Below are 71,791 nucleotides of genomic sequence, written 5' to 3'. Positions count from 1 at the left end.
GACACTTAGAAATGAGAAGTATCTGATGTATGGTTGAATAAAGCAGACTTATTTTTATATGAGCATCATATAGAAAAGTAAATAAAATGATGCCTTACTGCATTAAGACATGCTTTTACAACTGTTGAGAGCTAATTATGCAAGAGTGCATCTTTACAAAGTAAACATATAGTGGCACATTCCGTGGTCACAAATGGTCTCTTGGCACATTTCACTATGATCTTCCACGTTATGTTCCAATTTAGACAATAACATTCTTGCTACTTAAATCTTTGCTATTTAAAAAAAAAAATTCTTTTATTTTAGAGAGAGCATAATTAGGGGAGAGGGGCAGAGAGAGAGAGAGAGAGAGAGAATCTTAGACAGGTTCCACACAAAGCACAGAGCCCAACACGGAGCTTGATCCCACAACCCTGGGATCATGGCCTAAGCCGAAATCAAGAGTTAGATGCTCAACCAACTGAGTCACCCAGGCACCCCAACCTTGTTTTTTTCTATATTTCTCTCCTGCCACCATCTAGATAGTTGTTTTCTTGGTTAATCAAAATAGTAAGTGGTACCAAGGCATATGCATAGAATAAACGGCTGTTCCCACCTGCTCAAAAAAAAAAAAAAAGTATAGCACCCCTCCATCCTTCCATTATATAATCTCCTCCTCTATTCTTTCCCCCTTCTTAACTGAAATATTGATGAAACATTATCTTTAGTGAAACACTGAGTGGAATGAAAAGACACTGTGTATTTGTTCCTTCAGTGATAGAAGGAATTTACCAGAAAATAGGGGGGTGGATGTCTCATTCCTTAGGGGCTACTTAGATTTTCCTTGAGATCTTAAAAGCTCTAGCAACCAAAGAACTGAGCTCTGACCTCTTGGTGACAGGATGGACTGGTTGGTGGCTAGAGAACGGGCAGAAGCTATAATGTTTTCCCCTTCCCTTGTCCACTGGGCCTTACCCCCTAATCTTCAGGAACCTCCTTCTCTTAGAATGTTCCCTCATCTGGCCTCTCTCACCTCAGACATAGCTAAGGGCCTTGATACATATATTGGCCATGACTGATTTCACACAAATAATCCTTATAGGTATGTTGGTGGGACCTTTACAGTCTGCATCTGTGAGGACATATAAATGCATACCATTTACTCATAGTCAGTAAATGTCTGGTGGATTGGATGGGAGTGTCTCTCATGTGGCAGTTCCTAGGGGAGGCCAGGGATGAGGGCAGATTCCCAGTCCTGGCCAACTAGGTGGAGAAGTCACTCTTCATTCAAGCCCCTTTTGGAATTTTAGCAGGCTCTACCCCTTGGGCTAAAAGGGTGGGACCCTCAGGGTCACATCTGCTACTCTATGGAAGAATAAGCATTATCAGCACCCTCTCCTGATGGGATTAAAACCTAACACATGATTCTCTTGGAAGAGAGAAAATGAATAAGAATTATAATAACCTGGATTTATTTTTTTTATTACAAATTAGTGAAATAATTAAAACTAAGAGGCATGTATAACTTCACTCAAATGGGTGAATGGTTAGTGAGGAGTCTGAATTGCAGATCATCCTAACAAATATTTGTTGCCAGGTAGAAGAATCTGCTTTAGTATTTAAAATAGATTAGTATTAACAGTTTTCATTCTCATATTAAAATAGTTCTAAGACTTAGTGCAGTTTATCTTCTTAAATTGGCTTACCATGTACAGCAAATGTATAAAAGAACCAGATCAAATTATTTACTACAAATTATTTTATTTTTACTTATTAAAATTTTTTTTTAATGTTTATTTACTTTGGAGAGAGAGAGAGAGAGAGAGCGCACATGAGCGAGAAGGGGAGGGGCAGAGACAGATGGAGACACAGAATCTGAACAGGCCCCAGGCTCTGAGCTGTCAGCACAGAGCCAGATGTGGGGCTCGAACTCACAAACTGTGAGACCATGACCTAAGTAGAAGGCAGACGCTTAACCGACTGAGCCACCTGGGCACCCCACAAATTATTTTAAAGGAGGAATTTTAAAAACAGCTTTACCAAGATATAATTGATGATTACATATGATAAAGTGTACAAATTAGTAAGTTTTGACATATGTATACCCTTAACCCATCGCCAGAATCAAGATAATGAACATTTCCATTATCCTTCAGAGTTTCTCATCCCGCTTGATAATGCTTCCCACTCAGCCCTTCCCTATTCCCAAGCAACCAGTTTTATATGAATTGAATCATACAGTAACACTCTTTTGTCTGTTTTTATTCAGCATAATTATTTTCAGATTTATCCATGTTGTTGCATGTTCATTTTTATTGCTTTATTGTTTTTTCTTTAGTTTTTTTTTTTTTTTTTTTTAAGATTTATTTATTTCGGGAGAGAGATAGAGCAGAGGAGGGGCAAAGAGAGAGGAAAAGAGAGAGAATCCCAATCAGGCTCCACAACATCAGCCCAGGGCCCGATGCAGGGCTCGGACTCATGAACCATGAGATCATGACCTGAGCCACCCAGACGTCCCCTTATTGCTTTATTGTTTATTCATTCATCTGTTGGTGGACACTGGGGTTATTTTCAATTGTTGACTTTTACAAATAAACTGCCACGAACATTCATGTGAAAATAGAAATTCACATAGCTTATGATTTTTTTAAAGAAAACATGTTTTTCTTTATAGCTCATGACCTTAGCAAGGTAATATTTATAATCTGTTACCAATATATCATTACTACAAATTGTTTTTGCCTTAGGTTAACTGCATTAAATTAAAAAGTATTTACAGAGTATTTAGTATGTATAAAGCTTAGTGGTAGTCAGTATAAGAGCACAAAGATGGATAGGATATAAATATATAATGGGAATCCAAAGCTGAATAAAGTAAATGTCATAAGAACAACAACAACAACAACAACAACAACAACAACAACAACAACAAAAATTTATGGGTCAGGGTCACATGAATAATATCCAGTTGAAAAATAAGAAAATAAGAACAGGTAATTTGCTGGAGACTTTGAAGTGTGGGTAGGATTTTAGCATGTGATATTGGCAAGAAGTATGCAGTGGGAAGGAAGGAACATAATTAGGCTTAGAGGCAAGTTACATGGGGTAAATGCTTAAATGAAACACCCCAATTTAATTGATTTAATCGTAGCACATTATCAACTCTTATGGTAAGTTGGCAGTCTCCCGTTTCCTCATACCTCTTCTGGAATGTCCAATTCTGCACTTCGGTTTAGTTCAACAGCCATTCCTTCAATGGCCACAGTGACAAGCATTGTGCCAAAGCAAGGGGATAAAAGATGAAGAGGTAAACACACTCTTTGTCCTCAGATCACTTACAATGGGGCAAATCCTTTCAAGTATTTTGGTTACTAGAGATATGTTTGGAATGCTGTTGGATAGAGAGGAACACCTAACTCAGTCTGTGGAGTCAGAAAAGGCATTCCAAAAGCAGGATGGTTGGAACTCAGTCTAAGCTGACCAGTAGGCTTTAGGTAGAAAACAGAAGCAAAGGTGTTCAAGGCATAGGGGAGAAAAGCATGAACAAAAGCAAAAGTTGTGACCCTACATTTGATTTTGGGAAACTATTGATAGTTCAAGATTGCAGAAGCATTCATTTGAATGTGTGTGGTGGTTTTTTTTTTATTTTTCTATTTTTTACTTTGAGAGAGAGAGTGTGCACACATGTGTGCACAAGCCGGGGAGGGAGGGGTAGAGAGAGAGAAGAATCTCAAGCAGGCTCCACTCTGTCAGCGGAGCCTGACGCAGGGCTCAATCCTATAAACTGTGAAATCATGACCAGAGCTGAAATCAAGAGTCTTCTGCTCAACTGAATGAACTACCCAGGTGCCCCCATTTGAGTGGTTTTTAAGGGGTATCATTACTGCTATGATCATTTTGGTTTTTTGTATGTCTGGCTTTTGATATGACTTTGGAGTTACTAATGATGTTACGTTCCCAGAACACCTACTTATTTATGTGAAGTGTTACACTGTTTTTATACACATGATTTAGTAACCAAACATTCTATAAATTCAATGTTTTCTGAATTTCACTACTTTGACTCAATGAGCCCCATGCTTATATATTATTGGGTAATATGTTCAAATTGTAATAGAGTCCAATAATAAGACATTTGTAGAATTCCCACTTTCTTATTTTGATAAGAAAATCTGCTTTATAAGTGATTCTGATTACAAATCACACAACCCCCTTAGTATCATGTGTTTCGGGCCCATATCTGTTTTTATGTTCTCAATACTGACACCTTAAATCTCTATAATAGATTTATCTGTCCTTTTTTTTTTTTTTAAACAAAACACTTATACCTGAATATATAAAAAGCAGAAGTGTTCCCCTATAGTTCTCTACCCTAATTCTCCATGTTTGAACTAAATTTAAAGAAAGTAAATTTAAGTCAAACTATCATTTTAAAATATAGGCTTATCTACACTATGGGTGTATATAACTAAATATGTTGTCCAATGGGCTGCTCGTTCAGTGCATGACGATCCTGACAGGATTTCATTCACCACTCAGTTTTGTGAAAACTGCATCACTGCAGAAGTTCTGTCTTCATGATTTCTCATCTGTGGTGCTCTGCTCAGCTATAAAAGAGGTTACTATGTGCAAAAGATGTGATACCAGACATCGCCGAGAACTGTACATTTGTCAAAGTGAAGCGCTTTATTCTCTTGCTAAGTTCTCTGATTATGCTGTTTACGTATATTTCCATTCTAAGACAATACAAAATGACGTATGCCATTTGAAATTGTCTAGACTCACCAAATAAAATGGAAAAGTAGATGTAAATAGTTAAGTTTGAAATGTTTCCTTCAGTTATCGAGATATTTTGAACTCTGAAATGCTTGAATAATTGCCTCATATTCAACTCTTACATGTATGTATGGTAAAAAAGGGAAAAATCTTTTGAAATGTTCATATTTTCCCCTTATGTCAACATTAATATGTCATAATATTTTTTGTTTTATGGGACTCATTTCTAGATGATGTAGAATTTTAAAGTGAAGATAATCACAATAATTAAGGAGTAAATGTGTAAATGAGGGCCCGATTCGAGTTATTTAATTAACATAAATTCATGGAAATTTGGCAACTGGAAGATTAAAATATAGATTTTAATCTAATCTGTTTCTGTACTTTTCAGTTCTCCTAAAATATCACCAAAGAAAGGGCAATAGTAGAGGATTAGAAATGTGTAAAAAAGAAAAAAAAAAAACCAGCAAGCTATTTCCTGTTCTTTTGTGGCTGTCTCTGGCATAGGAAAGTTCTTAGAAAAAATTCCTGTGAATCTATTCTATGGAGGGGAGGAGAGGAGGTGGAGAAACATGGCTCACCTCTCCAAATGGAGCCCTAGTGGTGTTTATGCTAATCGGCTCAGGGCAGACAGAGTCCGCTAGTATGAATGGGAGCCTGGCAGGCCCGGCCCAGGGTCCTATAGCACCAGGCAGTCACTGCCTTTTACCTCCTGTTATCGCAAATGAATTGCTTTATTCCTCCTGACCAGTGTGAAAAGCCAAGTTTTTAAAAAAGCCTAAAAGACAGCAACTAAACATACCTTCTATTCCAGCTGAATGGAACTGCCTCCCAGCAACATTTCTCTCAGTGTTACACAAATGTTCCTCTTTGTCTATGCCCACTGCTACCCCTACCTTTTCATCCCAAGTCCCAGACTGAAGTTCCAGATTCAGGCCTAAATCCCTTCGGTTGAATGCCAGAGTGATCTTCCTTAAACACTGTTGTTATTACATTCTTACTTTGTTCTCTGTTTCCTACAGTCAGACAGAACCAATACCTATCTGGGGTCAAGTCACCCAGCTGATGTGTAATTCTAAACTGATGGAATGATGTTAAGGTGATATGCTGGGGGTGCTGGACCAGTCTGAACAAAGCAAGTTGGGAGAGTCTTTTTCAATGGGATGAACTGAATTGTCTTCCCCAATACACCAAAATCACAATGAAGGTGCATCTACTATGGGGTCAAGAGGAGGCAGTGAGATAATGAATGCTAGTTTGGATACTGAATCTGAGGTGCCAGGACTTTATCCTCATGGAAGTATGAATAGTTGCAAATATGGCTTTGGAGCTTATCAGGTGAGAGTCCTCAGGAATGCCTAGGGGTTTACTTGACAGAAGGTGATGAGATGGCCAAAGAAGGGTTTGTGGAGTTCAGAGAAGGGGTGGGGGTAGCCATAGGTGGAGGAGGAACTCCTGGGGATTGATCAGACAGGGAGGACAACCAGAAGAGAAGAAGTAAGAAAGCAATGAGGAGAGAGTTTCTTGAAAGAACAAGCATTAGTTAGTTCAAATGCCAGAGATTAAGATCAAAAGTGTTCACTGATTAGCTCACTGATTAGGCCAGGTAGATTACTATGACTAGGAGAAAATGCATTCGAGGTAAGGCCCACCCTTTTCAAGAAGCTTACTGGAGAAGGAAACGAGTCAAGGCATTAAAGTAATAGGAGATAAGGAAGGGGCTCATAAAAGGTAACTAACAAAGCAATAACTAGGTTGACATAATCAAATGGCTTTTAGAAAGATTAATCAGGGAAAATGGGAAGAGAGAAATAGAGAAAACAAGTACTTAGGCCAATGAGACTAGCAATAATAAAAATAGAAGGAACTTTAACTCATAAATCTTTCTTTCCATCTTTATCTCATATTTAGAGCCAGACAAAAACATTTCTCTATAATCTCTGTCAATATTTCAGCTCATCAATTTTTTAAAAAATATCTGATTCTTCACAACCCCCACACTAAGTCTAAGGTCAAATCTTTGTCCTATGCTGTCTTCTGAACCCTTCCTCCCATTCCTCAATCAATGGTGTTTCCTGCACCCTGGTATACTTCTTGCATTGATCTCTCCTCTCGCCTGTGTGAAATGTACCTGCTGGATGAAGACTTGTGCTCATGCACATGAGGTCTGTTTTCTTACTACTTTCATTAGCTTTTGCTCTCCTTTGGTAATACATTCAAATTTCCACTCGGCCCTTATCTCTTATTGCCATTCGGATGCTTCTTTTCCATTTCCTTCACTGCCATTCCATCTTGCTTCCTGATTCCCTGAATATTTGTCACCCAATGCTTTCTGCAACCTAAAAAGTCATCTTTCTGAAGCTCTCACTTCTGTTCTCTTGTCCTTTGAAATTGTTTGCCTGTCGTATTTCCTTAATGAATTCCTCAATAGGAAAAGAGAAGCAAGTTAATGTCGTTTGAACGTTGTGATTTAGATTATCCTACTCTTAACCAAATTTGTATTTCATATATACAATTAACAATGTTTTAATGATTTTTCTTTGTCAAAACTCAGGCTAGGCCCGCACACAAACACAGGGAGAAAGTCTGAATGGAAATTATTATTTGATGTGTGTTCTAAAGCTCAATAGCTTGTCACAGTTGCTCATGTATTTACTGTTCTCTTTCCATTGAATTGAGGCATTTTAACTCCTAGAATGCAAAAATAATTCCTTGAGCCATTAGGATATCAGCCAGTGTTACATTTGCAAAGGAATGTAGGACGAAATGAAGTTTGATTAAGGCAAGATAAAGATAGCCAGGACCGGGCGAATTTCTCAAACAGGGCAAGCTCTGGGGCCCCAACAGTGGATGGCTTTGGGCAGCTAAGCTCAGCAAGAACACTCAGTTATTGATTTAGGAGAAGAGGCTGGAGGTGGGGAGAGTGATGCTAATTAGGAAAGGGTGTGGAAGTGAGACAAGGCCAAACAAAAATGAACTTCTCTTATATCAAAGGTTTGTTTAAATGAATAAAAGCCTATTTTGAAGGGTTTCCTTTTTATTATCTTGTTTTTATTTGATGGTTTAGTTTCCATTTCTTTTCAAATATGTCCCCAATTACTTAATAAGAGAAGAGTCTAATCTGTGTAGATCCCCTCTTTGCCATGCATCACATGAGCTGTAGAGAAAATTACAGGAGTCCTAGTTCATTTGTTCACTTATTCACTCATTTATGTATATACTCATCTATGCACTAAAAAATACTGAGAGTGTGTATGTGCTCGGTACTTCAGCACTTTGTACAGAATGGTAAAGAAGACACAGTTCCTGTCCCTCCTGGGGTTTGTAGTATATAAAAACAAATAGAAAGGCAGTTACAGTCCAATATGATGTATGCCATCATCAGAGGACAGGTGCTGTCTGAAATACAGAGGAAGGAAATTCAATCCAAATTAGGAACAGCAGCAAGGACTTCACAATAAGAGCAACATTTTAGAATTCAAAGGATAGGAGTTGGCCAGGCAAAGCTGGAAGGAGGGTCAGACAAGTGAAGGCAAAAAAGCAAAGTAATATTCCATTGCACAAAACAGCACCTGTGTCACTCAAGATGAGAAAGAACATTATACATTCACATGTGAAAATAGTTACCTATGCTGGAAATCAGAGTTGGTTAAGGTAAAAGATGAGTCTGGGTCCCCTCATAAAGCACTTTTGTGTGTTCTGCAAAGAATTTATCCTAAGGACTATGGAGAATCAAAAGTTTTAAATAAGGAAATGACTTAACCACATTTCCTTTGTAGAGAATTAATTCTAACTGAAAAGTGGAGATGGGTTTAGAGGGGGTGGGCAAAATAGGAGATAGTAAAATACCAACTTGCAAGTCAGTCTTGCAGTCATTCTCACCAGAGACCATGGTGTCCTAAATTAAATGAGTGGCACTGGGGATTAATTCAAAATATATTTAGTAGATAAAATAGGACTTGATGGTTTATCAGAAAAAAAACAAAATTATGATGCTCAAATGTCTCATTTGGTCACTGGATAAATGGTTCTGTCATTCACTGAGGTAGAGAGCACCAGAGAAAAAGCCTTTTGTGGGAAGAAACACCCAAGATGCTTAGCAAAACTTTCAGATAAAAAAAATATGAAACTCACAGTCAGATAGAAACCAGAGTTATAGTTCTGGGAGGTCATGAGTAAGTATACATATATGGCAACACATTCTGGGGGAAATAAATGAGATCATCCAGGTCAAAGTATGCAATGTCACTAAGTAATTATGTATTACTTGTTTGACAGTGTTCTCTGTGATTAGACTTTAAGCTCAGTGAAGGCAATAACATTATTTCTGTTCACTACAACCAAACTTAATACTTTTCCTAGAGTAGACAACCAAACAATAGTTTTTGAAAGGAAAAATAATATCTGTGAAACCCCATGGTCAATTACAAAAGAATATACAAGTGTACACGATTCATATTGACTATAACTAGTCAAATCCAGACTTGTTTCAATAGCCTATCAGGAACTTCATTTTATGCCTCCTTTCTGAAATGCATGCATCAAAATTTGGTTTTGACTATTTTTTACACAAGAATATTACTATTATCTATACAGCATACTGAGTAGCAGGTACTGCAGAAAAATGTCCTCTTTGGTCAAGTAACTTAGAGTGCCTCAATTTTTCTTATCTATGAGATGAGGATAATAGTACTTATTTCATAGACCTATTGATAAAATTAAATGATATAATATACACAGCAACCTAGACCACAGATGTATTCTAATGAATATTATTAATAGTATTTAAAGCTTTATTAAGGTGGTAGCTCTCCATGGTGTTTCCACAGGTGATGACAGCTTTTGTTCTGGACTATCTTCCCAAGGATGTTTGCATTTCAGGGATGTTGGTGATAGCAAAAAGCCTTTGGATGACAGAGGTAGTGCCTCCCTCAGGACAGACAGCAGATTTGTTTCTTCACCAAGATAATAAAGATAATGTCCCCTTTAGGGGCAAAGGGTGGGTGCATTTTCTAGAAGCCATCTTGTAAGAGTAGATTTCCTAATTTTGAGATTCCTCAGCTGAGACACAAACCCTCTATGGGTGCAGCAACTACCTGGGCCAATCTGCATTGCCCTGTGCAACTTGAGGAGCTATAGTAACAACGTGAACCTGAAGCTGATTTGCCCCTGGTGCCCTGATTAAGTAACATCTTTGCCTCTTTCCTAAAGGCCTTGTGTTTTTGTCAGCATTTATGAGACTGTGACAGGCTATTTGGTTAGCTTGAAAACGGGGTAAAATCTCAGACCCTCCACTTCTCTTGAGAGAGCTGTCTCTTTAGGGTAGATATGTGTATTGTAAAGCCTTGATGCAGATGTTTTCTAGACCCTATTTCCTAATCTTGACATTGCATGTTTTTCATAATTCTAATTTTAATATATAAACAGGACCTAAAGAGATAAGATTGTTTATTTTTACTTTGAAGAATTCAATCATTTTGCTTTTTTTTTTTTTTTTTTTGATTGGGAAAAAGTTTGAGAAACACACAACTACTTTGTTTTTAAAAATTTATTTTTTCACCTTCCACAGACGACAAATGTGTGTAGCACAAATCCTTACTATCTTAATAAATACGAAATATTACAAATATATGTTGAAATCACACGAATATTCATAGTATTGACAGCAACCACTGCATAGACAGCATAGACAAAGGCAGCCATTGGGTAGCAAAAACCATCTATGTGTTAAATATAGAGTAACAACTGTGTATTTATTAATATACCAGGTGGTCTCTCATCTAATTTCCCAATGTTGATTCAGGTATGGGTACATAATTTCTAAAAAGACCCCAAATTTAATTTGTGTATGTGTGTTTGTGTGTGTGTGTGTGTGTGTGTGTGTATGTATCATTGTGTACATAAAACATATAGTCACATCTCAGAATGCAGTTCTGAGGGATATGGGATATGCTTTGTAAGGAAATAGCATGATCTAGGAGCTAAAGAAGATAAAAAATGTTCACCAGGATCAAATTTGAGCAGATGGGGTCAAGTAAAGGATAGTGTGTGTACATTTTAAAAAATTGGGGGGCAGCAAAATACAAAGACAAGAAGGTAAAAGTGAGTTGTAAGTAGAACCCAAATAGCAGACAAAATATACAGGACATAGATCTTACTTGAATAGTCCAAGACAGGAATAAGATAAAAGGAGAAGTAAAAGATGCAGTGTGCTTTACTGGAAGAAGCTGGAAACAGGAGAGGTCAAGAAGGAAGGCGTTGAGCAGGCAAGACTTCCTCCAATAAGGACCACTAACCTGTGAAAGGAGGAGTTCTCCATGATGACATGTGACCTTAATCCAGAAGACAAAGAGGTTGACTTGGGAGCTCAAGAACCTTATGTCTCCAAAGATCAGAAGACAGTAACTCATGCTAGGAAAAGAGGAAGAAAATGCTAAAGGTTTGGTAAACAAAAATATTTATGATGTAGGGAAAAAGTTCCCTGCATCCCTCGGTTCTGTTGGTACTGAGCAGAAGCATTTTAGTGTTCTTAAACCACATGTGTCAAGTGCTGTGGCAGAGGTGAGACCTGAGCTACATTAAACAAACATGAAAGTACACGTAATAGTATTTCTAAAGTGTGTATCCTTTGCAGATTTAGTTGTACTCCTGGGGCATCTGTCTCTGGGCTAAAGAACAAACAATGAGATGGCAAAAGATTTACTAAGAAGGCCAGAGAGAATGGAAGTTGGGAACTCACATTCTGATTTTCATTCAGTGTGTTTCCCTCTCTCTTTCCTAGGTGGTGGTGGTAGATAAGATAGGGCAATCGTAAAAAACTGCTTAGTTTTGTAGACATGGCCCAAATCTAAAACAACACCATATTTAAAATAATTAAAGTGTCAGGCATTCTTTTACTTGTACACCACATCTTTGTTTATTGTTCTGTTAGATAAAGCCTCTTGTCATTATACTGCAGGCAAAGCTGTTAACTGGGAAACTCAAATCTACACCTTAGACCTAATTTTTTAAATACAGTTTCCTCTTTGATCTACTGTATCTCTGAATTTAATTATGAGGTCTAACTTGATGCCCTGCCATTGTATCCTTTGCTCTTCCTGCTCTTTCTGTAGTTTGTAAAAAAGAAGAGTTTCGGTTTCTTTTAAAGCAAGCTCATTTTTAGTTAGTTCATTGAAAGGTGTCACCTTCTACTTCGTGTTGCTCCTTGGGTACTTTTATTCTTTGTCTCGTGAACTGACACAATTACCATCTCTACATTCTGCAAATATAGCTTGCAGAGCGGGTTTCCTAGGAATATAATTTTCAAAAGTGCCAGACATAAGAATGGCTCTAAAGCCATTTGATGAGTTCTCTGTTACATCTCCTCATTTGCTTCCTTTCCCAAAGAGATTTTTGATTTCTGCCTGGAACATGCTTATCAGCTTAAAGGTATGCAGCATCATTATGTTATGAAGATTTTCTTCAGCAGCAAGAGCACTAACCTTGAATGAAGCAGTTGCTAATCATGTTGCACTAAGCAAATAAAAGTCAGAACTGACCTAATCTTGCTTGCCTAATATCAGTTTCTGCAGACTTCAAGCGTAATGTTCTAATCACTGGCGCAAAACAGCCAATTAATTTGCTTTCCCTACGTGTTTTTACTGGCCAAGATGCATAGGGGAGCAGTGCATTCGGTCATAATCATGCTCCACAAAGATGGGAAATGTTCCCTTTGAGCTTCCAATCATTAGGCCAGCCGAAGTGAAGACAAGCCCATTGACAAGTGAGAATGGCAATAATTTATTTTCTATTGATGGGTTGTGACAAATCATGTCGAAGCGGTGGCTGCATACTGTGGGGCTCAGCTAAGGAAGACTGTGATGGGCAAAGATGAAACCCTTCACAGCTCATTTAGTCCAAATGTAGCCACCTGGGTGGTGAATCGGTTCAACATACCAGCCCAGGCATTCCAGCACAAAATTAGATCGCTAACAGGCAGGCCATATAGGGGTTCCTACAAGGCATTAATCAACAGGGTTGAGCTGTCAAAATGCAGAGTCGGAAATTAAGAAACACCAAAAGGATGAAAATGTGGCAATGCTGTCAAAAAATCAAGAATGTGATTCCTACTGCAGGATTCCAGCCACCATTAAAAAAGCTTAGAAGAAAAATGAATTATAAAGGGGTAAGGAGAGGCATCACCTTCTCCTGTGGAAAATTTTCCTATGATTTTTACACATGTTAATTAGTAAAAGCAGCATGAAGATTTATGTAAGCATGAGCACACCCCTTTTCAACTTAACACTGACAGGTCAGATTACATAGAAGTCCTTCTTACTGCTTCACAGCGTAGTTCATCCCTTATTTAAATTTCTCTTCTACCCAAACCTACTGATGTGCAGAGCATTTGATGTTTCACGCTGCTTCTGAATACAGACACTTCAAACTCTGCAGAATTCTTGGGCTTGCACAGCTTATTTTCTGAACACTCTTTTTGGTAGAAGAGAAATTTCTTACATCTGGAGGTGTAGGCTGTTTGTGTGTGTGTGTGTGTTTGTGTGTGAGAGAGAGAAAGAGAGAGAGAGAGAGAGAGATTACATTTTATCAATATTCTTTTAAGGGCTCATTATCTGCTTTCATAATAGAAAAAAAATATTTAGTGCCATAAACAAATCGAAACAACCAGAGTTTCTGTAACCAAATTTTCCCTGTTCAAAAAACATGCAAAGTTTCTATTACCTAAAAATATATTCTAAATTCAGAAGAACTGCTTTCCAAGTCCCACACAGGTATTTCGCAAAGTGTGGTTCTAAGGACCACAGATCAGAGTGATCTAGAGTGCTCACTGAAAATGCACATGCACAGACCAGTATCTGGGATGGGCCTTGGAACTAGAATTTTAACTGGATCCCCAGAGGGATTCTGAATGCACAGGGAACATGGAAAACCACTTTTTCTTATGTGAATAAACCCCAATCCATTTTCAGGTGTAAACATTAGCTTCTTTCCAACCTTAACACGTCTTCCCATGGACAAGCTATGCTCCATTTGTTCAAAACCTCTCTACTCCTTTCACATTTGCAAGACTTTGATCATGCTGTGCCCTTCCTAGGTCCCTGCCCCATCTTTCCTATCCTCTGAGGTTCAACTCAAATGCTCCCTCCTACACAAAGCCTTCTCCATTAACTCCCAGCTAAAAGTGAATCTTCCGGCTTCTCTGCTAACCCAGCCTTTCGTTTTTACCTTTCATAGCATCACCACTTTCTGTCTGCTATTGCAGTGACCTGTACGCATGCTTTATCTCCTAGTTACTGGCTTGTTCACTCCTTAGGGCCTGACTTCTATGTCTGTTTATACCTCATACCACCTAACTCAGTGCCTTGTGCTATATGTATAGTAAATGTCTGTCGAACTGAACTGTTGAATAATAGATGTTAGTTAATTCAAACCCAAGCTTTATACTTTGAAGTCATTCACAAAGATAAGGGTTCTCTCTTACTGTGTGCTTGGAATGCTCATTAGAATCTTGGAATGGGTTTCCCTGTAAGCAAAATTACATGAGGCCTGTTATTTTGTTTATTTGTTTGTTTTACTTAACTGCAGTTTGTCTGTAAAATGTTACTCTGATTTAGAGTTTCTAAGCTTGCTTTAATGATATTTTCCCTGAAAGAATATTTGTTAATATTTTAAGTCTTGAGCTGAAACAGATATTTAAAATGTATTAATTATGCTGGAAAATAAAGTACATTACAGTATTACAAACCAGTAGAGTTACTAAAAACCATTTGTTTTGTAAATATTTTAGATATTCTTAGTTTTTAAAAAAAAATACCATGAACTATATGGACTTACATATTTGATAGCTTTGTATGATGATTAACTGTCAATGGCTATAATTGTTTATGTCTGATTTGATTTAATACTAATATCATAGACCATAATAAAGCATAAAACATGGAAGCCACAGTTTGGATTTAAGGAATAAGTTCAGCCTGATTGTAAAGCAAAGAAGTGTTTTACTTGGAGCCTCCCTACATTGTGGAAGTACATGAAAGATGAGACACAAAAGTGGATGAATGCTATCAGTTTTGTCAGTCGTGAAAACAGTATGTCTCCTTAGCCTGTTATAATTGTTTATTATCGAGGTACAGTTGACATATAACATGTTAGTTTAAGGTGCACAACATGATTCAGTACTAGTATACATTGCCAAATGATCGCCACACAGTAAGTCTAGTTAACATCTGTCATCATACATAGTTACAAAATTTTTTTTCACGATGAGGAATTTTAAGATCTACTCTTTTAGTAACTTTCAAATATGCAATATGTTATTATTTACTTACCATGTTGTATGATTGTGGTTATTGTTTTAAAACCCCCTTTTATCTATGATGTTCCTGTTTGTTTGGGCACCACAGAAATACAGGGAAAGAATGTTTGCAGGATACTTGAGAATATAATACTTGAAAAAATAAAATAACTCAAGCCAAACTTGTTCTAGTTAGAAGAATAGCCTTTTATCTGCCTCTGTCTTCAGTTACAACACTCTAGATGAGGAGCAGGAGCTGAGGAGATGCCTCTTAGTTTCCTTCACTGCCAAAGATAATTAGGGCAGACTACAGCCAGGGCAGAGTGGCTTGGAAAAGTCCTGAAGGTCTGGGAAAGTATGTTTTTAAAAAGAAGGTGATACGTAAGCTTACCCCTTTCTGACAACTTCGGTCGTTTTAGGACTGAGGTAAAAAATGTTTTCAGGGACCACACATTTCACAAAGTTTGTGTTGCAGCTTAATAGTCATCTCAGTAGGTTTAACTCAGTTGATAATTATAATAGAACAGAAAATTATATTGCATTTTTATTTATATTAGAGTTCTTGGCCACAGGCACCTAGGGAGCCCCTAGATATAACTAAAACCTAATTAGGAGAAAAGAACATTGCTGACTCAATATCTGAATTGGAGAGTAAAAGAAACACGATAATCCCTGATACAAAAACATATAACCATGTCAAAATAAAGAACTAAGAAGGACACTACCTTTAAAATACGCTCTCCACTTCTCTAACCAAAAAAGAACAGCAACGTGGTGTTTAATAAAATAGAGTCAATTTGATCCTTTGCTTAGTCCTCCATTCCAGAGGTGTATTAATGCCCTAAAACTATTTTCACAAACATCACATGTCACTTGGAGACAGAAGTGGAGTGAAAGGTTAGCCCACAAATGTTTGATGAACAGTGATTAGACTTTCAGAGGAGCCTGAAGGAGTGTGATAGATAAGCACTGAGAAAAGAAGAGAGATGAGAATCAGCCAGCCCATGGTAGGAGTTTTTGGGAAACCTTTGATGTGTGAGAAACACTGAAGCATTGGATGAAAGGTTGTTAACACTGACCTCAAGATATTCATGATGCAAGTATTAGAAGAACTCTTGATGATAATCAGATTATATATTAATTTCAGAGAGGCTTGAAGAAGCCAGAGCACAAATAAACAACAAAAAGAAATAGCCTGTCCTTAAGAAAGTTTACCTTATCAGCATGAAAAACCCAACTATGACCTACACATAAAACTCGGGGAAAAAGGGAAAAGGAAAGACAAATGAAGAGTATACATTGGACGAAGGATGGCACAGAGAAACACAGGAAGTGTTCAAAAAAATAATTCTCCAGAGTCTCAAAGAAATTACAGACAACATGACCTCTTGAAAACAATCAAAGGACAATTCAAAAAAGTGGTACAATGACATAAAATGAAAACTGAGCTGGAAAACCCGGGAAAAATGGATAAAGTAGAAATCATTATAGACTTGGAAGCCCCCTTAAAGGCAATAAAAATTAGAATATATAGTTGACCCTTCAATAACATGGATTTGAACTGTGCAAACCACTTTTTTTTATAATACTATAAATGTATTTTCTTTTCCTTAGAATTTTCTTAATAACATTTTCTCTAGCTTCCTTTATTGTAATAATACAGTATATGTTACATATAATACACAAAATACACATTAATTGACTGTTCATATAATTGGTAAGGCTTCCATGAAGTTTTCGGGGAGTCAAAAGTTACATATGAATTTTCAGCTGTTTGCGGGGGATTTGTGCCTCTAACCTCTGTGTTGTTCAACTGTATACTCCTGAAAATAAAGTCATGGGGATCAGAATTGAGAAGTTAAATTGTGGAAGATAAATCTCACAAACCAAATAAGGATAAAACTATAAAATTTATTATAAAGGAAATGATAGATATAGCAGACAAAGGAGGTTCAACAACCAAAAAATTTCTGAATAGCAGAACAAATGGAATGAAAAATGATGTAATATATAAGAAAACATTCCTAAAGAAAGATCTGATCTGTATATTGCCAAAGGCCCTTTATATGTGAGAAAACTTAATACAAAATAATCAACACCAAAACATATGCTAATGTAATTTCTGGTATTTAAGGATAAAATTACTTGGGCATCTTAGAGATGCCTGAGAAATTAAGTCTGATAAAGGAGAAAAACAGGTGTGTCTTAAACTTCTTCAAAGCAACACTTAATGACAGAGAACAGTGGGGCTGTGCCTGTTAGTTTCCAGGGGCAAAAAAAATTTGATCTAAGAATTTCATTCATAGGCAAGTTATCTTTCATATATAAAGACAACATTCTAAAGCAGGTAAGAATTTAGGGACTGGAGCACCCATGATAATTATTATTAGCAAAAGATGAATCCAAATAAAACACTTGATAAAAATTGCTAAGATTAAACAATTATGGAAATCTAGATATGTAGTTGAATGTTATAAATCCTGAAAGTGTAAAAACATACATAAGTGTGCCCATACACATACATAAACTACTGAAGAGTGGAGAAAAAGGGAAGTGGTAGGCAGGACCACTGATGTGTCAGCATATCCTTTTCCCTCTGCTTTCAAGAGATGCTTTTTAAGCACGGACTTCAGCCACTTCTAGTTCTTTCATAGTATTTTTTTTTCTTAAATAAATTTAAAGGATTTTTTAAGGAATTCTAACAATTCAGTGAGGAAACAGTTCTCAGAAGTCCATTTTTCACTTCACTTTTTTGTTTGTTATTTGTTATTAAAGCCATCATTTATAGAATTATCCTACTTAAAAATTTTTCTATGTTTTTGTATGAACATAGATGCTTAGAAAGACATTCACCAAATATTGAAGTTATTTCTGGGTAGTGAGATTTTAGTCACTATTAACTGCTCTCTATAGATGAGAGCATATAAATAGTTTTATTAATGAACAGTTTTAAATATCCAGAAAAGTGAATATTAATTAAATACCCAGAAAACTGGAGCATCTTTCTGATGTTGTCTTTTGGATCTTCTTCCTTTTCATTTGTTCCTGGGTGGGGGAAGGTAAAACCCATTTGATCAGTGTATGTAGGAAGCTCACAGCGGCACCATGTTAATCTTTGGAAGAATTACAAAGAAAGCTAAAGTTATTTTTTGCAAAAAGAGCTTACAGTTTACTTAATGGTCTTTAGTTTTTTGCATTTGTTTGAATGCAAGGGCCATGCTAACATTCTGTGTAACAGAAAGAGGATTTGCAAAGATCTGTGATATTTTTAGGTAGCTCTCTTACTCCCTGTTCACACCTAATCCAGGGCTCTCTTATCCAAGTAAATCGGCAATTTTTTATTTAGGAATTATTCAAGATATAAGGCAGCATCTTTGGCAGATACTTTTTGTGGGCTTGAGAGAGAAAAATGTAGATCTGAACTCTTTATTCTACCTAAAGAATATATTTTTGTGTATGTCTCAAGTCACTATTTTGGTTTAAGGGAAATTCTTGACTGAGCTGGCAATTTTCAAAGAAGTACAAATTTATCAGATTTTCATAACCCACATTGCACCAGGAACAAAAGTGAATGATCTCACATATTGTGTCCTAGATTTTATAAAATAATTTGTTGCTGCTCTAAAGATCCTTTTAGGATGAATTAGTTATTTATAGATTCAGATAGTTATCCAAATATTTTGTCATCAGCTAGTTTGAATTTTTTTTCTAAGTACACTGTCATGTTTGTGGGATTCTGACTGCAAAGCTGTAATGATGTTAACTACTTTTTATTGTCATGTTCATGAAAGAAGTTAAAATTTTGAAGATTAAGATAACATTTCATGATTGTCAAAGCTCCCAGCTTGACATACTACTTTCTAAAGTTTATTTAAAAAGGATGATGGGACTCTTTGGCAGTTATCTGGGTTTACTGGCATAAAATATATGGGAAGGAGATGAGGAGTTGTGTTTAATATGATAGGTCACTTACAACATTTGTGCAAATCGGCTACTCAAATATTTGCTAAATGGGCAGGCTTCCATGTGATTTTGAGTACTTGCTTTGTGATCTAGTTTACTTCCTATTTTTACAGTAAATTTAAACATCTGATCACCCTCTAGATGTCTTTACCTAGTACATGTCTTCAGTTTAATTGCAAAATTTGAAACACTTTCTTAAAATCATGAATTTTTTAGAATTAATCATATTACATGATTAACCACAAAGATCTTTCATAGTGAGGGCTATTAACATTTTTAAGTGGATACTAACAAATTGCTCACTGTAGTTGCTTTTGTAACTTTTGGTTCTGTATATTATTTTCTCCTCCAAGGTAAAATGACAGAGTGAGCATATTGCATAAAAACCAAGATCATCATTCTTTCACTGCCTATCACCCTGTTTATGCTTAACCAAGCATTTATTTATTAGTTCTTAATGGTAAGGGCTACAAGGTTACTACACCTGAGAGAAAAATCTGTAAGACAGGCTTCCTAATTAATCACTGGGAGGGTTCACAAAGGTCTAGCTATTTCTGTAAAGTGAAGCATTTATGCTCTCTATTGCAAGTGTTGATCACGAAAATGGCAGGTAATGCTTTATTTCTCTAAGTTTCTGTTCTTCGATTAGAAATAATGAACCCTTTATGTCTGTGTGTACATGTGGACGCCGTCATTAAAACTAGGGCCTTTGTTCAGGTGAGGACAGACAGGGATAGTTTTAAGAAAACAGAACTGTGGTACCAATATCTTAGGAATGATACTCAAATGCCACCCATGATGCTCTGAATTGAAGACCACTGTCTCAGAACAACAGGCTCTGAGACAGAACATTCAAAAGCAATAGTTCTGGCTGGCTCGGTTTGTAGAGCATGCAACGCTTGATCTTGAGGTTGGGAATTTGAGCCCCACATTGAGTTAATTTATTTATTTTTTGTAAAGAGTCACCATTTTGGAGTGCCTGGATGGCTCAGTTGGTAAGAGCATGTGACTTGGCATAGAACTTACATTAAAAAAAAAAAAAGCAAGTTTCTGTTAGGTGAGAGTTACGATATGATAACCAGGATCATTTGCGTCTAGTCAGCTGGAGCAATGTTCCATACGAGTTAACTGAGTTCACAAACAAAAACTGCAGTGAAAATTGCAGCAAAGCTCCATGTGAAATGGTGACTTAACTGACAGCATTGAGGCTCTTTCCCAGATTGACTGAGTCACTGGGTTCTATTGCACCAACTCTCAGATAAAAAGGCACCAACTCTTGCCATATTTACACGTCTATTTGGGAAACCACACCCTTCTCCCCAGTCCTTGGTATCTGCTTTGGTGTGTTCCCTGGTGCAGGAGCTTCTCTCTAACCAGAAACAAAAAGCATTGGCATTGCAGGTGTTAATAGCCTGTTCCTCCTTCTCTAGCCAGGACCCTGACATTGGCAGAAATCACTACTTAAGCCACATCGTTGGCATAACCTACCTTAAAAGCACAGTAATATTCATTTTTTAAGCCCAGCACATGCAAACAATACAGAGATGTGTCCTCCCCTTCCTGTGTTCATGTACCGCAAATGTAGCACAGCAGGACAAGACATCTAATCTACATACACTCCCCTTGTGATGTTTCTCTTCTTCCTCACCTACATCTCTCCCCATTTTGACAATCCTTACATTCATATTTTAGTTGCAAGAGATGCAACTGACAGTAGCCTTTCAGTGTTGAGTAGCTATGTAAATGCTCGCTTCCTCCTGGCCATGCTGAGAACAGGGCTATGGGCACAGAGTCCCTAGTGCATTTTATTAAAAGAAAGGCACCTTACCCAATGACTGCTGCCTCCTGTCCTTGTATTGACCAAGGATTCTCTGGGTCACCCTCATAGCCTCAAACACTTGCTGTCCTCATTTTTTAGGTTTTACAGATCATGCTTTGGTAAAATACATTTTATGCAGATGCTACTATAGTTTAATAAAAGGAATGATCTTTAAAAATTCAAAGAAGTTGACAACTTAAGGTCGTGGGAAGTAGTAGATCCAAGGCGTGAGGGAAATGTGCTCTATTAGTGGGGAACATAGCAGGGGAAGACAGATCAAGAAGAGGAGTTTCTATAGAAGGAAGCAGAAAGACAAGGAATAGAAATAGGAGATAATAGTTATACTGTTCTAGGAAGTTTTTTTCTTTGTGGATTGGTTTAATATGGTAAATGTAGAATGAGATGTGTAACTTCATCCAGGTCAGAGGTCAGTGGTCATGAGTTCAAGCTCTGGTTCTGTTTTATTTGGACTGTTCCATACTGGCAGAGTAGATTCCAGCAGCCTGAAGCCAGCCCTCTTCTACAGATGCAGGTGCTGGCCATTGGTGATCAGGCTGCAGGGCACAGATTTCCAACAGCGTCTCGCACTATTTTAAGTTATCCATCAGTAAAACCACTAGGTAGAATGCAGCCACATCCTGTTAAGGAAGAAAAAGCTTCAAAAAGAGAGCTATAAATCAATGACTGGCAATTAAATTTGTCTGAGGTTCTATAAATAATCAGACTTTTAAACATTAATTTTATACAAATTTGTACTGTACATGACTGTAGCATAAATGTGCTTTAATGGTTCTCAAACATTTCAAATTGAATAACATTTAAAACATTATATATTTTTTTCTACATTAATATGAAATCAACTTAAAATGTATATTAGAACTTACTGGATTTTTAAGTGGAAATCATTGATGCTACATGTATGTATTTATTTATGCCTTGTGTTGTCTAGAAAAAGACTGAAGATAATACTTGCACATATGCTCCAGATTATAACCCACATTCTTTCATAGGGACAAGAAATCAAACTCAGGGATTTAGAAAATTAGTTTAAAGAAATTGGACTCAGTCAACACAAAGAGGAAAGATCTGAGTTGTCCTCAGACAGAAATGAGTATGAAGTTTACCTGTGCTGTTTTGCCCCATGAGTTTGAGTAAATCACTTTCTCTCTCTTAATCTCAGCATTTTTATCTCTAATTTTGAGAATGAGACCCCATAGAGCTATAATGAAGATCTGGTAGAATGATGTTCAGACAGTCCCCCAGTTCTTTTTGTTTTTCTTTTCAAAGTTTTATTTAAATTCTAGTTCACATATAGTGCAATATTGGTTTCAGAAGCAGAATTCAGTGACTCATCACTTACGACAGCCAGTGCCCATCATAACAAGTGCCCACCTGAATACCCATTACTCATTTACTCTATTCCCCCACTCCCTCCCTCCATCAACCCTCAGTTCGCTATCTTTAAGAGTATCTTATGGTTTGTTTCCCTTTTTCTTTATTTCTCCCCCACCCCATATGTTCATCTGTTTTGTTTCTTAAATTCCACAAATGAGTGAAATCATATGGTATTTGTCTTTCTCCGAACGACATATTTCACTTAGCATAATACACTCTGGCTCCATCTGCATTGTTGCAAATGTCAAGATTTCATTCTTTTTGATGGCTGGGTAGTATTCCATTATATGTATATATAACCACATCTTTACCCATTCATCAGTTGGTGGACACATTTGGGCTCTTTCCACAATTTGGCTATTGTTGATAATGCTGCTATAAACATCACGATGCATGTATCCCTTTGAATCTGTATTTTTGTATCCCTTGGGTAAATACCTAGTAGTGTAATTGCTGGGTCGTAGGGCAGTTCTATTTTTAACTTTTTTCTTTATTTAAAGTTTATTTATATTGAGAGAGAGAACAGCGGAGGGACAGAGAAAGAGGGAATGAGAGAATCCCAAGCAGGCTCTGCTACTGCCAGCACAGAGCCAAACACAGGACTTGATCTCATGAACCATGAGATTATGCGAGACAAAATCAAGAGTCAGATGCTGAACTAAGCCACCCAGGTGCTCCTCTGTTTTTAACTTTTTGAGGAGCCTCCATACTGTTTTCCAGAGTGACTGCCCCAGTTTGCATTCCTACCAACAGCGCAAAAGTGTTCCCCTTTCTCCACATCCTCACCAACACCTGTTGTTTCTTGTGGTGTTAAATTTAGCCATTCTGACAGGTGTGAGGTAGTATCTCATCGTGGTTTTGATTTGCATTTCTGTGATGATGAGTGATGGTTAGCATCTTTTCATGTGTCTGTTAGCCATCTGATGTCTTCTTTGGAGAAATGTCTATTCAGGTATTCTGCCCATTTCTTCACTGGATTATATGTTTTCTGGGTGTTGAGTTTGAGAAGTTCTTTATGTATCTTGGATACCAACCCTTTATCAGATAAGTCATTTGCAAATATCTTCCTCCATTCCGTAGGCTGCCTTTTAGTTTTGTTGTTTCTTTCACTGTACAGAAGCTTTTTCTTGATGAAGTCCCAATAGCTCATTTTTGCTTTTGTTTCTCTTGCCTCTGGTGACAATGTGTACTAAGAAGTTGTTCTGGCCAAGGTCACAGAGATCGCTGCCTGTGTTCTCCTCCAGGATTTTGATGGCTTCCTGTCTCACGGTTAGGTCTTTCATCCATTTTTAATTCTTTTTAGTGTATGGCATAAGAAAGTGGTCCAGTTTCATTCTTATGCATGTCGCTGTTTTTCTCAACACCATTTGTTGAAGAGACTTTTTCCATTGGATATTCTTTCCTGCACTGTCAAAGATTAATTGACCATATAGTTGTGTGTCCATTTCTGGGTTTCTGTTTTATGGGTCTATGTGTCTGTTTTTGTGCCAGTACCATACTGTTATGACTACAGCTTAGTCATATAGCCTGAAGTCTGGAATCATGATGCCCCCAGCTTTGCTTTGCTTTTTCAGGGTTCTTTGGCTATTAAGGGTCTTTTGTAGTTCTATACAAATTTAAGGATTGTTTGTTCTATCTCTGTGAAAAATGCTGGTGGTATTTTAATAGGGATTGCATTAAATGAGTAGATGGCTTTGGGTAGTATAGACATTTAAACGATGTTTGTTCTTCCAATCCATAAGCATGGAATATTTTTCCATTTCTTTGTGTCCTCTTCAGTTTCCTTCACAAGTGTTCTACAGTTTTCAGAGTACACATCTTTTACCTCTTTGGGGAGGTTTACTCCTAGGTCTTATTGTTTTGATGCAATTGTGAATGGAATCAATTCCTTGATTTTTCTGCTGCTTCATATTTGGTGCATACAAATGCAACAAATTTCTGTACATTGATTTTATATCCTTTGACTTTGCTGAATTCATGTATTAGTTCTAACAATTCTTTGGTGGAGTCTTTTAGGTTTTCTATATAGAGTATCATGTCATCTGCAAATAGTGGAAGTTTTACTTTTTTCTTGACAATTTGGATGCCTTTTATTGCCTTTTGTTGTCTGATTTCTGAAGCTAGGACCTCCAGTACTATGTTAAATAGTAATGGTGAGAGTGGACATCCTTGTCTTGTTCCTGCCCAGAAAAACTCTCAGTTTTTCTCCATTGAGGATGATATTAGCCATGAGGTTTTCGTATATGGCTTTTATGAGGTTGAGGTATGTTCCCTCTATTCCTATTTTATAGAGGGTTTTATCAAGAATGGATGCTGTATTTTGTAAAATGCTAGAAATTTTTTTTTTTTTTTTTGCTAGAAGATCATATGGTTCTTATCCTTTTATTAATGTGGTGAATCATGTAGATTGATTTGTGGATACTGAACCACACCTGCAGCCCAAGAATAAATCCCACTTGATGGTGCTGAATAATTCTTTTAATGCAGAGAGTACCACAGTCCTGATGTATAGTATATATGCTCAGCTAAGATTAGTTTAGGACCCAGATGGATACATGGAAAAAAACGCAAGACAGAATTAATTAGATGTTGCATTTTGCAATACGGACATTAAATGTGAAGGAGTTTAGAGTCACTGAAAGCTGAAGTAATCAGAAAAGATTTTGTAGAAAGTTAACAAGCGTCTATAAATATGGAGAGGATTAAAGAGTGTCTTACTTAGTCTGTTTGGGGGTGGTATAACCAAATACCAAAAACTGGGTGGCTAATAAAAAACAAACATTGATTTCTCAATGTTTTTAGGGCTGAGAAGTATAAGATCATGGCATCTGCAATTTGGTGTCTGCTGAGAACCCACTTTCTGGTTCACAGACAGCTGTCTTCTTACTGTGTCCTTACATAGTGGAAAGGACAAGGGAGTTCTCTGGGGCCTCTTTTATAAGGGCACTAATCCCATTCATGAGGGCTCCATCTTTATGATCTGTTCACCTCCCAAAGGTCCCACCTCCAAATACCATCACATCAGGGATGAGGTTTCTATGTATGAATTCTGGGAGAAGACAAACATGCAGTCTATAGCAGGGAGTAAGAAGATGGAACCTTGCTAGGGGAAAGAACCTGAGCAGAAACAGAGGCATGAATGAGTAACAGCAAGTTAGGAGGTGAGGCCAATCAGTTCCACTGCTGTGGCCTGACAGTGACAGGAGCAGATGGCAAGGGAGATGTTTGGAGACAGACAATTGGCTTCATTTTGGGTTTCCAAGACTTGAGGTAACAAGATGTCCGAGTGAGAATACGTCTTGCATAGCTAGAGATGGGAGGGTTGGCGTTTTGAAAGGGCGTTTGAAAGGGCGTTTTGAAAGATTTGGAGGTCATCAGCCTCACAGTGATAGTTAAATCCAATGAGCTGTCAGTGAGAGAGGAGAGAGCACAGACCGAACACTGAGTGTGTGGAGGATACTATCTAGTTACAGAGTAGAAAGCAGAAGAAGCCCAATCAAAAATCAGTCCACAAGAGGGGTGGTCAGAATATTAGGAGAAAAGCTAGGATAGTGGTGTGGAGGCCAATGAAAGAATGGCCTTTAAGCAAGAGGGGGTAGCCAGAAGCCTGAGGAGGGCAAAGAAAGGAGGTGGTCTATGAGTAGCTGCTCCTCCCTTAGAAGAATGAAACCGGAGGCATCTGGATGGTTCAGTTGATTAAGAATCTGACTTCAGCTCAGGTAATGATCTCATGGTTTGAGTTCGAGCCCCGCATCTGGGTTTCTGCTGTCAGTGTGGAGTCTGCTTTGGACCCTCTGTGCCCCGCCTCCCTCTGCTCCTTCCTAACCTGCAAGCATGTGCACACATAGTCTCTCTTTCTCTCTCTCAAAAATAAGTAAACTTTAAAAAAAAAAAAAAGAAGAAGAAGAAGAAGAAGAATGAAACCAGTATACCCAAAGTGAGCCCTGGAAGGAGAACCATTGTTGGAGGAAGAATGTTGACCATCTGTTCTGCTTCTGTTGGTTCTGCCTTTTCCTTGGGCTCACTTGTACAGATGATTTTCTTTCTGCTCCTCATCTCCTGCCTCCACATCCTGATGCCTAGACTCACATAACACCTCTTTTTGTGTTTTGTCCAGAACAACTAATTTTATTCACCCTTAGAACAACTGGGACAGGCTAAATCTTTAAGAAAAGACTTTACAAAGTACTAGGAAACAACAGAAGAAAATAAACAGAACTAGACTGTCTTGGTTCAAACCCAGCCTCTCCCATTTAGTAGTTTCATAACCTTTGCAAATTAATCAATCTCTCTGTGCCTTAGTTTTCTACTCTGAAAAACGGGAATAATACATAGTAAATATTTCAGTAGTACATATTTCATAGGGTTGTGAGAACTAAGTAGATTTAATGTCTATAAAATTCTTAGATGAGTACCTGACATACTTAAAGTGCAATTAAGTATTTGCTATTCAATTAAATAAATACAGAATAGAAAGAATTGAAAGAGCAGTATGCATGTTTAAAAGCATAAATACTAAAGCCAGACTGATTGGGTTCATATCCCTGCTCTGTTATTTACAAGTATGTAAGTGTGGACAAATTACTTAACCTCTCAGGGCCTCAGTTTCTTTAGTTATAAAATGTGAATATAATATTAATTACTTCATCATGGTGAGGACTGAATGAGTCAATATATATAAAGTGCTTAGTAAGTACTGAATAGTTAACAGCGATTACTATTAGCTCTGTGGCTTACCAATGCAGCATTCTGACCACTAGGCATCATGAGTACGGTCCCCTTTTACACCCGATATAGGCAGACAGGCTTCCTTTGGGTCTTGGCAGTCTACTCTGGTAGATGCAGCTTCTTTCATGTCTTTATCTCTTTACCAGGAGCAGGATAAATCGACCACCTATTCTTTCACCAACCTAAGCCTGTTCATATTTCCTCTTTGTAATGACTGTGTGCTGACCTTACCCTTCAGAAGAATCTTTCAAATCAACTAGGATGGGGTGCTCTCTCTTAGAATAGAAAACATTTTTAATATAACCACCTGCAGTTGGCATTCATTTAATAAAATGCAAGCACGATTAAAATGAAGACAACATAGTCATAAGCAGAGAAGGAGAAAGGAACTTTGTTACAGGAATTTAAGGGTCATGGCTCTAAAAGATCCCTTCTCTAAAAGCAGAAACATGCAGGAAAACCAATTCCACATCTATAAAGTCTGGAAATGTTTTTATGGCAGAGGCAGGGGTTTTTCAGGTCAGGGACAGTGTACCTGACGGGAAGGAAATCTCGCTGCAGAAGGAACCTGAACTCAGCTGTATCTGCCTAGAACCACCATTTCTTGCTCTGATGTCTGGGGAGTAGATGGAAGGTAGCTCCAGCCTAATTTAACCATTCTGCCACTTGCACAGACAAGGGTAGTTCAGAAAAAGTTCTTGTCAACTGGATAAAGAACTGCCTTTATATCTCAACCATTTGGATGTTTCAGCTTGCAGATGCTGTGCAATCAGCAAGTGTCCATATGAAGATAACTTTAAATAGTCGTTTTCTCAAAATAACAATCTATAAAACATAAATAGTAAATTTCTTTTTACCATAAAAGAAAATTAGATTATCAGAAATAGAGGCTATAAGTCATATGTTGTACGTCTGAACTTTTTATGTACCATAATAACTAATCACTTGGCTATGAGGGCACTGGGGAAATTACAATAAATTATATTTTGTGGGGTAAGCACCACATGAATGAAGGCAAGAATATTATAGAAGTGACCTTCACCTTGTATGATGTCATAGAAAAAAATGATGCTGCCCTAATAACTTCATAGGGTTAATTAGTTTCAGAGAACACACAAGAGGCGGCGATGTCACAGAGCTTTTTTATTTTCTTTCCCGTGGGAAGTTGGGCTAATAAAAATGAAAAACATTTCAAGTAGCTAAGTAAGAAAGAAGAGTTGCATGGTTAGAAGGAAATGTTTTAGTGCTGTCCCCTTTAAAGGCCTAGTTCTCTTTCTCCTTAAGCTGCAAATCTTACTGTTTTCTCATGCATCTTTAACCACCAACTTGGGAATCTCTGAAATGACCATTGTTTCCAAAACTTGCTCTGAGGATGGATTTTTTTTTAATTTGCTAATGAATACAAATCCATTTAATCAGATAAGGACCTCTGCAGATAGGGAGACATTTATCTGTATAAAATATGTGGCTCTGTTTGGTCTTGCCACTTGGATCCCCCTTGGGGGTGGAGGTAAAGTTTCCCCAGTCGTGCTGATTTCAGACGAGTAAGTTTGCTGGTGTCAAAGATGGGCTGCCGCATTGGCTGGCATCTGGGGTACAGAAGGCTAATTCTTCTGAATAGAGCCATTGATGATCACATTTTGGAGAAACTTAATCATAGAGTAATTAGGCTTTAATTCTTACAAAAACTTACAATTAATTGGATCTTTTATATAACTTTTCTTGTTTGATTTAAAGTACCATGTAGGTTATAGGAACTTAAATATGGATTTAATTAGAATTGTTTTATGATTTTAATGAGTCTTAAAAGTCTTTTGATGAGCAGCTTGTATAATTATGGTATTTAAAATGATTGGGTAAATGCATACTTTTATAATTTACCTTTCAGGAAACTGTATATTTTGGAGGCTATTTTTTTGCATGATGAATTGTTTCATTTTATGTGCAGTTTTTTGTGGGGATGGGTGCTTAGTCCTGCCCCTAATCACCGAAATGTTTTCTCCCTAGAATGAAATTAAACTTTATAGAATCAAAAGCATCAGGCGGTAGCCCAATACTAGTCAAATTCAATCACAGAAATATTTTTGTTTTTATTATAAAGAAGACGGAACCACTACTAAAACTTTTAGCTGGGCATTCAGTTTTCCTACATAATCAGGTACAAACAAGTTACCTGAAGACAAGCTCTTTTTCTAAATAAAAAAAAAAAGGTAATTTTAGACAAATGACTTGAAATAAAAACAAAATGACATGCAGTATTGAGTTGTCAACTATTTAATGTACTGTCAAAACAAATGGAAACGAGTACTTTCAATAAGCCTGCAAAAATTTTAAATTAGACAAGGAAAACATTACTTTCTCCTCTTTGAGTAGGTCCTGTCCCAACTGATACTAAGTCAGATAAGGTAGCATTTGATCTTTTTGTGATGATTTAAAAAAAAAAAAAAAGTGTATTAAATAAGTAATATTAGGACACATGTTTGCATTTTCCATTATTAATGTAATTATTGTGTTATGTCCTTATGTTCTATCCTTCACTTTCCAGTTCAGGGGAAATTACTTACATGTGCTTGAAAATCAATCAGTGCAGTTCACAATATCATAAGAGTAGAGGAGAAAAACCATGGAGTCATTGCAACAGATGTAAAAAAACCTTGGATGAAATCATTTCATGATAAAAACTCTCAGAAACTTGTAATAAAAGCAAAGTTATTCAACTTGATTAAGGGCCCCTATGAAAAACCTACAGCTAACATAATACTTAAGGTCAAGAACAAGGCAAGGATGTCTTTTAGTTAATGTTTACTGAAGGTCCTATCCAGTGCAATTAGACAAAGGAAATAAATGGCATGCAAATAGGAAAGGGAGAAATAAAGCTATCCTTATTTGCAGATGACACGATGGTATAGGTATAAAACTTTAAGGAATTTACAAAATAGCTATTAAATTTAACGAATAAGTTTAGGAAGATTGCAGGATACAAGGTCAAGATAAAAACCAGTATTTCTATATACTAGTAACAAACAATTGACCATGAAAATTTTTAGATTTTATTTATTTTTTATTTTTTAGAGAGAGTGAGCATTAACAGGGGAGAGGGGCAGAGAGAGAGAAAAAGAGAACCTTAAGCAGGCTCCAAGCTCAGCATGGAGCATGATCCCATGACCTTTGGGTCATTACCTGAGCCAAAATCAAGTCGGACCCTCAACCAACTGAACCACCTAGGTGCCCCAACCATGAAAAAAAATTTAAAATCTCCACTTAAAATAGCATAAAAATACTCAGGAATAATTTTTTTTTAAAAGATGTTCAAGACCTAAACATTAAATTCGCTAATTCTCTATATACTCTGGTATCTAAATTCTATGCAACCCCAATCAAAATCCAAACAACATTCTTTGAAGAAACTGACATGATTTAAAATTTACCTTAAAAGGTACCTGTGCCTGCATGGCTCAGCCAGTTAAGTGGCTGACTCTTGGTTTTGGCTCAGGTCATGATCTCACAGGTGATGGATTTGAGCTTCATTGGTGGGCTCCGTTCTGAAGGTAGGGGGCCTGCTTGGGATTCTCTCTCCCTTTCTCTCTGTACCTCCCCTGCTTGCAATGTCTCTGTCTCTCTCAAAATAAATAAACTTTATAAAAATGAATTTTTATTTATTATTTTTAAATTTTTAATGTTTATTTTTGAGAGAGAGAGACAGAGCATGAGCAGGGGAGGGGCAGAGAATGGGGGAGACACACAATCCGAAGCAGGCTCCAGGCTCTGAGCTGTTAGCACAGAGCCCGACACGGGGCTTGAACTCAAAGACCAGGAGATCATGACCTAAGCCGAAGTCGGATACCCAACCGACTGAGTCACCCAGGGGCCCTCCCCACCCCCAAAAAAGAGTTTAAAAAAAAAAAAAAAGTGAAAAAGGAAGACAAAGTTGAAAAGTTGAAGGAATGTTGTCACCTGATTTGAATACTTAGTATAAAGCTACAGATCAAGACTATGTAAAACTGGCATATGAATAATATAGGCATATATGGAAATGGATAACAACAGAGTCCAGAAATTAATCTACACTTACATGATCAATTCATTTTTTAGAAAAGTAGCAAGGTAATTCAATGGAGAAAAAATAATCCTTTCAACTGGATATCTGTATGTGGAGAAATATTAGCCTGATGCTTAACTTTCATAATGATTAACTCAAAATGAATCTTAGGCTTAAATACGAGAACCTAAACTATTAAACCTCTGAAGACAAGAAAAAAGAGAGAAAATCTTTGCTACACTAGCTTAGGCAAACTTTCTTAAATAACATATAAGAAGTACAAACAATAAAAGAAGAAATAAAATGGATTCTCATCAAGATTAAAAACTTTCGATTAAAAAACTTTTCGATTAAAATCTCATCAAGATTAAAAACTATGTCCTTCAAAAGACATAGTTAAGAAAACAAACAAACAAAAAAACACATCAAGGCTGGAAGGAAATTTTCACAGAACACTTCTGGCAAAAAGCTAGAATCTGGAATATATAAGGAATTCTTACAACTCAATAAGAAAAAAAAAACAACTACATTTTTAGAATGGGGGAAAGATTTAAACAGACACATCACAAAAGATGATAGACAAATGGCCAATAAACAGTGGTAAAAGTATTCAGTATCACTAGTTGTCAGGGAAGTGTAAATTATAACCACAATGAGATACTAATACATACTTACTAGAATGACTAGAATTAAAAGGACTGACAATAGTAGGTGTTGATGATGATGGAAATAAGTGAAACTTCCATACATTGCTGGTATGAATGAAAAACAATATCACCATTTTGGAAAACAGTCTGAAAGTACTTCATAAAGTTAAACATATATATTTATTGTAGAACTCAGCTATTCTACTTCTTGGTATTTTAGTCCAGCGATGTAAAAACAAATGTCCAAAAAAGATGTCACTGCAAATGTTCATAGCCACATTATTTGTAACAGCCAAAAGAGAAGCAGCCCTAACCCTAAAATCTATCAACTGTTGGATGGATAATCAAAGTGTGGTATATCCCCTATGATGAAAATACTACTCAGCAATAAAAAGGAAAAAAAAATTAATAACTCAAACATGAACAGATCTCAAAAATGTGCTTGTTGGTGGAAATACAAACTGGTGCAGCCACTCTGGAAAACAGTGTGGAGGTTCCTCAAAAAATTAAAAATAGATCTATCCTATGATCCACCAATAGCACTGCTAGGAATTTACCCAAGGGATACAGGAGTGCTGATGCATAGGGGCACTTGTACCCCAATGTTTATAGCAGCACTCTCAACAATAGCCAAATTATGGAAAGAGCCTAAATGTCCATCAACTGATGAATGGATAAAGAAGTTGTGGTTTATATATACAATGGAATACTACATGGCAATGAGAAAGAATGAAATCTGGCCTTTTGTAGCAATGTGGATGGAACTGGAGAGTGTGATGCTAAGTGAAATAAGTCATACAGAGAAAGACAGATACCATATGTTTTCACTCTTATGTGGATCCTGAGAAACTTAACAGAAGACCATGGGGGAAAGGAAGGGGGGAAAAAAAAGTTACAGAGAGGGAAGGAGGCAAACCATAAGACACTCTTAAAAACTGAGAATAAACTGAGGGTTGATGGGGGGTGGGAGGGAGGAAAGTGGGTGATGGGCATTGAGGAGGGCACCTGTTGGGATGAGCACTGGGTGTTGTATGGAAAGCAATTTGACAATAAACTTCATATTAAAAATAAAGAATGTTACAATAAAAAGCAAAAAAAATGTGCTAAGTGAAAGATTTTAAAAACAAAAGAGTAAGTACTATATGATTCCAATAATATGAATTTTAGAGAAAGCAAAAGTATGATGACAGAAAGTAGTTGAAGTACTGCCTACAACCAGAATTGGGAAATGATAGTACAAAGAGACCATGAGAAAACTTTTTAGGATGAGGAAATTCTTCTGTATCTCAATTGTGGAGGTTCAATTTAATTGTATGAGATTACTAAAATTCATTTCAAATTAATGAATTGCACTGCATATAAATAACACTTCTATATATATATATATATATATATATATATATATATATATGAATATATATATATATGAATATATTTTACATATGGGGTTTCCCAAGAATGCCATGGTATAATTTACATGAGGTCTCTTACCTGTACTATATCCTTTCACTTTTAAAGATTTGTACTCAAATTTTTCCTCAACTACAGGATTAAAAATCATGCTTAGTTAAAAGGCCTACAAATATAAACCTATTAGTCATTTAACCACTTAGATATTTTCTTTTTATGGAATACGCCACAGGAGGCCCAAAACTATATAAAAGTTTTAGAAGTGAGTCAGCCTCCTTTATAATGAAAACACTGTTGTCTTAAGAATGTAGTCAGAGGATGCTGGCTTTTGTAACTGAAGGATATAATCATATAGAAATACTTCTGTGATTTTTGTTTTCTTCTTTATTTTTTAGACAGTAATAATCCCACCTGATAATGTATATGATAGTGACTGGTGGGAAACATGCAGTTAAGTAAGCTTACAAATTACGCTTCATTGAAAAGGACAACATGATTTTGCTGTTGTAATTATCAGAGCAACTAAGAAGTATGTTCTTAATTGTCTGCTTTTCTGTGTACCTGTTGAAATGCCTTTTTCCCAACCCTATCCACCTTAGTGGTCCATTTAATCAACTTTATACAAAACTACTAATATTACTTAATAGAAAGTCAAATGTAAAAGACAGAAACATCTACTGAATACAAGTCAATGTATTAACCAAAGGGGCACCTTCTCAATATGGCTATGAAAATGCCCAATCTATTTCTTCTTTTGGCTTCCACTTACTTTCTTAAAGAGTTTCTCTTCAACATTTTGACTTAACTTTACCATTGTATTGTCTGAGCTAATATTAAGTTACTACATAGAAAATTTCCAGACCTTTGGAACTAATCAGAGTCAATCTATTGAAGATAATCTTCTTAAATGAATGATTGTAACCTAAGAGATGTTATCTAAGTATTAAATCAACTACTTATTTTCTATTTTGTTTCCTATTTATTATATTTAAGTTTTTGAGTAATTATTTTCTTTAAAGAGAAAACAAAATCCTCCTAGCTAGTCTATGCTGAGCGAATTTACTACCCCATTCTGGATCAGGTATTTCCATCTTAAATCTCCAAATATATAAGTAGGATTAATTAAGAAAGATATTTATTTTCAAATATTTGAAGGGCTCTTACCTACCATCTGAGACGGTCTTGGTTTTGAAATTTTAACTGGACAGTTTAACTGACCTTTGGTAATTTCATACAAATAAACTAGATTAAATTGGTTGTACGATTGTATCTCCACAATCAAGACATAGCAGACTTCCCTCATCCTAAAGAGTTTTTCTCCTGCCTGTCTCCTGGGTAACAATTTCCACTTCTGGCTCTAAGTAATAATTCACCTATCATGGAAGATGGTCTTCTTTTGAGCTGTTTTAGAGGATAATTTTTACTAATGGATAGGAGTTAAAAGAGACATCAGTATGGCTTAAGGAAGAACTTTCTGACAATTAGATGTTAACTATTCATGAATTAGGAAGGTCTGAATACTTGCAAATTTAAATCGGTGCCTCACAGTCTCTTCCCATTTGAGTGTTCTCTGACTCTCCTGTATGCTTTGGAAGGGTATGTTCTGGTTAGTTGCATTTTCTGAGTAACTCTAAGGTAACTTCAGTTTTTTGTTTCAAACACTTGGTGAAAAGTCTTTATAAAATGTGTTACCACGGTGTTCTATTGTATTTTCCTGGCGTACATTGTGTTAGATTTGTTTTCTTTGATGATTTTGATGATTGAGAATGTTGTGATGACTTGGGAGTCACCATCATTTCTGAACATTAATCATCACTAATAAAGTTATCAGTGTAGATATAAGGGAGTTTAGGTCCTGTAATTTGCTTTTTAAAAAATAACTTCCTGCTCTCAGCTTTCTTTTGTTTTCATTTCTCTCCCCCACCTGACCCCCTTTACTCTGTGGACTCCTCTTTCTTTCCCATCTGTGCCCAATCCCATCAACTGGTTTGCCAATCTGAAGCTGTACTGGTTAAAAATGCAGTGTTCTTTTCTGCTTGTTTTCATGCCTTCTAACCAGATTTTTAAATTTACCTTTTCTTCTTCCTATTCAACAATTCCTTACCCTCCTCGCTGAATCTTACCCTTACTATATGCCTGCATGGATTATTTCAACAGCCTCCTTGTTTCCAGTCTCTCCCAATTATGATTCACCTTTGTATTTCACTGTCAGGCTAAGCTTGTATTAATTCAGGATTTCATTCCTCAGCTCAAGAACTTGCAGTGATTTCCTATTACATGATCCATCAAGTCCAACTATTCCCTCTAGGCTTTTATATCCCTCCACAAATGGCTCTACTGCATGATTTCAGATTCATTTGTTGTTCTATATACACTGGTCCTTCTCTGCCTCTGGAACACGTTACTACTCTCCTATCTTTGCTTAACATGACATTGTTGCTCAGTTATCTTTTCTCTATCCAAACTGAAGGTATCCTTCAAGTATCACTTACTTTGTAAAACCTTCTTTGGCAGCTCCTATCCATACTGACCTTTTTTTCATATCCATACCTTTTAAAATTTCTAAACAATGGAGAACGCTTTGTGCTCAATGACTTCTTCATTTTTACATGTTAGTTCTATCTCTGTGCTGGAGGGCAGAGAGATTTTATATTGAATGTTTCCCTACAAATATTAAGTAAAATGCAGGGCACACAGTACATAGCTTTCTTAACTTTACAGTGTACTTTTCATGTATATTTTCCCACTGATTATATATTCCATAGGTAAACTAATTCAACACCTACCGACTGGCTTATTTATCATGCATTCACTATCACTGCCATTCATTGCCCTTAAAATCTCTTCTTACCTCTTCTTTCTTTTTTGTTTTTTAATCTTCTTCCCTCTTCTTTTCTTCCAAATGTAAATATTATTCATTACTTTATGAAGATCCTATATCGATAAGGAAAGAAAATTATAAAAACAAAGATATGAGTCATCTATAACTATATAAAGCCAATCTTAACTATTAAAGGTTTTGTACCATTTTTTAAAACTTAAAAATGGCCTAAACTTATTAAAAACATAAAATAGAAACCCACGATCCCTTATCTGCAGTTCTGAGATACAAAAGCTCTTAAACTAAAAGCCTTTATAAATTTATAGTCTTAATTCACTCCACTTAAATGTTTTGCTGCAGATATATTAATTTGTTTGGTATAGGGTACTATCCTACACTATGGTAGGAATGTTACTTAACAAACAGAATATACATTGTATTACCTGTCTAAAATTTAAATAAGTCTAAATTCTGAAAATGACCTCAGTGGTTTCTGGTAAGGCACTGCAGGCCTGTAATACATTTGTATAATTCTGCACAGCCCTTCATTAAATCATATCATTTAATCTTCCAAATAAGGTTATAAAGTACCTACTATTATTATTGCTTTATTTTTCTAGATTAGGAAACTAAATTGCTGAGAGATTAAGTGACTTGATGGTCAGTGATAAAGCTGAAGCTCATGTTTTCTAATTTTAAGTCCTATACCCTTTTCTATGCCAATACCTTAAAAAGATGCTTTGGAATCTCTACTTTTTAAGAATCATAATAAACTGCCCTAGGAATTTATATGGATTCGGATCTGTGCTTGTCCAGAACATGCAGTCTAGGTACTATGAACTGGCCAGCTTACAGTGGTGAATGGAGAGTTGTTGAATATTAATTGCTGAATAAAAACCAGGATATACGAGCAGTCCTTCTAGGCACTTAGAATTTGAGGAAAAATGAAATAAAGGAAAGCCTTGAGCATCTGATTCAGTAGCTACAGGTGAGCGTGTGGTGGGCATCCAAAGGCATGTAAAATCAATAGATGAGAAATATTTAATATGTAGTTTCTTTGTAAATTCAGAGAAGCACTTAAATGTAAGTATATATCTCTAAACCAAACTTTATATATTCTTTTGATGTATATCCATCAATAAGTCGTCAGAATCCTCAAGGCTCTGTGTAGCTAATTAAGCATATCCTCAGCCTTAGAAGTATATGTGATATAATTTTAAGTATGTTATAAAGATACTCAGTGTGGTAGATTATTGGAATAATTGCCTCTCCATGAATCACCACTCCAAGCATCCTACACTTTCTCTGAGCTTGGCCAAATTACTTGCTTTGGTCAATGGACATCAGTAAATGTGGTAAGAGCAAAATCTTAATACCTACGCTGGGGCTATGGTCTTGGAATCTTGACACCACCATATTGTGAAGAAGACCAGTATGACAGGCCAGACAGAGACCCAGCCCATCCAGTTGAGCTGCCAAGGGCCACATGAGTGAGTCTAGGCAGGACAAACAGAATTTTCTTCAGAGCTGTGAGAAATAATAAATTGTGTTATTTTAATTCACTAAATTTGGGGTGGTTTGTTACATAGAAAACTGATACATCTAGCTGCCAGTTTTTCATATGGGAAGTCCCTTCATTCTGATTTAAATAGATTCCAAAGACTAAATTTACTCTGACCTGTGCATTTAAAGTCTAATACTTTCTAAAGATTATGCAAATGCATATATGTACATATATATATATATATGTGGATGTGTGTATATATATGTGTGTGTGTATACATACACATATATAAGCATTTTATAAAATTAATGTCACTCCTTTTTAATCTAATTTATGTGATAATAGTATAAAATCTATACATAAGCTTCTTAAATATTTACTTATATAAACAGTAGATTTTGTTGACCGTGAAGAAGACGAAGCATGTATTTCTTTTGGAATAAGAACAGAAAACAGGAAAAATATTAATATAAAGACTATGAGGTATATGTTTGTATGAGGGTTAATTTGTTTAAAGGCAGAAAAAAAATAGAGAAACCATAAATGGGATAGCAAGTAGGTTGGCTTTCCAGAATGAGAATGCCTCTAAGAAAATGGTGAAGGAATTTCTTGAGTAGAGAAATTGTGTGTGTCTCAGGCATGCTTACTCTCCAAGTGTCCAGCTTATTGCTGGGCCTTTGTAAATGTCTAATAAATACCCAATAGATGAATAACTACCAAATGAAGCTAAGTATAATAGAAATGAGAGGCAAACATTTCTGAATCCTCATGTTTAAAGTTGAAAACCAAAACTGCATCAAGTTTAGAATACTCACAGAATGGGCCATTACAGTTTTGTAGAACTAAAATTTCTTTAGTTCCCATATTTTAAGAAAAGAATTGAGTTTTGAATGAGTCAAGTCAAATTTAAATTCCAGCTTGGTAACTGGTCAGATGAGTGGCCTGATACAAATTATATAAAGAATCACATTTTCTTTTTAAAATATTTTTTTAATGTTTTATTTATTTTTGAGAGCAAGAGAGACAGAGCACAAGTGGAGAAGGGGCACAGAGAGGGAGACACAGAATCCGAAGCAGGCTCCAGGCTCTGAGCTGTCAGGGCAGAGCCCGACGTGGGCTTGAAATCATAGACCGCGAGATCATGACTTGAGCTGAAGCTGGATGCTTAACCAACTGAGCCATCCAGGCGCCCCTAGAGTCACAGTTTTCTTAACTGTAAAAATGGGAATGATAATATTTATTCTGAATAGTTGTTTTTGGATTAAATGAGATAATATACATGGAAGGCATATCAGCACCAAAGAAGGGTAATCCTTTGCTCTGCTTCCTCCCTTCTTCCTTCTTCCATCCTTAACATCTGTAAAAGCTTTCCAAAGAAGCAAACTCTGGCTGTACTTTTGGTGTAGTCTGAACCTGTGTCAGAAAAAACAAAACAAGGGGTGCCTGGGTGGCTCAGTCAGTTGAGCATCTGACTTTGGCTCAGGTCATGATCTCACAGTTGGTGAGTTCAAGCTGTCTCTGCTGACACCTCAGAGCCTGCAGCCTGCTTCTGTGTCTCCCTCCCTCTTTGCCCCTTCCCCACTCATGCGTGGTCTCTCTCTCTCTCTCTCGCTCAAAAACAAACAAACATTAAAAAAAAAAAAATCAAAACGAAAAAAAAATTGTTTTTTTTGTGCTCAGGACCTTAACAAAATTTGGGGCAGAGCAGGAGGGACATGAGCTATAAGAAAGGCTGTAACTACTAAGAACTTGTTCTGTATCTTTCTAGAGATACCTGCCTATTTACTCATAGGTACCAGGTACTTCCCTAAGTTCTGATATTGTTGGAATAATTGATCTAGTCCTGCCCTTGTAAAGGAAGGGGACAACACAGTGGGAGAGAAAGACATCTACAAAATAAGTAAAACCAATCTCTCAAGGTATGTAATATTAGAAGTAAATAAACACGTAATTCTGTATTATCATAAAAGAAAAAAATGGGATAACTTGCCTGGGGGAAGCAGAGGAAGAGGCTGGAAACAGAGGTGGATAGAGAAAAGTTTTCTCTGGCTGAAGAGGGGATATTTCAACTTACATCCTGAAAGATCAGTGAACCAGCAGAGTCTGCAGTGAGAGCTGAAGGTCCTCCTAAGGGGTAGGATGGAAGGAGCATAGTGGTAAAAGAGGCTAGATCTGTGAGTAGGATTCAAATCATCAAGGGATTTATAAGTTCTGATAAGGAGTTTAAAGTTTAAACATCATTCTGTCAGCAGTAGTGAGTCACTAAGAGATGCAACTAGGCTTTAGTCTGAGGAGGTGAAGTCAGTTCCCTGCAGCTGGTGTCCAGAAGGCAGAAAGATGAGAAAAGTCAAGTTAGACCTAACCTGGAGACATCATTTGTCCCCTACTAAATATAATCTAAATCAAATGAAAACCTTTAAAAGCTCTTAGGACTTTTCCATCTTTAGCCAGTGTTACACTACAACGTAGAAATGGATGGATCAAGATTGCAACTCTTCCCACTGCATCAAGTTTTTAAAATATGCTGGTTTCCATTCTCCTTACGTTGATGTAGGTTTGTTCTCTTCTAGCTCTCCTCCTGGCTGGATATGCCACAGCATGTCTTACAGAAGTAATACATTAGGTTAATAAAGCAATTATTTAATTGACTTTAATTTCATTGGCATTCCTATTAGCTGAAGGAAAGGGGTTCAATCACTGTTTACATTTGTAAAGCCAATATTATGGTTTAAATTATGGCCTTCGGATGAATTTGAAAATTGAAGCCTGATAATCCTTAAAGCAATATTTACAGAGGACTCTTTGTCTTTGTAAAGAATAACAGGAATGGAAACAAGAGCACATTAAATCAGAGGGGCTTTTAAATATTCATTTTGCAATCAGCTTCACTGGTTTCCAGGCCACTATCTAACTTCATAATTCTCTTTATGGAGAAATAGCAAATCTCCTGCTTTAATTATCCTGTGACGTAGAAATTAGTGCTTTGCATTCTTTTTTCTGATTCTGGAGTACAGGAATTCCAGATATAATGCTTACAAATATTCTTTCTCCAAAGAAATATCTTGAGAGATAATGTTAAAATTACTAATTCGAAAATGCAGACATTTTGGGTAGGTAGCTTCTGACTTAAAATGGGCTCTACCAAACAGTCCCTAATAAAATCTCTTCGAAAAAAACTCCAACTCCAAAATCAATCAGTATATTTGTTGTCAGTGGTTTTCCACAAGACGATGAAAACGGTCTAGATATAGAAACCTCTCCTACTTTGAAGATGAATGATCCAAAGAACTCAAATAGTACTTGTGAAAAGAGGCTCCAGCTTAAGGAAAAGTAAAAATCACTCTGGAAACACACACACACACACACACACACACACACACACACACACACACACAAAACATGTTAATATGCTTAATATAGAGATCACACCAAAATGTTAGAACACTTTCCTGGTATATCCTCGGTAGATGGAAGTCAAACCCTCTGTGGATAATCCTTAGGTTACAATCTGTAAAGACAAAAAAGAGAAACAATGAGATGTAACAAGAGACCAAAGGCCAAAGTGAAAATGGAAGTGGATAACATTTGGGGGTGGGAGGAATGATTTAAATTGGCACTAAAGAAAATCAAATTAATGATATTATAAGACTTATTTTCAAGAAAGAGGAAAACAGATTTAAAGCATCCATACAGGAAAAAGGTAAAGCAGATTACCTAAAAAGGGACAAAAATTAGACTGGCCTTAAACTTCAAGCAGCGGTGCCATGAGATGATGGCACATATACAACATTATTTTAGCACCATATTTTTTTTTTTTGACTTAGAGAAAAGTGGCAAAACCAGTACACAGATTTCCTATATACCTTCACTCAGATACTCCTTATGTTCAATGCCTTACATAACCAAAGAACATTCATCTATACTAGGACATTAACCTTGGGACACTACTATTAACTAAAGTACAGAACTTTTCCAGATTTCACTAGTTTTTCCACTAATGTCCTTTTGTTGTTCCTGGAGCTCATACTGCATTTAGTTGTCATTTCTCCTTTGTCTTCTCTAGTCTGTGGCAGATTCTGAATCTTTGTCTCGGATGGCCTTATAAACTTTTGAAGGTTCATGGTCAGTTCTTTTGTAGACTGTGCTTCAGTTTGGGTTTGTCTGATGCTTTCTTGTGATTAATTTAAGAATGAGCATTATTGGAGGGGCGCCGGGGTGGCTCAGTTGATTAAGCGGTTAAGCATCGGACATCGGCTCAGGTCATGACCTCATGGTTTGTGAACTTGAGCCTCTCATCAGGCTGTCAGTGCAGAGCCTGCTTTGAATCCTCTGTCCCTCTCCCTCTCCCTCTCTCTCTCTCTCCCTCTCTCTCTCTCTCTCTCTCTCTCTCTCTCTCTCTCTCTCTCTCTCAAAAAAAAAAAAAAAAGCACTAGAAGTGTGCATTACTGGGAAGGAAAGTCATAGAAGGAAAGTCACGTGCCTCTCTCGGTCTATCACATCAGGGATTGAATACTATCAGGATGTCTGACTACTGGTGATATTACTCTTGGTCACTTGATTAATCTGGGGTTTGTTAGGATTCTCTACCAAGGTTACTACTTTTCCTTTATAATTTTTAAATATTTGGGGGAGATGCTTTGATCTAATGCAAATATCCTATTTTTGCATAAACTTTCACCCACTAATTTTAGCATACATTGTGTGGCAGCTATCACTGTGGTATTTTAATAATAATTGCTATTTCCCTCAATCCTTCATATTTATCAAGTGGAATCATTATTTACCACTTCTGCCCCATTTATTCAGTTGTTTATTTATAGTCATATAGAATCATGAATATTTATTTTATTATGGAGTTACCATCCAGTGCTGTTGTTATTTATCTTGTTGCTCAAGCTGTTCTGACTTTGGCAACTGGCAACTTTTTCAGGATGGCTTACATTGTGTTTTCCCTGCCACAGCCCTAGAGTCAGGTATTACCCCAAGAGTCCCATTTCTTTCATTAGAGAATGGAATTTAGAAGCCAAGACTTGGGTGCTGGCTTTGCTCATTGTTACTCAGGCACCTTCTAGACCTCTTCAGTGGATGAACCTAGGAAATACAGGTACGGATACTGGGTCATGCATACACACCCATCAGAGTTCATTTCTGTGTCACTTACGTGTATGTTAAAAAGAATAAGTTCATAGTGATATCTCCAATTTTAATCCAACACCATAGGGCTTATTCTAGCCTTCCTCTATTTTTTGTAACTTCTTCCTCTGATAGTAAGAAATCTGAGTCCATTTTCTATAATTTATTTCTTAACTCAAACTCCAGTATATAAGCATAAATGAAAATAACTTTAAAAGCATCTAAGAATACCTTTAAAATCTAAAAAAAAATCTAAAATTTAAAAGAGCAGTTTTAAATTTCCTAATCCATATCTCTCTAAGAAACAAATTACCAACTAGAGAACGATGTGTGTGAACAGGTCTTTTTGTCCTTAGCCTTAAAGTATCCAGTCAAAATGCTGCTTGCCTTCCAGAGTTTCTTTGCTTAGCTTCTTTCTCCCCCATTCCCTTCAGTGTAGTTAATGTGATTCAATTGCGATATAGCTAGATTTCTTTTGTCGCCATCTGCATTCCATATTTGCCCCCACCTCCCAGTAGATCTTGTGGTATTCATACAATAAAATTCACCCTTAGTTGTGTACATTCTGTACATTTTGACAAATGCAGAGTCATGTGCCCATCATTACACTTCCCTACAGAAAATGAGACTTACCCTTTATGGATAATGTGTCCTCCCATTCACAATCCTTGGCAACCATGGATATGTTTTCCTCCTTGTACTTTCGCCTTTTTAAGAGTATCATGTAAAATAAAATCACACAACAGGGGAGGCACCTGGGTGGCTCAGTCATTAAGCATCTGACTTCAGCTCAGGTCATGATCTTGGTGCTCCTGAGATAGAGCCCCACATCGGGCTCTGTGCTGATAGCTACAGCCTGCTTGGGATTCTCTGTCTCCCTCTCTCTTTGCTCCTCCCCAACTCATGCTGTCTCTCGCTCTCAAAAATAAATAAACATTAAAAAAAAAATCAACACAACCCATAGCCACTGTCTTCTTTAGCATATATAGTCTTTCTTCTTTCACTTAGGAAAATGCATTTAAAATTCACCCAACCTGTTGTATGAACCAACAGTTTTTTCCTTCTTATGGCTGAGTAATAGTCCATTGTATGGAAGGATTTAAGGACACCTCTATAGTTTACAGGTTTGGGCTACTATGAATAAAGCTACCATAAACGTGTTTATAGGGTTTTGTGTAAGTGTAAATTTCCCCTAAATTGCCAAAACACTTCCCAAAGTGGCTGTACAATTCTGTATTCCCAACGGTCTGTGGCATTTTAAGGCAGAAACCTGTAACCTAAGAATTGTATGCCCTCCTAGATATTGTTTATATGTGATGGTAACAGAATTCTCAGTTATTGAGGAAGTTAAAAATTGTAGCACCAAATGCTCCTCTTGAAAAAAAATACTTAAAGTGATACAGACAGAAAGGGGGGTGGGGGGGGGAGAGGGAGAGGGAGAGAGAGAGAGAGAGAGAGAGAGAATCATAATTAAATAATTAAGAACTTAGGGGAAAAAAATTCCTAATAAACAACATCTTAAGGGAAACAATGAAGTATACTTTCTTCTCATAAAAAAAGGGTATCTAGAAAGAGCACATCATGTAATACTAATTATATAAACTGAGCTCATTAAAATCAAGGAGGGATGGAATTCCCAATGTTGTTATTCAACATTATTCTAGAATTTCTGGCTGGTGCAACAACACACAAATCAATTAATGGAATAACTACTGGAGGGGGAAAGGGAAAAGTCATTAGTAACTGCAGAGAATATTTCTTAGAAAGTTCAAAAATGCCACATAAAATCCTTTTAAACAGAAATCTGTAAGGCTGTTAAATACAAAAAAATATCAAAAAATATCAATATACCAATAAGAAACAGTAGAGATAGTAGAAAAAATTCTCTGAATAATACTAACATATGTACCATAAAATCTCTAGGAAAAACCCTAATAAAAATATGCAGGATCCGTATAGAAAAACTATAAAAATTATTAAAGAACCTGAATATTGACTTTTGTAGTACTGCCACTCATTCATTTTATTTGATTACTTGTCCAAAATTTCTCTTTGTGACAGATATAACATCCATAAAGGAAGGGGCAATAATTACCATATTCACTGTTATCTCCTGCACCTAATATATTGCCTGACTCATAGTAGACAGTCCAAAAGTATTTATTTCTATATACCAATATTTTGTTCAGTAATCTGTTTTAGAAAATTTGTATAGCTTCTAAGACACATTCACTAAGTAGCTGAGTCATTTTTGAAAGGAGACTAGACTCGTTATTTACCATTGCCTAGCAAATTATAATACCAACCCATTTGACCACAGACAGCATCATGGCTTGAAGCATAGGCACCCATAGCCCTGCATTAGTATCTTTCTGCACTTTCTCTCTGTGATATTAACAGATTCCACAACACAACACCAAGAATTTCAAAGCTTAAGGGAATTTAGGGGATTTTAGAAAAGGCTCTTCTCTATAAAAAGGTTGGCTGTACTTCATGAAATCGATTTTCAGATCCCAAAGGCAATGCTAGGTCAGTAGCAAATGAATGGGAATGGAATTCTAATTATTAAACATTTGAGCTATTAAAAAAGAGAAAAACCCAGAAAAGAAAACCAGAAAAGATTTTAGGAACAGGTTAAAGTGAAATATTTCACACTATGCAATTTGAGCCTTTTATCTGGAATCTCTTCTCCTTGTGTATAATATAGAATTTAGATTAATGATTCACAGTATTTTATTGCTTGACAGCTTAATTTCATTTCATAATTAGGTTGACACTTTTCTCATAATATTTGATTGCTAACATTTTCCTATATTTTAAAAATAATAAATGGTATTATAAAATTGTTTAAAGTTGGCTGAATAGCTAAACCACAGGTGAAGATATAGTATTTTCTTGATTATCCTTATCATTTTCCAGTGTTTTATTATCTATGGGTGTGTATGTGTATTTTTATGTGTTTGCTGGGGGTGAAGATACTGTCTAGTAATTTCCCTGTTGTGCTTTTAAATAGGGACTTCCTATGAACACTAATAATGGTAATGTCATAGTTATTTACTGAGAAAACTAATCTGGATTCTATGGAGGTGTGTTGAAGTTTTGTGAAAATGGAATTAGAGATGCAGCATATCTCAGCAGTAATGAATCTGTTTATGTTGTACAAAGCACAGTTACGTTGAGAAAAAGCAATTTTTCAAATGCAGTGCTTTTTGGTGGTCAAGTGTTTATCCCACTGGGTCATTAATGTACTCCATTCCCAAGGCATTCTTCCAGAAGAGTTCATTTTCTAGCTAATGTTAAAGAAGAACTGGCCTATGACAAGCATTTTACATTTTTTTAAATGATAATCCTGAATTGTTAAGTAAGATCCTCTTGAGTAGACCCCATCACCTATAAATGAAAGGGCTGGCAAAGACCTTGTTTTTAATAGCTTAATTTACAACAAAATTAGGCATGTTAAAACATCATTAGACATTATTGATTCTACTGCATATTGTTGGATCAATGATGGATTTTGATAGTAAATAAAATTTAATAAATTTTATGGGGAAATGAGAATTGTAATATAGTAGCAGGAACTCATTACAATGGGTTCATCAGTGAAGATGGCTTCTGAATGTCAACTGCCTATAACTGAATTTGACTAACTGCATTTTGGCCAAATTCATAGGTTATGGCAAGTAGAATAGCTGAGCAAGATAGAAAAAATTTGAATGATTTTGTTTACTAAATATCTCAATTTCCTAGCTGATTTTATTTTTTAATGCTTCCTAACTATTTCCTTAGGGAAAAAAAATCAACCTAAAATTTAAAAAAAATTTTAATGTTTATTTATTTTTGAGAGACAGAGAACAAGACAGAGTGCAAGCAGGGGAGGGGCAGAGAGAGAGGGAGACACAGAATGTGAAGCAGGCTCCAGGCTCTGAGCTGTCAGCACAGAGCCCAATGCAGGGCTCTGTTAAGTACAGAAGAAAATTGTTTAACTTGGTCGATAAATGGGTTCTGTTGGGAAGTTAATTTTAGTATTAGTCAACTCATACACTTGACGTTAGAATTTAAATTAGGGAGATAAAGTCAGAAAAGAGGAATAAGGGGCAGTTCTGTAGGGCTATGAAGGTGAGGAAGAAGGTTGTCCAAAGTAGTAAGGCCTTCTTTCAGGACATTTGGTAGTTGTACTGGCTTATTCACCAGGCAGTCTAGAAAGAGGTAACACGGTACTTGACTTACTCTAGTGCAAAAAAGCTCTGGAAATGTCAGGCAGAATTTTCTGTATGTGGTAGTAACTGTGGTGCACCCACTGCAATAGTAAAGTATTATTAGATATAATCACACCTTAAGCTGTGATGACACATGCTAAAATGACTATAAGCAGTTGAAAGGGAATAAGAGTCACAGATAGTTATCTGGAAGCAATGAGACAAGGATGTTTGGAGAAATAACCTGTTCTCTGGAGAATGATATGATTTTAGGGTATGAGAGATAATGGGTGAGATAATTGGGAAGACAGAATAAAGGGCCAGTTTCTAGTTAAATTAACAGCATATATCTGATTTTACTCAGGGAAAATAGCAATGATATGTGTTGGACCACCATTTAGTGCAGGCAGCTCTGCTGAAAGATGCCTCCCTCATAAACAAGGGCTAGAAACATGGCATAGCTTTTTGGAGCAAGACTTTTTTGGCTATCTATCAAGATAAATACCATACCAGTGATATGTTCATCCACAAAATGGTAATGAAATAGGAAGAGGGCATCCAGGGTGATAGCTGTGGGAGTTAGTCAGTGCATAAATTCTGCTTAGCAAGGAAGATGTTTAAATTTGAAAAATATCCATAAGTATTAAAGGGTATTCATGCTGCCTTTCTATTATGACACTCATTGGACTAAAAGATAAATCAAAGGAAATGAACTGATAGGGTTGGTAATTGGATGTAATAAGAAGAAAGCTGAATAAATGAGCAAAGGACAGACTTTTTGCAATTTATTTATGAGGATTATAGTTTTTGGATGTTTGACCTCTTAAGGCAGGGTGGGTTTTTTTTTTTGTTTTTTGTTTTTTTTTTGGTAAGCAATACTCACATCTGAAATAGTATCACGTACATTTTTAGCTAGTACTCAAACAAGTTCCATATTCTATACAAATGGGAGAAATGCAATTCATAATTGACAAGGTATGAATTTTTTATACTTTAAGCCATGGGGCTGCCACATCAACAAATGTAATTCCTTAGCAAATATGTCTTATGTTTATATTTATGAAATGTACACAATTGACACAGAACCCAAAAGGGAATAACTAAGCATTTTATATATATATATATATATATATATATATATATATATGTGTGTGTGTGTGTGTATAAATATATATATTTATATATATATATATATATATATATATATATATATATATATATATAAAATACATACATATGTACGTATTACAAACTTCATTCTGGGAAACATTTATTAAATTAGAAACAAGGAAGGAATGCAAGCAAAATGTGCTTAGAGTTTCAATTTACCTTAGACTTAGTGTTACTTTTATGCATTTTGCCAAAGCTTGCATCCACATTGAAGTGTTGGCCTTGTTTTGTCTTTTGATTTTTTTTTTTTTTTTTTTATGTAGAGAGAACGATTTTCAAAAGTTCAAATGATAAATTATTAAAATTCATCTTTGGGAGTCCCACACTGCAGTGGTGATCTCTTGTTAAATATCCTAAGGTTGAAACAGCACAAAGATATCAAGCCAAGAATCTTGGAAAGAATGACCAAGTCTAGACACATGATGTACTCCATATTTTGTGAGCTATTAAAGAGGGCACCATAGTTTACTGAAGGGCCATGAGATGAAAAATATTACTGAAATAACTTTGATATCCACTTTAATATAAATTCTATGAGGGCAAAGATCTTGCTTGCCTGCCTCTTAACCTCCTTGATGCCAGCATGAAGTTAAAGGAAGCAGTATTTCTTATTAGTTCCTCAGGGATGAGGAAAGGAAGTGAGGAAGCGATGCCATCATCCTCAAGGAGATGAGGCAATGGGAGTTATTTTGAGATGCTCCTACTTTGCCATGACTGTGAAAATGATGGCACCTCAACTCAAAAGGATCTGCCATGTTCTCAAATCACTTCTCCCAATCCTGGCCTGGCATGGGGAGTAGAGAGAGAGAGAGAGAGAGAGAGAGAGAGAGACCGACCCTCATCGATTAATTTTTTTAAATACACAGAGTGGATATAAAATGTTGTTAAACTGGGAGCTCCACGAGAGCAGCTAACATTTACTGTTATAGGAGACAAGACACAGAGACAGACCTAGGTTGCGGTACATGTACCGTATCGGGTAAGAGCACTAGTGGAGTCAGCTGCTTGGGTTAGAATATTGGCTCCATCACTATCCAGTTGTGTGACTTGGGTAACTCTTGGTCTGTGGCAATAATAGTTAACTTACCTCATAAAGTTGCTGTGAGAGCTAAATGAATTAATATATGCAAAGTACTGAGAATACTGCCTAGCATATTGAAATTGCTAAATAAGTAATAGCTATTATTATTATAGGCTCCATACCCCCACAGTACCAGCACATAGTAGGCATTTGGTAAATAGTTTGATTACTGAATGAATGAAAGGAAAAGAACTTTGAAACCTGTATGAATAAGAACATACAGTCAGTGACTCAATGAAGAGTAATGGCATTAATAATGTAGAGCTCTCATTTTCTCCTGGATTCTACAACAGTTCTAATCTTTCTAAATTCTTAGCCAATTTCAAGCAAAATATAAACTAGGTCCATATTTCAAATCCTTTTATAAATATGATGTTACTACTAATCTGAATAACAAAGGTTGCAAACAGGATCTTTCGCTGATAGACCATGTGTTTCTAAATAGAGTTTTCATTCAGATCATTATCCCCAGAAGTGGTTCGTGCAGTGCTGATCCTTGTGTTGTCATCAGCTTTACACAAGCTAGTAAAAATGCACTCAATTTCTGCAAATATTGGGGTTGTAAATATGTAATTCTTTCCTTGATGAAGAGGATTTTTTTAAACATAATTTTTAGACCAAGAATAGTATTGCTTAATATAACTTAAGTACCTTTTAACATAGCAGTTTCATAAATGCAGTAGACGCTAAATGTCTCTAGAACACAGCCTGTGAATATTTTCAGGTGTGTCATATTTAACTAAAAAAAAAAAGACCTTTTTCTTTTGATTCATTAAATTATACATTACTCTAAGAAAAATCAGCAATGCACTCTGGCAATATATAGTATTCCTGACACTTCTCTTAACAGAGGGCATTTCTTCTACATCAGCACTAAATGCTACGCAAATAGCGTGACCTTGGCCTTTTATCTAAACTCTTATAATTAAAAAAAAAATCCATGGGTGGAAATGAAGTCTCTATGGAGATATGGATGATTTACTGGTTACGGAAAAGTTCAGCTTCCATAACTACTGATGGCTGTGCTTCCGTTTATGTTTTCCCTAGGCCATAACTATTTAAAATGTTACTGTTAGCATTCTTAGTTGTCCCATTTGTTGGTATATAACTCTCCTACTTAAATATATAGCACAAATCATATTAATTAAAATAAATTGCTCGGACAGTTGTGTTGCAGATTGCCTCTGAAGGCTATAAATTCAAATTAAGGGTTTTGCTGCTTGTTCTTGATCTTGGAAAGACTCCTTTCACCGCATTAGTAGTAGTACAAGAAATCAACCACCTTACAAAAAGAACATTCATTTGAATTCTCAGAGAAATAGCTGGATAAACTGCATCTATAGCTAGTTATCTTAATCATACAACCAATTCTTGGCTGAAGCAAGCCACCAAACTGTTAATTCATGATGGCAAGCACTGATATGTAATAGTATTGAGTATGGATTTTCATAGCTATAACTATGTTTCTACATTTTTAAAATATATATTTTAACATAATTCTTTTTCTATATATATATTTCTATTTCTATTTTATATATTATGTACGTAACATTTGGTTTCAGGGGTTCTAAGTGGCATACTGTATTAACAATGATATAATTTTGGTAAAGATAAACAATCATTTCCTGGGCATTAAAGTATCAAATTAGGTCAGAATAATTTGTAGGGAGTTGAAATAACTTCATTTGCTTATTTTAAGAAAGGCCTATGTTCTATAATTTCTAAATGCAAAGATGTAACTGCCATTTATAGTATTGTATAAAAACTGGATGTCCTGTACAGTTCATGGAAACCTCTATAAAAATAAAAATAAAATCTCAATCTCTGTTAAAATTTGAATTTATTCAATAGTACAAATAAATGATATTCCTAGCTTTTTAAAAACATATTTTATGTATGAGTTTCCTTAATGCTTTCCCTTTTCTTAATGAATTCTCCCCAAACTAGCACACCTTAATTTGAGGTAATGACTAAATTAAATTAGAAATAAGTTTGTAAAGCTCTCTCTGCTCCCTATCAAAATAAGATTTTTGCCATCCATTGTTCCCCAGTGCCCCCACTGAAAATGGTATAAGGCCTTGTAAATCTCATGTAAGATCCCTATTATTTAACTACTTAGAGATTCAATATAAAGTTGAGAGAGAAGCAAAACTTTTAAAGCATTAAACATTACAACCTACAAGGAAATTTTAACCTATTCTATTTCAGAGAAGATAAAGGTAAGCAATAAATCAATTTTCTAAGTTGACATGAAAAGGATAACATTGATTTCTCTATCTTCACTAAATGTATGCTAAAGGAGATGAACTAAAACTGAATATACATTTCTTAAAAGTCAGGTTTTAAAATACTAGACCACAGTAGTTGGAGATTTGCATCATCTGGAAAACATATCAGAAACAGCGTAGGCCTCATCTATTAAGTATACTATTTTAAGGACCTGCCTGCAAAGGGAAAGAACAACTTTCTAATCCTGTGGTTTAATTTGGATAAAAAGAGTGCCATTCATATTTAAGTTGATTACATTCAAACCTGATTTTCTGGTTTATAATAGATTTCCCGGAACTATTCATAAGTCAGTATACTCATGAAGTTATGTGTCCCCTCCCTAAAGTTTGTCCTTTGGGACTAAGTGCTGTTCAGAATCACCTCCCTACAGAAGTGTTTTTAAAGGAAAACATCACAGTCTGTAGTTTCCAAATTTACCACAGAATTGGATAATGACTTTATGCAAAAAAGAATCAACACACTTTCTGTTATTGATGTTGTTATCTTCCAATGAATAAGAAAGGACACAAGTTATTCCCCAAGGGTACCTCAGACTGCTTCAAGAGACAAGGAAGAAATGCCTGAATTATGCGTTTCCCATGAACAATTGCTAAAATAAAACCTAAGGAAATGGTCCAAGTGCATTATATTACCACTAACATTTCATTCCTAAAGTGAAATATTCTATAAAATCTTTACCGGATTTTGAATATGGATTTAGAATAGCCATTCACTCTAGCCCAAATGATGAACTCTCTTGTTCTGAATAAGCTCCCTGCGGACAAAACCATATACAGCTGCTCTCACTTCGGTATTACCTAGCATAATGGTTTGAAGTTAGGAGGCTCTCAATATTTGCTGGATAAATGGCAAATTAATTATATACAGTAAAACAGTTCTACAGTGTGTCTCACTGTGATAGATATCAAATAAGCAACAAACCAAGGCAGATCTCGTAAAACAGGCTACATGTACTAAAGGCCCATAAAGTAACTTACAAGGTCCTTTAATTTCACTTTTACAACAGTCTTATGTAGGGATCCACTGTAATTAGTTTCCTAATTGTTTCCATTCATTAAGACAGAGTTTCACAGGGTTTTTGCTAATTTGGGCCAGTCTTCTATTTCGTCTCTGTCTGTAGCACCATATCCTAAGAACAAAGCTTGTTTTAAAACTTTTTATGTTGGTCAAAAACACTATACTGTTAACCAAATAACATGAAGTTACTCAATGTCTTGTTTTCCTCATACTACCATCTCATTCTTAGAAAAGGATATGGAAAGGTTAGTAAGTGAATGAACTTACAGCATTTGTTGTCTTTTGGCATGATCATTGAATTTAAGACCTCAAGAATCAGCTAGTGATGTAGGAACTAAGGATGAGGAGACTATTTAAAGGCTCAAAGAGCCCTTATTTTTATCATTCATACACATAACAATTTAACAACACTTGTTTGAAATACTGACTACTATTCATTGTGATACTGGTGGTTAAAGGTAATTATTTATTCAATCTACCTAGGAATAACAGAACACCTAAGCTTCTAATATGTATCAATTAAGAGATATTTTGTGAGTGCTTAAAGTTGAAACATGTTTTTTGAAATAAAATATGTGGAATAAGGGCTATAAGTCTTTGTCAAAGAAAAGCAAGTATAGATAAAAAGAGACATGTGAAAAATTAAAATGTAATGTAATCATAAAATAACAGATCCAAAAGGTAACAGAAGAATTGTAACAAAGCAGTATGTGGTTAACAGACCAGAATAGTGTTCACATTAGGTACATAAAGACTCAAAGGAGAAGGACAATCACATCAGGGTTGGGTAGTTGGGAAGGATGTTATGAAAGAGGTAGGATGTGGACTAGGTCTGAAAAATGAGCAGGTTTAGGGTATATGGAAAGGCATTTTAGGTGAGTGGTACAGTAAAAGTAGACAGCAAACATGGGAAAACATAAGGTAGAAGCAGCAAGATACCGTTTTCTCCCTGAGGAGAGATGATGACTAAACAGTACTACCACCAAGCTACAACAGTAAGACTTGAAACTCTCTAGGCCAGGCCGTCACTGCAGGTTTGGTATAGCCATGGTGCGAGGCGTGGGCTCTGAATATCTGGAGAATATTGCACTGTTCAGGCAACGAAATCCTAAGCACCGATGATTCTGCACACATTTCCAATATATGGAGGCTGTTTTTCCCACATCACCAAGCAATTCTATGTACCAGGTAGGTGTCCTACAATTAATCTTAATTCTGAGACTATTTACCTAGAGAGGGCAATAGATCTTACAGGTTAAGGCCTCATTCCCACAAGACTGGCTTCTACTGTCTCCATTTCAGATGTCAATCACCAGTGCAGGTTGTCACCTGTACTTCTGACTGACAGTGCTATAGAATGGAATTTCCATTGAACCCCTCCTTAGATGTGAGTAATTTGCTACAGTAGCTCACAGAACTCAGAAATATATTTTACTTACTAGATTACCATTTTATTATAAATGGATATAACTCAGGAACAGCCAGATGGAAGAGATGCGCAGGGCAAGGCATGAGGAAGGGCACAGAGGTGCCATGTTCTCTCCCAGCATGCCACTCTGCCCAAATTTCCATGTGCTCACCATCCCAGACATTCTCTGAACCCTGTCCTTTTGGGTTTTTATGGAGGTTTTATTACATAGGCATGATTGACTAAATCACTGGCCATTGGAGATTGAACTCAGTCTCCAGCCCCTTGCCCTCTCTGGAGACTGGGAGTAGTAATGGAAATCCCAAGTGTCTAAATGACAGGGTTGGCTCCTTTACTAACCAGCCCCCAATATTATGTGTTTTTCAAAAGTAACCTCATTAACATAACAAAAGACACCTTTATAGTTCTCATCACAGGAAATTCCAAACTGGTATGGTGACCAAATACATATTTCTTATTAGAAATCACATTATCACAGCACCTGAACTGTGGACTGATGGCAGGGAGATGAATGTTGGAGTGAATGCAGAATAAATTATCCTTTAATGGTGACTGACTGTGTAGACAAGATGTGAGTATAAGCACACAGTACTTTTTGAAGTCAGACCCTGCTTTACAGTATGATGGTAATGGTTAGTTTGAATAATTAAAAATATACATTAGAATAAATATGAATTATGAATATAATTGAAGATGGAGTGAAAGCGACCACCAACAAGTTGAATCCAGAAAGCTTGAAGATTCAGTACCTTTAAATTTAAAACCTAATTCAGTACCTTTAAAAACATTAAATTATGTTTTTAAAGGTACTGAATTACAGTTTGGAACACAGATGAATTACAGATAAGGAGACAAGAGCTGAATATGTGGGAGTAGATGTGGGGTTTTCCATGGGAGGAAGACTGCTTTTCAGTGCAGAAGGTCCAGCATGAATCTGGGGGAACACCCACATTTATAGGACAATAGGAGAAAGAAAACAGACCTCTTTTTCCCTCTGATTTGAACCTCCCTTTGAAGTCAGTCTGCACTATGTTGTGCAGAAGAGAAAAGAGAAGGACAAAACAGTTTGTTCAATGAGAATAAAATCCAATATGACTTTACTTTTTACTGTTCAGCTACCGACTGGTAGGACAATTTGAAATCATTAATTTGGCCAGATGGTTAATGTTGTTTAACAGTACAATTAACTAATAAATAATTGTAAAGCAATTTGTAAATATAAAGTACTACATAAATGTTTACTAATAACATTAAATCAGGAGGCTTATTTCAACTTACATTTTTATATCCAAATATTTTGTTAGCATTTCAGGAGAAATGCCAATAATATGATCAAATGCCATTATTATGCACTGTATTTGAAAGATACAACAAAGGGTTTACAGGAAAACAAAAATAGCCATGGCCATGCTAGGCTGAATGAGTGAACTAGCATTGAAACGCCTCCCTCATGAAAGACAGGAGGGAACAACATAATCACAGAAATGTGTACATGAAAACTGAGTCAAACCACTGTAATACTAACCAACTTCATTTTATCCATGTACTTAGAAGAAAGAGAATTTACCTGATAAAACAGTATAAAGGCCCAGGGCAGAAAGAACATCAAGGCAAGAGCTCTGGGGAAGCCCCTTGAGAGTAGTCTCATAAAATAATACCACCACTTTATGAATTCAGAGTTTACCTACTCTTTACAATAATGCACTAAGAGCAATACCTATCAAAATAACACTAGCATTGTTCACAAAGCTAGAATAAACAATCCTAAAATTTGCATGGAACCAAAAAAAAACCCTGAATAGCCAAAGCAATTTTGAAAAAGAAAAACACAAAAATGAACTACTGGGACCTCATCAAAATAAAAAGCTTCTGCACAGCAAAGGAAACCATCAGGAAAACTAAAAGGCAACTGACACAATGGGAGAAGATATATGCAAATGACATATCAGATAAAGGGTTAGTATTCAAAATCTATAAAGACCTTATCAAACTCAACACCCAAAAAACAAATAATCCAGTGAAGAAATGGGCAGAAGACATGAATAGACACTTCTCCAAAGAAGACATCCAGATGGCAAACCGACACATGAAAAAATGCTCACCATCACTCATCATCAGGGAAATACAAATCAAAACCACAATGAGATACCACCTCACACCTGTCAGAATGGCGAATATTAACAACTCAGCAACAACAGATGTTGGCGAGGATGAGGAAAAAGAGGATCTCTTTTTGCATTTGGTGGGAATGCAAATTGGTGCACCACTCTGGAAAACAGTATGGAGTTTCCTCAAAAAATTAAAAATAGAACTACCCTATGACCCAGCAATTGCACTACAGGTATGTATCCAAGGGATACAGCTATGCTGTTTCAAAGGGGCACATGGACCCCAATGTTTATAGCAGCACTATCAATAATAGCCAAGGTATGGAAAGAGCCCAAATGTCCCTTGATGGATGTATGGATAAAGAAGATGTGGTATATATATACAACGGAGTATTACTTGGCAATCAAAAAGAATGAAATCTTGCCATTTACAACTATGTGGATGGAACTAGAGGGTATTATCCTAAGTGAAATTAGTCAGAGAAAGACAAATATCATATTACTTCACTCATATGAGGACTTTATGGCACAGAACAGATGAACATAAGGGGAGGGAAGCAAAAATATTCAAAAACAGGGAGGGGGACAAAACATAAGAGACTCTTAAATATGGAAAACAAACAAGAGGGTTACTGGAGGGTTGTGGGAAGGGGGATGGGATAAATGGGTAAGGGGCATGAAGGAATTTACTTCTGAAATCATTGTTGCACTATATGCTAACTTGGATGTAAATTAAAAAATAAAAAAATAATAATGCACTAAGTTACAAATCATTATCATCCTCTATTTTGCATATAAGAAAACTGAGGCACAGAGAGATTAAGAAATTTGCCCAATGCCACACAACTAGTAAAAGGTAGAGTTGGGACTCAAACCTACACAGTATGGCTATAGTATCCACTGAGAGGAATCTAGGAATGGTTTTAATTCCCTGTTAAAATGAGACAGGAAGAGCTGGTATGCTTCTTCCTCATTTTTCTTGACTCAAAACAAGGATAGGATGTGAAGCTCCAACAATCATTTTGGAACCATAGGGTGAAGGGCAAGAGAACCACAAAGACATGAGCCCTGCTGTTACAAGCTTTTTAACCCATTCTGGTAGTCACCTACCTCTGGATTTCTTGTTATGTGAGAAAAATACCCCTCTATTGCTTAAGACATCATAATTAGGACTTCAGCTGTTTGCAACTTTAAACAATATGCCACATAATGATAACAATAATCACTGTTTGAGTGTCTGCTCTGAAGCATATACTATTTTATGTGTACTGAGTCCTATCATCCTGACTGCAACTCCAAGTAGCAGACACTGTTCTTACTCTCACTTTATTGATAAAGAACTGAGGCACAGTTTATCTGGCTTGTTCATAGTCACACAGTGTGTAAGGGATTCAAATCCAGTACCTGGCTTCTAAACTTCCACTCTTCGGTAAAGAGTTTTCTAAACTGTGAAACACTAAAACGATTTGAATTAAAATCACAAGATAGGCATGTTTCAACATTATTTTGGAGATTCTAGGGCACATGTTTCTCAGCAGAGATGTTATTGACATTTTGAGAAGACAAAATATTGTTTGGGATTGCTGTATATAAAGATGTTTACCATCTCTGTTTCATGGGTTGGGGAAACACTCTCTAGATAGCATCACCCAAAAATGCTCTCCACATTTCCCCATAGGGAGGCAGCACCACCCCAATTAGAATGACTTTTCTGTAAAAGCCCAAATAGTAAGTATTTAGGCTTCCTGGGACAAACTTAGTTGGTCTCAGTCATAACTACTAAATTCTGACATAGACTTAAATCAGTCATAGGCAATACATAAACTAATGGACATGGCTGTGCATCTAACTATTCTGACCCCATTTTATACATGGGAACCCTGATGCACAGAGTTAAGAAATTTGCCTTAAGTAATTTAATTAGTAAGTGGTTGTGTGGATTCAACCCAAAGGCAGAGTGATTCCAGAGCCTGTGCTCTTACTCAGGATACAGCTGAGTTCATCGATTTTAGATGTATTTCTTCTAGGAGAAGCCATAGTAAATGCCTCAGAGTACTTCTCACACTCTAGATTCTTGCCTTCTTCCTCTGTCTAGTGTTGGTCACTCTTTCCTATAGTAAGGGTGCCCCAGGAATTGCTTCCATGACAGACTGCCCTACCAAGGATATGTATACTTTATGTGTATGTTCTCCCCAAGCAGGACTCTCTTGGTTGGCTGTGACACACAGCTATCCACAAAACCCTCCAATATAAAAGATTCTACTAAACTGACAACTAGAACAGTTACTCAGTGTGGTGTGACTGTTTTTTTCTTATCCCCCAAGGTCTTATTTTAGAGGTCCCAAGGCCACCACTGCTCACTGAGGCAAGCAGAAACAGAAAGCTCTTAGCACATGGTGTGGTACGTGAAAGAGCCCTATAATATAACTAACAATCATATAAAATACAGAGGAGTAGGTGGAGACTTCTGGTCCGGGGCTGAATGTGTGTGTAAATCCAGAAGACCCACCGAGGCTGACAACTCCCAAGTCAATCCACGTAGTGCAGGAGACCAAAGTTGTCAATGCTGGTTCTATTAGAGTATCTCAGTCCAGGGTTTAGAGTCCCTGTTGTGACTGGATAGAAAAAGAAAACCATAGTCAAAGATAGGCCATACTCCCACATCTATATACCCAGGAGTTATATAGATGGAGCACACTCTAGAAGACAGTTAAGATTATGGTAGAGATCAGTGAGGTCTCATGAATTTTGCTGTTATTAGGGACTAAAATACAACAATTCATTGCCAACAGCTGGAGTGTGGGTCAGGCTGCAGTTCTTTTTCCATAGTAGGCAGGTAGGAAATTTAGCAATAGCGAAAGAGAGCAGGCTACCAAAGTCAGGAAAAACAAAAATATACTCACTTCATAATGCTTCTAAGGGAAAATTAAAATACACTGGTTCCGGGGCGCCTGGGTGGCTCAGTCGGTTGAGCGGCCTACTTTGGCTCAGGTCATGATCTCACGGTCCGTGAGTTCAAGCCCCGCGTCGGGTTCTGTGCTGACAGCTCGGAGCCTGGAGCTTGTTTCGGATTCTGTGTCTCCCTCTCTCTGACCCACCCCCGTTCATTCTCTGTCTCTCTCTGTCTCAAAAATAAATAAACGTTAAAAAAAATTTTTTTTTAAATACACTGGTTCCAACATTTTCTGGTTCCTGAGGGACATGCTTCCTCTACAGATTCTAAACATATTAATATAAACTAGGGATAGACATTTTATTTATTTTTTAAAAATTTTTAATGTTTATTTACTTTCGAAGGAGAGAGAGACAGAGTGTGAGTCGGGGGGAGGGCAGAGAGAGAGGGAGACACAGAATCTGAAGCAGGCTCCAGGCTCTGAGCTGTCAGCACAGAGCCTGACGTGGGGCTCGAACCCACAAACCGCGAGCTCATGACCTGAGCCGAAGTCAGACGCTCAACCGACTGAGCCACCCAGGCGCCCCTGGGATAGACATTTTAAATAAGTTTCCCAATCAGTTGTGTTTAACAAACTGATAAACTATTTTATTTTCCAATAGTAATTTGATAGAATTGACTTGTTTTTACACTGTGTTAACAAAGCCTAAAAACTAGGATAGAATTAAAGATAACTCTTAAGAGCTTATAGATGGGAGAAAATTCAAGATGGCTTCATAGGAAGAACCTGAGAGCACCTCCTCCCACAGATAACTATGGAGGAATTTGGAATAATTTCCTCAGAAAAAAACCTGAAAATGGATAAACGGCCTCCAAAATTAGAGACAGAAAGGCAGCACTGACATGGGTAAGAGTGACAGAGACAAGTTCTCACCAAAAAAAGAAAAAGCCCAACCCAGGTGCAGTGATCTATAACTGAGAGGGATCTCAAGAACACAGAACGCCTCCCTTAGGCATTTCAACTCTTAGGTCCTTCACAGGAGAGACAACACTCTAAAAAGCCAGATTTTGACAACTAACAGGGATTATAACCAGAAAAATCATAGTTTTAGGGAATGGAGAACCCACTCTTAAAGGGCTTGTGTGCAGTCTAACTGGCCCTAGGAACCAGCAATAAAATGCTAGTTGGAAAAATGCCTAGAACATAGGTGTTAGTCCAGGAACATCTGCCAGTCAGGTGGAAAACTGCTGAGACACTGGGGATGGAAACACTGTCAAGCACCACTTTTGTGGTCGTATTCTACCATGCTCAGCCAAAGCCGCTACTACTCATACTCGAAGGTGCTAATGTTGGTAGGGCTGCCTGCTGACAACCCTGCCAACAACTGCAGCAGCACCCGTAGTACCCCAGAAGGATGGGTGGGCCTAGGAATGCCCCACCCACCACAGCAGCCCCAACCAGCTGGTGGTGGCAGAGGGTGAGGAGCGGAATGTGAGAGCCCTGCCCACTACTGAAGCCCAGGACAGCGTGGTCAAGGGAAAAGCCCCACACACTACAGCAACCCCAGCCAGCTGAGCCACAAAGAGAAATCTAACCAGCTGCAGTGACCTAGCCAGCTGGGCCAAGGGAAGAGTCCCAACCACCACCATCATGCCAGGCTGGCACACAAACTAGCACAGGAAATGTCCCCTTGAGCACCTGATTCTCGTGGCCAAGGGAGAGTGTACTTCTGGGGCCCACAGGACATTTCCTACACAAGGAAACCCCTTCAAGACCGGAGAGGTAGCCAGTTTGCTGAATACATAGAAATAGAGACAGAGAATCAAGCAAAATGAAGAGACAGAGAAATGTATTCCAAAAAAAGAACAACAACAAAAACGCAGAAAAAGATCTTAATGAAATGGAGGTAAATAACTGATGTGATAAAGAATTCAAAATAATAGTCATATAGATACAGAACTCAGAAGAAACTGATGAACACAGTGAGAACTTCAACAAAGAGAGAGACAATATAAAAAACTACCAATCACAGCTAAAGAATACAAGAGCTAAAATGAAAAAATATACTAGAGGGAATCAACAGCAAATCAGATACAGAAAAGCAGATCAGTGACCTGGCAACAGATAGTAGAAACTACCCAATCAGAATCAAGAAAATCAGCAAAAAGAAAAAAAAGTATTTGAAAAAACAAGAGTTTTGAGGGCTATCAGGGACAACATCAAGCTTGCTAACATTGACGTTATAGGAATCCCAGAAGAAAAAGAGAAAGGGGCAAAAAACTTACTTGAAGAAATAATGTCTGAAAACTTCTCTAACTTGTGGAAGAAAACAGATACTTAGGTCCAGGTAACATGGAGTTCCAAACTAGATTAACCCAACGAGAGCAACTTCAAGACACATAATTAAAATGTCAAAAATTAAAGATAAGAGAGAATCTTAAAAACAGTAAGAGAGAAAAACAACTAGTTATATACAAGGGAGCTCACATAGGCTACCCCCTGATTTTTCAGCAAAAGCTCTGCAAGCCAGAAAGGAGTGGCATGATATCTTCAAAGTGCTGAAAGGAAAAAACGTAAAACCAAGAATATTCTACCTGGCAAAGTTTAAACTTGAAGGAAAATGAAAGAGTATCCCAGACAAGCAAAAGGTAAAGGATTTCATCACCACTAAAACAGCCTTACAAGAAATGCTAAATTAAAGCAGAAAAAGTCATAACTAAAAATAAGAAAATATATGAAAGTAAAAGAAGTCTCTCTGGGAAAGGCAATTACGTAATAAATGTACTGAACCATTCACTTATGAAGCTCATACAAAGTTTAAAAACAAAAGTACTGGGGCACCTGGGTGGCTCAGTTGGTTGAGCATCTGACTCATGATTTTGGTTCAGGTCATCATCTCATGGTTCATGGTTTACGATTCATGGGTTTGAGCCGTGAGTCAGTGACAGTGTGGTTCCTGCTTGGGATTCTCTCTGTCCCTATCTCTCTGCCCCTTTCCCATCTTCAAAATAAATAAGTAAACTTAAAAAAAAAAAACCCACAAAATTACTAAAACCAACGATAACTATAATAATTAGGTAAGGGATATATAAAATAAAAAGATGTAAAATATGATGTCAAAAAAAGGGGGGTTAGTAAAAATGTGCTTTTAGAATGTAAATGAACTTGAGTGACCGTCAACTTAAACTAGGTTGCCATATATATGTATATATATATATGCTATCATATATCAATTTCATGATAAACACAAACCAGAAACCTACAATAGATACACAAAGAAATATAGCAAAAGGAATCTAAACATTATACTAAAAAAAAGCATCAAACTGCAAGAGAAGGAACAAAAGGAACTACAAAAATAGCCAGAAAAAATTAACAAACTGAATAAGTATATATCTATCAATAATTACTTTAAATGTAAATGGACTAAATTCTCCAATCAGAAGTCATAGGATAGCTGAAGGGATAAAACAAAATAACAACAACAACACCAAAATAAAAACAAAACAAAACAAAACACCAAATCTAAATGATGCCTACAAGAGATTCACTTCAGATCTAAATATACACACATACTGAAAGCGAAGGGATGGAAAAAGATATTTCATGCAAATACAAACAAAAAGAAAGCTGGTTAGCAATAATTATAATAGAGTTTAAAACACTGCAACAAAAGAGAGAGAGAAGTACATTATCTAATGACAAAAGGATCAATCCAACAAGAAGACATAACAATTGTAAATATCTCTACTCTCAAAATAGAGCACCTAAATATGTAAAACAAATATTAAGAGACATAAAAACAGAAATTGATAGTAATACAATAGTAGGGGTGAGTTTAACACTACCTTACATTATTGGATAGATCATCCAGACAGAAAATAAGCAAGGAAACATTGGCCTTAAATGACACAGCACACCAGATGGAATATAATATTCCATCCCAAAACAGCAGAATACACATTCTTTTCATGTACACATTTCAAAATGCAACAATTTCCAGAGTGGACCACATGTTAGGCCATAAAAAAAGTCTCAATAAATATAACAAGATTGAAATCATATCAAGCTGCTTTTCAGACCACAATAGGATAAAATTAGAAATCAATTACAAAAAGAAAATTGGAAAAAACCAAAAACATGTAAAGACTAAACAACAAGCTATTAAACAATCAATGGGTTAATGAAGATAAGGGGAAATGTAAAAATACTTTGAGACAAATCAAGTGGAAGCACAATGTTCCAAAATCTAAGGGATATAGCAAAAGCAGTTCTAAGAGGGAAGCTCACAGAGATATAAGCTTACTCCAAAAGACAAGAAAAATCTCAAACAACCTAACTTTATACCTAAAGGAATATAGAAAAAGAAAAGCAAACAAAGACATAAATTATCAGAAGGAATGAAGCAATAAAGTTCAGAGAGGCAATAAATTAAATGCAGGAAAAAGAAAAGATCAATGAAACTAAGAGCTGATTCTTTGAAAAGATAAAACTGATAAACTTTTCCAGACTCCTCAAGAAAAAAAGAGGCCCCAAATAAAGTCAGAAACAAAAGAGAAATTACAGCATATACCACAGAAATATGAATGATCATGATACTACTGTGAACAATTATACACCAACTAACTGGACAACCTAGAAGAAATGGATAAATTCCTAGATATGTACAATCTTCTAAGATTGAATCATGATAAAAAATAGAAAACCTAAGTAAACTAATCACTAACAATAAAATTGAATCAGTATTCAAAAAAATCCCAACAAATAAAAGTCCAGGATCACAGGGCTTCACCTGTGAATTGTACCAAAAATTTAAGAGTTAATAAGATGAACATAAGGGAAGGCAGACAAAAATAATATAAAAACAAGGAGGGGGACAAAACATAAGAGACTCTTAAATACAGAGACAAACTGAGGGTTACTGGAGGGACTGGGGATAGAGGTTTGGTCTAAATGGGTAAGGGGCATTAAGGAAGACACTTGTTGGGATGAGCACTGGGTGTTACACATAGGGGATGAATCACTGGAATCTACTCCTGAATTCCTTATGCTAACTAACTTGGATGTAAATAAATTAATTAATTAAATTAAAAAAAAAACAAATAAACAAGAGTTAATACCTATCCTTTTCAAATTATTGCAAAAAATTGAAAAGAATACTTCCAAACTAATTTTATAAGACTAGCACTACCCCGATACCAAACAAGACAAAGAGACTTACAAAAAAAGGCCAATATCCCCAATGAACGTAGATGAAAAAATCCTCAACAAAATATTATCACACCGAATTCAGCAATACATTAAAAGGATCATACACCGTGATCCAATGAAATTTATTCCAGGGATGTGAGGATGGTTTAACATTAGTGAATCAATCAATGTGATAAAAACATTAATAAAATGCAAGATAAAAATCATATCATCTTAATAGCTGCAGAAAGAGCATTTAACAAAACTCAACACCCATATGATAAAAACCTTCAACAAAGTGGGTATAGAGGGAATATACCTCAACATAATAAAGGCCATATGTGGTAAACTCAAAGCTAACATAATACTCAATGTTGGAAAGTTGAAAACCTTTCCTCTAAGAACAGGAAAAAGACAAGGATGCCACTTTAATTCAACATAGTATTGGAGGTCCTAGCCATAGAATTTAGGCAAGAAACAAAAATGAAAGGCATAAAAATTGAAAAGGAAGAAGTAAAACTGGCACTATTGGCCGATGATTTAATGCTATATATAAAAAAGTTGGAAAGACTCTTAGAATTAACTACTAGAATTATTAGAATTAACAAATGGATTCAGTAAAGTTGCAGGATAAAAAACACACAGAAATCTCTTGTGTTTCTATACACTTATAACAAACTATAAGAGAAGAAATCAATCCCATTTACAACTGCATCAAAAAGAATAAAATACTTAGGAATAAATTTAAACAAAGAGGCAAAAGACCTGTACTCTGAAAACTATAAGACAGTGATGAAAGAAACTGAAAAGAACATAAATAAATGGAAAAATATATCATGCTTATGGATTGGAAGGAGATTATTGTTAAAATGTCCACACTACCCAAAGCAATCTACAGATTCAAGGGAATCTCTGTTAAAATACCAATGGCATTTTTCACAGAACAAGAACAAATAATCTTAAAATTTTTATGTAACCACAAAAGACTCTACGTAGCCAAAGCAATGTTGAGAAAGAAGAATGAATCTGTAGGTACCATGCTCCTTAATTCAAACTATACTACAAAGCTATAGTAATCAAAACAGTATACTACTGGCAAAAAAAGAGACACAAACATTAATGGAAAAGAATTGACATACCAGAAATTAACCCATGCTTATATGGTCAATTAGTCTATGACAAAGGAGACAAGAATACAGTGGGGAAAGGAGAGTCTCTTCAACAAATGGTGGTGGGAAAATGGGACAACTACAAGCAAATCAATGAAACTGGACCACTTTCTAACACCATATATAAAAATAAACCCAAAATGGATAAAAGACTTAAGTGTAAGACATGAAACCATAAAACTAGAAGAAAACATAGGCAGTAAGCTCTCTGACATCTGTCTTAGCAATATTTTTTTTTGGATCATTCTCTTCAGACAAGGACAGCAAAAACAAAAATTTTTAAATGGCACTACATCAAACTAAAACCAACAGAGCAAGAATGCAACCTGCAATGGGAGAAGATATTTGAAAATAGTATCTCCAATAAGGAATATCCAAAACATTAAAAAAAAACCCTCAAAACTCACTATAAAAAAAACAAAACTCTTTGATTAAGAAATGTGAAGAGGACCTGAATAGATATTTTTCCAAACACATACAGATGGTCAACAGACATATGAAAAGATACTCAACATCACTATCATCAGAGAAATCCAAGTCAAAACCACAATGAGATGTCACCTCACACCTGTCAAAATGGCTACTATCAAAAAGACCAGAAATACCAAATGTTGACAAGGGTGTGTTGAAAAGAGAATCCTTTTGCAATGTTGGTGGGAATGTAAAGTGGTGTGGTCACTATGAAAAGTAGTAGAGAAGTTCCTTAAAATATTGAAAATAGAGGGGCGCCTGGGTGGCTCAGTTGGTTAAGTGTCTGACATCGGCACAGGTCATGATCTCACAGTTCGTGAATTCGAGCCCTGCATCAGGCCCTGTGCTGACAGCTCAGAGCCTGGAGCCTGTTTCAGATACTGTGTCTCCCCCTCTCTCTGCCCTTTCCCTGCTAACACTGTCTCTCTTCCTCAAAATAAGTAAACATTAAAAAAAAATTGAAAATATAACTACTATATGATCTATCATCAATTCCACTTCTGGGTATTATCTGGAAAAAAATGAAAACACTAACCTGAAAATTATGCACCCCCATGTTTACTACAGTATTATTTACAACAGCCAAGATATGGAAGCAACCTAAGTGTTCAGAGATAGATCAAATGGATAAAGATGTGGTATGTATATATACAATGGAACATTACTCAGCCATTAAAAAAACAAAATCTTTCCATTTGCGACAAGATGGAAAGACCTAGAGGTATTATGCTAAGTACCTCTTAGCATACTAAGTAAGTCAGAGAAAGACAAATATCATATGGTTTCACTTATCTGTGGAATATGAAAAGCAAAACAAATGAACAAAACAGAAACAGACTCATAATATAGAGAACAAACTGATGGTTGTCAGGGGGGAGGCGGGTGCAGGCTTTCCACCTGGTAAAATAACTGGTGAAATAATTGAAAGAGATTAAGAGGTGCAATCTTCCAGTTATAAAATAAATAAGCTATGGGGATGTATTGTACAGCAGAGGGAATATAGTCAACAATATTGTAATAACAATATTGTATGGTAATAGGTGGTAACTAGACTCAACCTGATGATTTTGTAATGTACATAAATATGAAATCAATATATTGTACACCTGAAACTAATATAATGCCAATCATACTTCAAAAAAGAAACTTATAGATTTGAAATAAAATAGTACTTGAGATAAATAAACATACATTTCAAATCTCTAATGCTTTATTCAATTAAGGTGAAATTATTAGAGAAAATGTAGTTTGAATATTATTTTTTTTCCTATCTCTGTCAAAATTTCTTATTCTCACATGAAATGATTTCTTCTTAATAAGCACCAGGCAAATATAAAAAGGCTGTGATAGATAAATTATGTTGCTTACGATCATTAATTACTAACAGCTCAATTATACTGTTAGGTGCCTACAATTCTCATGAAGCTTCAAAAATCCTTATCTTGGATTCTATTATGTATACAATTCATTTAAATTACATTAATTATACAGATATTTAAATGAAGCAGAGATCGTGCTTCCAATTTTCACAAGTAGAGACAATGATCAAAATATTTATGTACATATTACATATTTTGTTCTGTTGACAGTCATAAAATAATTCATTTACTCAGTACAATATTAGCACCTTTTCCATGGAATAAAAAAGGCAAACCTAATTTTTCATGTTTGGATTTCTTTAAATTATTTACATTAATTTTAGAGAGTTCTTTTTTTCTTTTTTTAAATATCTAGTCCAATTTGGTCAACATTTTTCAGGAAATAAAATGTTCAAACTATTTTTAACATTAATGAATGATACCTGTAAAATGGTTTTAAAATTGTGCTGAGTGCCTCATTTGTAAGTCTAAACTCTAGAGCCTGACTCCTTGATTTCAATCCAAAGATACCTGGACAAGTGACATTAACAGTATATCTCAGTTTACCCCTCTGTACAATGGGAACAACAACATTTTCTAGTACAGATTTAAAGAGTGATATGTCATATGTTTAAAACAATGCCTAAGACATAGTGCTATTTAAGTATTTTGTTATTAATATATTCCTTCTTGGAAGGAGTTCAACTTAATATGAAAATTAATGAAAACCAAGTTCACCTGTATAAAATGAGTAATGACAGTTTTTATCTTTAAAACTCCATGAAAATAGTAGAAAGTACCTTGGAGGCTAAACTTTAAAATTCTAATTACTGACCTAAGGAGAACTGCCCCTTGTCACATGACTGAACAGTGTAGCAGTGAAAAATCTCTTTGTCCTTCAAGTTGTTATTAAAACCTATATGACCAATGACCTAACTCTGACCATATGGGAATGTATAGAGAAATTAAGACAACCATAAATAATAAGTTTTTAGATCCACCGAAGGTTGGGGCTAGGATATGAGGAGAATCCCAGGCAGACAATGATGAAGATATGCAAATTAAACCCATGTCTAATCTCTCAGATAATTCCATCTTTCTCTCCACTCTTCTTTCTTGCTTTATAATAAACCACCTCCCAGGACTGGTCAGGGCATATTGAACCCAACACTCCAAGAAAACCCATATGAAAGAAAACAAGGATCCCAGTAGGAGGTTTCTATGGAAAATGAAATGTCCTTGCTTTCTTTTCATTGAAGAAAATCAGAATGATCCCATTCCAAACTCAATATATTTTCTTCATGTATGACAAACTCTTATCCAGGAGTTCTGACTATAATAAAACAGTGGGCTTCTGGAAGACATTCAGTGAACAGGTACTTGCTTGTTAGAAATTCTATTCCCTTATAGCAGAGAGTCTTTTAGGATATATATCTTCTTAGGGTGTTTTAGGATTAAGACATTGGACTTATAAATTTTTTTTAACGTTTATTCATTTTTGAGACAGAGAGAGACAGAGCATGAATGGGGTAAGGTCAGAGAGAGAGGGAGACACAATCTGAAACAGGCTCCAGGCTCTGAGCCATCAGCACAGAGCCCGACGCGGGGCTCGAACTCATGGACTGCGAGATCATGACCTGAGCCGAAGTTGGACACCCAACTGACTGAGCCACCCAGGCGCCCCAAGACATTGGATTTAAAATCCATTTATGACAGCATGTCATAGTGGATGGCCTGGGGATTGGTAGAAATAGGAGTGAGGAAAAGAGAAAGAAAATATATGCAGAGGATTCATTGTTGGATTGCTAGGTTAAATGTGCCCTGGCCAGTCCTGGGGAAGTGGCATACATGAAAGAGAAAGGAGAAGGAGGAATTAACTGGACTTGGGTTATTGTGCTAGTTACTTTAAAGGTTATATTCATATACATTTTCATATTCTACCATTTTGTTCTGTATCTGTCAATCACCCAAAATTAGAGTATTTAATCTCTCTTCTTTAGCCAAATCCCCATTGAATTTTCCTAACAATTTGCTGCTTTTCTTGGGTCATTTTAACTTGATTACTTCAAATCTTATATTATTTCTAGGAATAGACTGACCTGCCTTTAATATACAGTATATTCAATTGAGCTAAATATTCTTGCTGCTGAAGTCTTCCTGGAGAATCTCTCTGCAGCTTAAAGCCACTGATATGCTGATCAGTGGGGAAAAATACTATGGAAAATATTTACTTATTAATTGCTAATTCTAGGTTTTATTTATATGCATGCATATCCTAGTAAAGCATATACATTTTTTAAATTAACATATTCAGAAAACTCACTTAATATTTTAAAACTTTACCTTGGAGTAGAACTGGTTTGACTCCACTTTCCTCTCCCATTCTCTGTCCCAATCTGCAAGAGCAGTGACAGTGAACTTTGGTGCTGGAGAGGCAGTCAGTAGAAGACAGATGCCTCAGTAAACCAGTGATAGAGTATTCAAGCCTTGAATAACTGAGTGTTGACTATAGTTTGGAAGTTACAAAAATACTAAAATGTGATTTTTCTTTTAGGTGGGAAATGAGAAAGAATGAAAGACTAGAAGAGGAAGAAAAAGCAATGCTGGAACATTTAAAACAATTTTGCACCATCCAGAACTCTTCTGTCTCAGATAACACAGAGGAACCATAATCTGCAGAAAACAGCAACAGCTTTATTTTAGGAAATAATCACATGTAATGGAGTAGGATTTTTACTACAGTCAGAATGAACCTCAGATGTGCTGTGAAGCATGAAACCAATAACTGAGTAATCTCTGAAATGAAAAGGAATACACCACATAAAGAATAAAGTGCTACACATTTTTTACTTTAAAAATAATTTCAAATGTTTTTCTTTCCTCAGTTGTTCTCTTTATATAACTGCTGCCATCTCGTGTTCCCTTTGAATTATATTTTTTTTTCTTCTTTCAGTCTTGAGGTATCTATGACAACAGACAAAATGTTTGGAAATCTTTTCCCTAAGGATTTTTAAATACAGCATTTGGATGTTAAGTTGAATGGAGTAACATAGCCCCTTGAGGGTTGTCTGAAAATTTCAATTTAGTTTTATAGCTGTAGCCCAAGTCCAGGTCTTAGTGACTTTTAAAACCCACCAATGTACCAGCCTCCTTTTCCAAAGCCACTTCCTCAGGCAGTTTATCTTAACCAGCAAAACATTCTCCTAATATATAACTTTAGTCCTATCTCTGCCTATAATGGTTTTTCAAACATCGTATTTAAACTTTCAATCATATGCTTTCAGATCCTATACCCAATGTCTCCATGTTCAGGCAACTGCCTGTTATCCTCTTGGTTCAAGCCACACACTTACCATTTTCCCCAACTGGAAACCATCTTTCTCCCCAAATAACATTTAAAACTCATTCCAGCAATCCCATAGTTTCTGTTACTTCTCTTATTTCTATTACACTCACACACTCACACACTCACACACTCACACACACACACACACACAATGGAATGTGTTCTAGAGCCCTCACATCAAGTTATAATTACTATACCCTTCCTATTAGTGCATGGTATTCGATTATAAAGACCTCAAAGGGTTTGTCATATGAAGTCTCCCTCTTTAAGGGGTTCCATAGTTTTCCCAAATACCTGCTCCAGAGTTATCCATCTAGTGGGTAATTAATACACTAATTAGTAAATAATTCAAACAGTTGTTTGAATGTCAATAAAAGAAGACAATTAGATTGTTGAGCAATCTGCAGGACATCTGGGAGAAGCCTTATCTATTTTAGACTATATGACATCAAACATTATGTTTCTGATGTTCTCAGATTGTCCATGTTCCCACATTCTGTGATTTTTATAAAATATGTGTAGGCTAGATAATTTCCAAAGGAAAGTACTTATGCATTTTTTAAAAAGTAAAATCTTAGAATGCAGAGGAGGCCACCTTAGAAAATCTCTTGCATTATTTCCTACATAAAAACATATAAATGGCCATGTAGCCAGCTGTCTACCAAGTAACACATTTTATTTCTATAAAATGTACTTTGTTGGTTAGTATAATCATGAACTAAATGTTTTAAGACAATGTTGAAATAATTTCTAAAACTTCTATACAGACAATTTAGAAATGGTAAGAAATATTTATGAGAATTGAACTTGGCACCTAATCTTACCTATGAACACTAATCTTACCTATAGTAACACTGTAACAATCAACTGAAGACAACAATTTTCTTTCTTCAGCTTCATGATGGTTCGTGTAAATCTGCACACTATATTTTATTAGAATAGACACTAAAATAGAAACTCAAAATAAAAATAAACTGAACCAATAAACTAAATAATCTTATAAAGTAAAATATTTCATATTTGGGTTCTTTGTCTTCTAATATATTTAAAGATCATCTTTTAACATTTTTTTTTTTTTTACTGAATCTGTACATTTCTATGGTAATGCTAAGAAGTGACTTATTTCCTCTAGAAAAAATTTCTTAATGGCTCCATTTAAAGGGAAATAAGAATAGTAAGGGGAGAAAGAGATGAGGAGGAAGGAGAAAAATGTGAAAAACAGAAGAGTTTACAGATGAATTCTCTTCTATATTTGCTCAGTGAGATTACTGTAGCCAGTGGAAGGAAATTTATAATTGGGAATATTAAATGACAAAACATTGGTTTATCAGATTATTTTGACTTTATACTCAACATGTTTCTTAAAATATGAAAAGAACGGTATTTAAAAAGTTATTCTTTCTCATGTTTATTTTGCATTTGTGTAACTTAACAGCAGCAATTAAGCCTAATACTTTATTAGTCCCAATACGCTTATTGCAAAAATATTATCTTCCTTCTGTGTTCTGTTTAACTGTATTTTTATGTAATTATAAAGATGTATCTAGTTTATCGGTTACTATGTGAAA

General features: G+C 36.1%; 1 long non-coding RNA gene across 2 annotated transcripts; it reads right to left on the bottom strand.

The window, feature by feature from the left end:
• Positions 1-16,686: 16,686 nt before the first annotated feature.
• LOC107179327 lies at positions 16,687-40,814 on the bottom strand. Of its 2 annotated transcripts, XR_006218963.1 has the most exons (7): positions 39,447-40,814; positions 37,245-37,395; positions 35,899-35,981; positions 26,961-27,776; positions 20,838-21,466; positions 18,031-18,159; positions 16,687-16,869 (listed from the first exon to the last, which is right to left on the bottom strand). It is a non-coding gene; the product is annotated as an uncharacterized LOC107179327 (long non-coding RNA). The 2 variants fall into 2 exon arrangements; XR_006218966.1 differs by lacking the exon at positions 26,961-27,776.
• Positions 40,815-71,791: the final 30,977 nt, after the last annotated feature.

The sequence above is a fragment of the Panthera tigris genome, chromosome A1 (assembly GCF_018350195.1).
Source record: "Panthera tigris isolate Pti1 chromosome A1, P.tigris_Pti1_mat1.1, whole genome shotgun sequence".
Taxonomy (NCBI): Eukaryota; Metazoa; Chordata; class Mammalia; order Carnivora; family Felidae; genus Panthera; species Panthera tigris.
This window is presented reverse-complemented; position numbering and strand designations above follow the sequence as displayed.